The sequence below is a fragment of the Hyla sarda genome, chromosome 10, assembly GCF_029499605.1.
Source record: "Hyla sarda isolate aHylSar1 chromosome 10, aHylSar1.hap1, whole genome shotgun sequence".
Lineage (NCBI taxonomy): Eukaryota > Metazoa > Chordata > Amphibia > Anura > Hylidae > Hyla > Hyla sarda.
Window position 1 is genome coordinate 135,926,396 of NC_079198.1, and position 72,089 is coordinate 135,998,484.

Below are 72,089 nucleotides of genomic sequence, written 5' to 3' on the forward strand. Positions count from 1 at the left end.
GGAATAGTTTAGTGGGCAGATACAAGAGGCCCATGTATTATGTCAACAGCCATTCATCATTTCACTAGTATTGGGTGCTGTCTGGGAAAGGTCTGGCTTTCTGCAGCCTACCCAGCTTTATCAGATGTTTGATGGGGATTCCAGCACTAATCCATTCAGCTAATTGTCATGGTGGATATAATATGAAAAGGGTTGTCTATGATGAGACATTCTATTTAATGTAAATTTTTTGCCCAAATTTAAACGTTTTAATTGGAGGTGTAGTTTAGGGTTCAGTACAGAGGGGCACCAGATCTCTGAGGTCTAAGTGGGTCATCCACTTACCAAGCAACTGAGTACCTCAACTGAACTGCAAGCACGGCTCCTTCTATTTGCTACCGGCTCCGAACTTGTTCCCCTGCACTGTCACAGATGGCCACAGCTTTAGATGCACCCCATAGGGGCCACACTAGGGATTGTCCGATTATCGGTCTGGCCGATATTATCGGCCGATAATCCCGATTTTGGGCATTATTGGTATCGGCAATTACCTTGCCGATAATCTGATAATGCCCCGCCCCCCGCACCGCCCCCACCGCACCGCGACCGCCCCCCCCACCGACCCGATGCACCGCCCCACCGCACCGCGTCGCACCCCCCACCGCTCCGCCCCAGCCCCATTGCCTCCCCCATCCCCGGTTTTATAATTACCTGTTCCCGGGGCCCGGGGTCCACGCTACTTCTGGCTCCTGCTGCGTCCTGTGTTACACTGTGCGCAATGACGAGTGACGTGACGCGACGCGGCGTCACCGTCAGTGCGCACAGTGACGCCACCGGAGCCAGATGTAGAGTGGACCCCGGTGCGGTGTGGTGGGGGGGTGCGACACGGCGCGGTGCGGTAGGGGGCGCGGAGCGGCAGTGGGGGGGGGGGGGCGGTCGCGATGATAGGACTCAGGACCCCCGGACAGGCAGGGGGAGAGAAGCGGGTGGCGGCGGTCTATGGCACCGCAAAAGCCGCTGCAGTTCATTGATTTAAAGCGCCCGCTTTAAATCAATGATCTGCAGCGGTGTCGCGGGGGGATAAATAGCCGATAACTTATACCGGAATATCGGTATAAATTATCGGCTACCGGCCCTAACCTGCACCGATTATCGGTATCGGCCCTAAAAGAACGATATCGGTCGATCCCTAGGCCACACGCATGCTGTCTCTTTAAGGGTCCATGCGCATCTCTGATTCCGCTCCCCCTCTATTCTCTGCCAGACACAACCTATATGATAGCACTTCTACCTTCCTGTGGTTCCTAAGCAACAGTGTAGCTTGTCTACTCCCAAAGGTTCTGCTGCTGTTTTGATCTGCTTTGTTCTTGTGTTCCTGACCATTGCCTGTTTCATGACACTGCCTCTAGTCTGATCCCTCAGTACCTGCTTGCTTTTCCAGTATTTGACTCAGATTGTTGACCAAGCCTCATTACATCTAGCTGTGCTATTCTGCTTAGTTGTTCTTACAGCATCAGTTCTTCTATAACACCAAGTCAATCCTGCCTCTGATTCTGCTGCTGCGCATACTCCAACTAGCGACAGCTCATCCCACCTGCCTGTATCCCTAGTGCTTGGTGAGTTCTGGTCTACTCAGCCAGCCGCCATTTAACCTAGACCACTCTTGCATACTCTAGACCACTCTTGCATACCAGTCTGCATACTGAAGCGGGATAAAAGGTTAAAACCAGGGGAACACTTAGACTTTATTCCCAAGTTTGGCACAAAGCTAAACCGGTAAGTGGCACAGCGGGTCCCCACCCATTGGGGCATTACAGTTTGCTTAGGCCATGGACCCCACTAGCAAGTCCAAGCCCGTGGTGCAAGATCTATATCAGGACAATGTCAGAGTGACCACCAAGATGCCCTGCTGCAGTGCTTGAACACAATTTCTGCTTGTGTAGATGCTTTACCCCCATCTGTTCCTGCTGCACTACAGGTCCCAGCAACTCCTGTGTCTCCTGTTGCACTGTGTTTACACCAAGTCTGTTCCAGTGTCCGGCTTCCTTTGCCTCCATGCTACAGTAGCAACCCAAAGTCCTGCAGAGGATTCCTAAATCAATGCTTAATCCACTTTGAGCTACATGTCGACAAGTTCTCATCTGAACGAGTGAAAGAAGCCTTCATATTCTCCTTGCTCTCTGGGGAAGCTCTAGCCTGGACTTAACCTTTATGGGAGCCAAGTGAACTTAAGACTTCTAACCTTCAGGCTTTCCTGGCTGTTTTCCATACTGTGTTTGCGATTTTCACAAGCCATCAGAGCGAAGTGGACACCCAAACTTGCACCTGTATTCCAAAGGCCTGTTCAGACTCCTGCTGCGATCTCAAGAGCCCCTGCTGGTGGAACGCCTGAAGCTCACTGATCTGGAGCGTCAGTGCCATTGAGCAGAGAACTTGTGCTGTGGTGGTGGACTGTGGTGGAAAATGCCCCATTATCTGTACTTGTCCCCAAAAGTGGAAAACTTTAGCGCCTAGGCCTATTGCAATTCTCCCAAACTCCAGGTTTCTTTGACTCTATTCTCTGAGAAGACTAGTATATCTGTATCTCCCTCCTGGATTCTGGCACTGCCGGGAATTTGTTAATCAAGCTCTGGTGACCTGTCACCTGCTGATACAGCTTGTAGAAAAACTCTACCCAAGCCTTTTTAGTTTGTTACAGCTCTGGTCAAGCTTCAAGTCATTGTGCTACACTTGGAGGAGATAGCCTTCTATGTCATGCCGGACTCCACTGACCCAGTGCTTCTGGTATTGCCCTGGCTACAACAACATTCCCCAGTCATAGATTGGCTTACAGGGAATATCCTCCGCTGGGGACCTCGGTGCCATAGCACATGCCTTTCTAAGGCCTGCCCAGCATCTCCTTATCTAGTGCCTCTTAGTCTGTCTTGTCTGCCTCCACAATATGTAGTGTATAGAGATGTCTTTTGAAAGAAGAGGGCTGAGACCTTACCACCCCATTGGTCCTATGGTTGCCTGATTATTCTCCTACCTGGGACTTGACAACGGCCAATAATACACTGCTCAAAAAAATAAAGGGAACACTAAGATCACATCCTAGATCTGAATGAATGAACTAATCGTATGAAATACTTTCCTCTTTACATAGTTGAATGCGCTGACAACAAAATCACACAAAAAATATCAATGGAAAACAAATGTATCAACCCATGGAGGTCTGGATATGGAGTCACACTCAAAATCACAGTGGAAAACCCCACTACAGGCTGATCCAACTTTATGTAATGTCCTTAATACAAGTCCCAATGAGGCTCAGTAGTGTGTGTGGCCTCCACGTGCCCGTATGACCTCCCTACAACGCCTGGGCATGCTCCTGATGAGGTGGAGGATGGTCTCCTGAGGAATGTCCTCCCAGACCTGGACTAAAGCATCCGCCAACTCCTGGGCAGTCTGTGGTGGATGGAGCGAGACATGATGTCCCAAATGTGCTCAGTCGGATTCAGGTCTGGGGAACGGGTGGCCAGTCCATAGCATCAATGCCTTCCTCTTGTAGGAACTGCTGACACACTCCAGCCACATGAGTTCTAGCACTGTCTTGCATTAGGAGGAACCCAGAGCCAACCACACCAGCATATGGTCTCACAAGGGGTCTGAGGATCTCATCTCGGTACCTAATGGCAGTCAGGCTACCTCTGGCAAGCACATGGAGGGCAGTGCGGCCCCCCCAAAGAAATGCCTCCCCACACCATTACTGACCCACCGCCAAACCGGTCATGCTGGAGGATGTTGCAGGCAGCAGAATGTTCTCCACGGCGTCTCCAGACTCTGTCACGTCTGTCACATGTGCTCAGTGTGAACTTGCTTTCATCTGTAAAGAGCCCAGGGCGCCAGTGGCAAATTTGCCAATCTTGATGTTCTCTGGCAAATGGTAAACGTCCTACATGGTGTTGAGCTGTAAGCACAACCCCCACCTGTGGACGTTGGGCCCTCATACCACCCTCATGGAGTCTGTTTCTGACCGTTTGAGTGGACACATGCACATTTGTGGCCTGCTGGAGGTCATTTTGCAGGGCTCTGGCAGTGCTCCTCCTGCTCCTCCTTGCACAAAGATGAAGATAACGGTTCCTATGCTGGGTTGTTGCCCTCCTACGGCCTCCTCCACGTCTCCTGATGTACTGGCCTGTCTCCTGGTAAAGCTTCCATGCTCTGGACACTACGCTGACAGACACAGCAAACCTTCCTGCCAAAGCTCACATTGATGTGCCATCCTGGATGAGCTGCACTACCTGAGCAACTTGTGTGGGTTGTAGACTCCGTCTCATGCTACCACGAGAGTGAAAGCACCGCCAGCATTCAAAAGTTACCAAAACATCAGTCAGGAAGCATAGGAACTGAGAAGTGGTCTGTGGTCACCACATGCAGAACCACTCCTTTATTGGGGGTGTCTTGTTAGTTGCCTATAATTTCCACCTGTTGTCTATTCCATTTGCACAACAGCATGTGAAATTGATTGTCAATCAGTGTTCTTCCGGAGTGGACAGTGGGATTTCACAGAAGTGTCATTGACTTGGAGTTACATTGTGTTGTTTAAGTGTTAATTTTTTGGAGCTGTGTATAAAGGAAAACCTTGTGAGGGGATTTATCCGGAAGTCTACTTGTTTGTTGCAAAGAAGGAGGGGACACTGCATCTGTTTATAGATTGTCGTCAGCTGAACGGTCATGGTCAAGAACAAATATTCTCTCCCTTGAATATCTGAACTGTTTGACCATATCCGAGGCGCTCAGATATTTACTGAGTTGGATCTGCGAGGAGTTATAACCTGATCCACATCCATTAAGGCGATGAGTGGAAGACGGCGTTCAACACCCTTTGTTCACTATGAATATCTGCTCAAGCTTTTCGGCTTCTGTGGTCTTTGTGGAAGACATCTTCCGGGATTTGTTGTACAGCCGTGTAGTAGAGTATCTGGACGATATTCTCATCTACTCCCATGATTTGTCCACTCACCGGAAGCCTCATCTTACAGCAATTGAGGGAGAATGGACTGTAGGCTAAGCTGGAAAAGTGTATCTTTGAAAAGTCTGCCTTGCCCTATTTGGGATTCATTGTTTTCTGCTTTGGTCTGCAAATGGATATTGACAAAGTATCTGCCGTCCAGAACTGGCCTTGTCCACAGGGTCTCAGTGCCAAAGATTCCTGGGGTTTGCCACCTTTTATAGACAGTTCATCCCAAACTTCTCCTCCTTCACTGCTCCTATTTCTGCTCTGACGAAGAAAAGAGGTGGGGGCAAAGAAAAGGACCCCTGAGGCTGAGTCGATTGCTTTGCTGCCTCTCCTGTCCATCATCATCCAGATACTTCTACACAGTTTTTTCTCAAAATCGATGCTTCGTCTATAGGAGCTGGTGCCGTTCTGCGCTGCGAGGATTGGCGCTGCGGGGATTGGCCATGCCCCTTGTGACATCAAGGCCACGCCCCTCAATTCAAGTCTATGGGAGGGGGTGTGCATACATATGCAAAATTCTTAGTTGGGGACATTGCGCTGAGTATGCTGGTCACTAAAAATGATCGAGCCGACCATAGCGAGCCTGGATTCGACACAAACAGTTTGGGGGCTTATTTAATTACCAGTTTGTGTCAAACTGAGCCAAATCGAACCAACAATTTTGAAAAAGTTTGGCGAAACCAGTGAGTTGAACATTTTATAAGTTCACTCATCTCTACTGGTCACCCTGGGGTGTGTAAGATCCTTGACTTCCTGTCCCATCACTCCTGTGGCCTACCCTACCCAAAGATGTCTGAGAGTTTGTGTCTGCCTGATCCTCCTGTGCCCGCAACAAGGTCCCCAGAACTAAACCCGCTGGCTTACCACAGCCATTATCTATTGATGAAATCCCCTGGCTGCACACAGATATGGACTTTATTATGGCTGTTCAGCAATTTGGGTAGTGGTAGACAAATTTTCTAAGATTGCACATTTTGTCCCTCTCCTGGACTGCCGTCTGCTTCTTGATTGGCCCATCTGTTCATAGAACACATCTTCTGTCTTCATGGTCTACATATTTATATTGTTTCTGATCATAGTACAGAGTACAGTACACTTCCAGATTTTGGCAAGCACTTTATGGGCTACTTGAGGTCATGTTGAATTTCTCCTTTGGTTACCACCCTTAGTCCAATGGGCAGTTTGAGCGAGTAATGGGCAGGTTGAGCGATCAGACCCTGCGACACTTTGTCTCTGCACAACATGACAACTGGGTCCATCTGCTGCAATAGGTGAAATTCTCTTTCAACAGCCACTCAGGAGAACCCACTGGCTCTCCTTCTTTCTACATTGTTGTTATGGACATGAAAATGACATACATTTTATTTGCTATATTAGTGATCCTAGACCAAGAAAGCCACATGGGTTTAGACAAAGGAAAGATGGAGCCTCTTACCTGGGGTCTCCTATTCATGTTCAAAGGGAGCCAATAGGTGGGCTTTTGTAACATTAGACAAAGACCACCTGTGGGTGGGCTAAGGGGCGGAGAAAACATAATAAAAGCCCATTGAATAGGGGCCAAGCTCTCTTTTCTCTTCCGGGGCTGCATACCAACACACCTTTCCATTCAGCTTCCTGTTTGGGCCTTATCCTGAGACAAAGGACTGCAGCCTTTCCCATGCCTGGCATTTGTTCATCATACTTTCTGTAAAAGGTTCCCCGAAGCTAAGTATTTCCAGTATTATATTCTTTATGTGTTTCTTTTAGTATAAAAATAGTTTTTCTAAGGAAAATCCACCCATATAGCCAATTATAGGGTTTCTACTATAATTGTTGTATAAGTGTTTCCTTACACTGCAGATTTAAACTTCTAGCTATTAGTAATATCATTTCTCCTCTCTCTTAGTTAGAGTGTGTTTAGTTTTCAGTTGTGTATTACAACATCTTTATTTCTGCCAGTATTTGGATGTGTAGTGTTAATTTGTGCATTGGATATTAGGATATAACTCTTCCAGAATTCCTAAAATAGGTTTGTCTGTGGGGTGTTTATGAATGCATTTGGTCTCCAGTAATACTGCTATGTTAAGTCTATGCACCTGGTCTGTTAATATATTGTATTCACATGACCGCACGGTGGCAGCCATTTTGTGTCCCAGATGCATGGTCTGCAGATATTTTAAATGGCCGTATAACTTTTGGAGCCAGGTCCAATTCGACCCCAAAGCCACGAACCGCAACAATGGTGTATCTCTGTGCTCCTTTGCCAGCAACCTCTGAGGTACCTGCTGCCAATTCCTCTTTCAGAGACTTCCTCGGAATCTGAAACTGACCAAGGACTCCATCTCTTATGTGGTGTCCCATATAAAGAAGAATGTGGACACTAGGCAAATATCCATATAAAGAAGAATGCTTTCCTCCTGGAACATCCATAAGAAGGTACCCTATTACAAGTTTGCCCCCTGGGCCGTTTGAGATCCTGGAATGAATCAATCCCGTCTTCTACAAACTCCAGTTGCCTCCTACCCTTCTGATACCCAACTCCTTCCAAGCGTCTCCTAAAACCCCTGGTCCTGAACTCCTTCTCTAGACCCTCTTTCACCACTACTTCTGTTCCTGCAGGCAAAGAGTGTAAATTTGAAGTACAGAACATTGTCTACTTCAAGGTGGTTGGTGGCAAGAAGTACTACCTTGTGGACTGGAAAAACTACGGCCCTGATTTTCTGGAAGCCTGTGGAGAATATACTTGGTCCAAAATTTCTCAAGAGATTCTTTCAAGACATCAGGACTGAGAAGAGGGGTGTGGACGGGGGGTTCTGTAACGCAGGTAGTTGGTAGAAGAGCAAACTGCATACACAGCTCTTCCTCTTCACTGCCAGCTCCAGTCTTGTTCCCCTTCACTGTCACAGGCAGCGACAGCTTTAGACAAACCCTGTAAAGGTCTGTGCATGTCCATGTTTTCGCTCCCCCTCCAATCCCTACCAGACACCACCTATATAAGGATGCATCCCCCTTCCTGTGGTGCCATAGCAATAGTGTAGCTTGTCTAATTATGAAGATTCTGCTGCTGTATTGATCTGCTGTATTGATCTGCTGTGTTCCTGATCATTGCATGTTTTGTGACTTTGCCTCTAGCCTGAACCCTCGGTACCTGCTTGCATCTCCAGTATTTGACTCGGATTGTTGACCTTGCCTCTGTTTTCTATTAAACTCTTTACATCTATTTGCGCCTGTGTATTTAGCTCTGCTGTTCTTACAGCATAAGCTCTGCTATAACACCAAGTCCTGCCTCTGACTCTATCTACATTTTTCATCTATTGATAGCTCACCCCACCTGCCTGTATCCCTGCGGCTTGGCACCAGGGTGTTCTGGTCTGCTTGGTCAGCTGCCACTTACTAGGAACACTCTTGGTTGTAGCGACCTGGTGTCTCCCCTGCAGCTACGACCAGATTCTGCTTCCTGGAGCGAGATAATGGGTGAAAACCAGGGAAATTCTTAGACTCTGCTCCTAGGTTTGGCCTACAGCGAAACCAGTAAGTGGCACAGCAGGTTCATTGGGGCATTACAGTAGCACTCTATACATGGAGCACATACTTGACCATAAATATTACAATCATTCTGTTGAAAAAAAACAAAGTTACATAGTCTCATCGTGATCATCATCACCACAATTTATGGTCTAGTTATTGCTTTCTCCAAGGCTTTCTTCACGTCTTTGTTTCTCAAACAGTAGATTACAGGGTTTAACAATGGGGACAGTATACCATAGAGAATAGACAAAACTCGAGCAAGGATGAAAGAATCTTCAAAGCTAGGACCATTGTAGTTAAGAAAGCCAGTAATGTAGAAGATAGTGACAACTGTGAGGTGAGAGGAACATGTGGAGAAGACCTTTTTTCTTCCTTCCGTGGAGCAGATCTTCAGGATGGTGGAGATGATACGTATATAGGAATTCATCACAAGGATAAAAGGAGACATCCCTAAAAATACAGCGTCCACACGTAACAATACTTGGCTGCTCTGAATGTCACTACAAGCTGCTCCCAACACTGGAAGGACATCACAGAAGAAATGGTTGATACAATGATCTTCACAGAATGTCAGCTTCATGGTCATTAAGGTGTTGAACACGGAATTCAAAAACCTGCAAACCAAACACCCCGCAACTAAGCCTAAGCAGAACCTCTTATTCATAACAACATGGTAACGGAGGGGGTTACATATGGCTACATATCGGTCATAAGCCATAACAGCCAAAAGAAGACTTTCAGATCCTCCAAAACCAACGAAGAAGTAGAGCTGTGTGAAACATCTGTAAAAGGATATCCTCCTGTTCCCAGTGACAGCATTGACCAGCATAGTCGGGAGGGTGACCGTAGAGAAACAGACATCGAATAACGATAGACAACTCAGGAAGAAATACATAGGCGTCTGGAGATGGCTGTCCACCTGGATGATGCCAAAAACTATGAAATTCCAGATGATGATCATTGTGTAAACGGTGGCCATTAAAATTATACAAACAACCCGTCCCTCTAAGAATCCAATCAGAATAAAATCATTCAACAATGTTTTGTTTTCTACTTCCATCCAATTCATCTCCCAAAATCTAAGGAAAGAAAATGGAGATCAGATTATTTGCACTTGGTGCCATGTGGTTGAGAAGACGAGCAACTGACTGGTTCCTTCTGTTGATTTAGACCAAATTTTGGACATTTAGATTTATATTTATAGCAATGTTCTTTAAGGCTGGACTATTGTTTTACTCCAGACTATCAGGTGCTGCAAAAACAGAAATATACACAGTCCAACCATGCTTATGGAGTTTTTATGTGAAAAAATGTTGTACCAGAAGAGTAAATAGTCTTTAGTTGCCAGACAGATAGAGTTTCACTTTGTTCTTGTTTTTTATTCTATTTTACTTTGTGAATTTATTTGTATATCTTTCATACCAGACACACTGAATAAATATAGACCCAGTCCGTACCCCCTCTGTAAATACAAACCCCAGACCAGACAGCCTAAATAAATACACACCTAGACCAAACCCGTTCAGTGAATACAGAACCCAGACTAGACTCCCTAAATAATTACAGACCTGAGAACAGACCCCTGAATAAATCCAGACCCCAGACCAAATACTCTTAATTACTACACTGTTAGAAGAAATGTTTATAGTGGTCTGAACTAGATAGAAATGAAAAAGAATGATAACAAGTCCAAGAAGATGTTTCCTGTAAGTTACTTTATGTAAATGCACTGTAATCACCTAATGGCCTGCAGAGCCTGTGTGGAACTAGTATTTACCACCATATGATTAATGTGCAATGTTGTTTAAGGCTGGGCTATTGTTTTATTCCAGACTATCGGGTGCTGAAAAAACAGAAATATACATAGTCCAAACATGCTGGAAAAATGTTGGACTAGGAGAGAAACTGGTCTATGGTCACCAGACAGCTGGAGTTTCACTCTTTCATTTTATTTTACTCTATGAGTTTACCTTCTGATTAAATACAACCCCCCCCCCCCCCCCCCAAACAAACACAGATCCAGAGAATATCCCATAAGTAAATACAAACACCAGACTAAATAACATAAATAAATACAGACCTAGATCAAAACCCAGACCCCAGATAAGGCTACCTAAATAAATACAGACCCCAGATTAGACTACCTAAATAAATACAGACCCCGGATTAGACTACCTAAATAAATACAGACCCCAGATTAGGCTACCTAAATAAATACAGACCCCGGATTAGACTACCTAAATAAATACAGACCCCAGATAAGGCAACCTAAATAAATACAGACCCCAGATTAGACTACCTAAATAAATACAGAGCCCAGATTAGGCTACTTAAATAAATACAGACCTCAGAACAGATTCCTAAATAAATACAAACCCCAGGCCAAACCCAATAAATAAATACAGGCCGGACCAAATTCCCTAAATAACTACAGACATCAGACCCCCTAAGTGAGACCCAAAATTAATTTAGACCCCAGAACAGATCCTCTGAAATAATGCAGATTATGTGTCATGACCAACAATTTTTTGTTGTTATGCAGCTATAGGTCTTTGCACAGTATTTAATTTATGCTGCCTCTCCTTTCTTCCTTCCCATGGAGTCATTGCTTTTCTGCCTCATGGTGTCTTCAGTCATCATCCTGCTAAGCTCTCTAAAATAATCATCCTGGTGGGTGTGCTAGTGCTAATGCTGGACAGGGGCGGGGGTCAAGATGGTCTCTTACCCGCTCCGGTTGTGTACGACATACACAACAATGGTTAGCACGTATTGAACAATGGAGGATTCTTTTTGTCCGTCTGCAGCCTTCCCATGTAAACTTGTGCAATCCAGTGAACTTCGTGGGTGTGGGGCTGACCAAGACAGAGACAATTTAGGTGGGTAGGTTTAGGTAAAAAGCTTTATTAAGCCAAGATGCAACGCGTTTCACTGCGCAGGCCTGAGGCGTTGCATCTTGGCTGAATAAAGCTTTTTACCTAAACCTACCCACCTAAATTGTCTCTGTCCTGGTCAGCGCCACAGAATTCCCTGCCACCCACGAAGTTCACTGGATGGCACTAGTTCAATACAGACAAACACAGTGAGATTTAAATTGGTATTCCAGGATTTGATTTTTATTTGACTATGCTACAGGGCTGTGAAGTTAGTGTAGTTCATAATATAGTGTCTGTACGTGTGTTTTATGGTGGTCTCGCAATTCTGTAATTCTTTGGCCCAATGTTTATTTTTAACAGCATACAAAATGAGTGTTGTCTCATTGTGGAGCGACCGCTGGGTGGGAGGGAGATCATTCTGCAGTGAATTGTAGGTTAGCAGCAGCTGGAGGAACCTTGGTTAGAAAACACTGGTCTATTGCATTGAACGGACTGGTGTGTTTTAATGGGCGGGGTGGCTGATGTGTGGGAGGGAGAAAAATTACCTCACATTTACAAACACTTACAAATGTATACTAGGGTTTTAGGTCCGGTCACTAAACCGGATACGGGGCAGAAATGAGTCTCTGTTTGACTCCAGTCGGCTCATTAAAGTGGGTGAATTTCAGTGCCAGTCCGGCTGGGGTAAGGGAGCGCCCGGTTTTCTCCTCCCCCAGCCGGATCCGGCAATCATAGGCTGCAATCATGGTGTGAGTGCAGCTTTACAGAGTGATCTAATCCTATTTCTCAGTATTTCCTAAAGACTTCTCTTTATGGTGAATATGAATTATAACCTAAAATAAAAAAAATACTTACTGTTCACTGATGACCAGGTGATCTACATGAAACTAGAAAACCATGAAGGTAAAATTCTCCGCAACAGTAGACATGTTCCTCTTCCAGATGATTGTCCGACATCCAGAAGGTTGAGATTCATCACCTTCTAAGTAATGGAGAACAGAGATCCTAGTACTATATAATGGAGCTGAAACTCACCGAGGATTTGCCGAAAAGGAAACCAAACTCTCAGGTGATCTTCTAAGCTCATGGGGTAAATGGGACCTCATGGCCCCCAGATGAGTTTTAGTTAAGATAAAATATAATGAGATAAAAAGAAATATATATATATCTATATATATAAAACTCAACGTGTGTGTGTATGTTCCACAAAAACTTTCAAACGGCTAAAGATTTTAACATGAAACTTGGCCACATGTCACTTATATGTCAACAACAAACATAGGATAGGTGATTTAACCCTTACTCACCCCCATTTGCCAGGGGCGGGGCTTATGTTTAAAGTCCCATACAAGTCAATGGGAAATATATGTTGCTACATAACTTCCAAACGGCTGGAGATATTTCCATAATACTTGGTCACATGTTACTTATATGTCCACTTAAAATATAGGATAGTTAATTTAACCCTTAACTACCCCCATTTGTGAGGGTCAGGGTTTTTGTTTAAAGTCCCATGCAAATCAATGGGAAATGTATGTTCCCACATAACTTCCGTACAGCTGGAGATATTTCAATACCTGGTCACATATTACAGGTCGGGATATGAGGACGGGATAGGAGGACGGGATAGGAGGTCGGGATAGGAGGACGGCATAGGAGGTCTGGATAGGAGGTCAAGATAGGAGGTCGTGATATGAGGACGGGAAAGGAGGACAGGAAAGGAGGACGGGATAGGAGGACGGGATAGGAGGATGGGATAGGAGGACGGGCTAGGATGTTGAGATAGGAGGACGGGATAGGAGGACGGGATAGGAGGTCGGGATAGGAGGACAGGATAGGAGGTCTGGATAGGAGGTCAAGATAGGAGGTCGAGATATGAGGACGGGAAAGGAGGACAGGAAAAGAGGACGGGATAGGAGGACGGGATAGGAGGACGGGATAGGAGGATGGGATAGGAGGACGGGCTAGTATGTTGAGATAGGAGGACGGGATAGGAGGACGGGATAGGAGGTCGGGATAGGAGGTCGAGATAGGAGGTTGAGATAGGAGGACGGGATAGGAGGTCGAGATAGGAGGTCGGGATAGGAGGTCGAGATAGGAGGTCGAGATATGAGGACTGGAAAGGAGGATGGGATAGGAGGTTGAGATAGGAGGTCGAGATAGGAGGTCAGAATAGGAGGTCGGGATAGGAGGATGGGATAGAAGGTCGGGATAGGAGGTCGGGATAGGAGGTCGAGATAGGAGGTCGAGATATGAGGACGGGATAGGAGGTTGAGATAGGAGGTCGGGATAGGAGGTCGAGATAGGAGGTCGACATAGGAGCACGGGATAGGAGGTTGAGATAGGAGGACGGGATAGGACGTCGGAATAGGAGGTCAGGACAGGAGGTCGAGATAGGAGGATGGGATATGAGGATGGGATATGAGGTTGGGATATGACAACAATATACGAAGACGGGATATGAAGTCAAAAGCTTCCTCCTTTGTTTATTTTCCTCCCCAACAAGGATTAGGAAGGAAAAACCGGGCAACGCCGGGTACTCAGCTAGTATATATATATATATATATATATATATACAGTGGTCCCTCAACATACGATGGTAATCGTTTCCAAACGGACCATCGTTTGTTAAAACCATTGCATGTTGAGGGATCCGTGCAATGTAAAATATAGGACAGTGGTCTACAACCTGCGGACCTCCAGATGTTGCAAATCTACAACACCCAGCATGCTCGGACAGCCAACGGCTGTCCGGGCATGCTGGGTGTTGTAGTTTTGCAACATCTGGAGGTCCGCAGGTTGAAGACCACTGGTAGACGAAGTTGTACTCACCTGTCCCCGCTGCTCCGGACCGTCACCGCTCGTCACCGCTGCCCTGAATGTTGCTGTCTATCGCTGACACCGCGTCCCCGGGGTGTCCCCGACGCTCCGGCAAGGCCTCTGCTTCCCCGGCATCCGCGCGCTCCATCGCCGCCATCACATCGCTACGCACGCCGCTCCTATTGGATGACGGGATGGCGTGCGCAGCGATGTGATGACGTCGATGGAGAGCGCCGACGATGCAGGGGATCCCGAAGAGGACGCGCCGGAGCCCTGAGGACAGGTAAGAGACATCACCGGAGCACACGGGGCACCGTAAACGGCTATCCGGCGGCAACTGAAGCAGTCAGCGCTGCCGGATAGCCGTTTATGTAATGGCCCCAACATAAAAAAAACATCATATGTTGATGCTGCCTTCAACATGTGATGGCCTCTGAGAGGCCATCACATGTTGAAATTATCGTATGTCGGGGCCATCGTAGCTCGAGGGGTCACTGTATATATATATATATATATATATATATATATATATATATAGTAAAAGACAAAAAAGCAAAAACATTCAAAAAATATGATGTAGAACTTTTCCGATGAATAATGGACATTACCCAGAACGTTTATCTTAAATAAGCGACTAGGAGAGGTGGTGTCCGGCATGCGCATGATTAAGGCACTGTTCACACCATGCACAAGTAGACTGCTGCGTCTTGAACCGTGATGTAGATGTAAAAATACTTATTATGACTGGCAATGTCTCATTTGTAATAATTATGCAGCGCTGCAGGTACACACTTCAGTACCACTCCAAGATGTAGTTCCGCGGCATAAGTCAATATGTGAATGTTTAATAACGGAGTTCTTTCCAAAGTATAAGATACAGTAGCAGCGTGACTGGTGATCCGCCTCTGGTGCTTATGGTTTGGACGGCGCCGAGCTGTATCACAATTGTTGAGAACGTCCTTTAATCCCTGAAGGTTAAATGGTAAGTGCGTTCTGCAGCGCTGTAGCCTTCCCAAAAGCAGCCCACTCTACCCTGACGGCACAGGGCTATTTAGATGAAAGTCGCGAGTGAGATGGGGATTGGTACTAAGTACCTCTTACCACTAGTTTCCACATAGGAGGTCAGTACTCCGGGCGGATCTCACGTAGCTGTTCAGCGAGGGAGTGCGCGCTTCACTCTTTTAGTAAACTCTTTCGATGATTACAGTATTTAAGATAAAGATGGATAATTCTTCCAGCTTGCTTAGGTTGGGGTACTTGCAATGGTAGGGGTAGCTGGCTAGACGCGTTTCGGGGAGCCAAGTCCCCTTTTTTAATAGCTGATGGCAGCAGTGGTATAGGTGAAATGCCCGGGAAAACAGTGACATTATATAACCCCTGCATCAATATGTTAGCCAGGTATCTGGTAAAACGTGGCTCTAAGCGGGGTATGAGTAGCCACTGGGAATGTATAAGACCATATAGAACCTTATAAACGCATAATATACAATAAATAAGAAATAACATAAAAGAGAGATATAAGAAATAGAAAGGAATAAACTGCATGAACGTAAAGAAAAGTTTAATTAAGTTTAGATATAACACTATACAGTGGTCCCTCAACATATGATGATAATTGGTTCAGAGAGGACCATCATATGTTGAAACCATCATATGTTGAGTACATATGTCTATGGAAAACTGGTAATTGGTTCCGGAGCCCCGAGACCATCATATGTTGAGTACATATGTCTATGGAAAACTGGTAATTGGTTCCGGAGCCCCGAGACCATCATATGTTGAGTACATATGTCTATGGAAAACTGGTAATTGGTTCCTGAGTCCATGAAATTTCAACCCAAAGTAAGTAAAAATAACCACACAAATGACAGATTTGTGCCCAGGCCTGGGGGGGGGGGGGATTTTGCCCAGGCCTGGGGGGCTTTTGCCCAGGCCTGGGGGTCCTTTGCACAGGCCTGGGGGTCTTTGGCCCAGGTCTGGGGAGTTTTGGCCCAGGCCTGGGGTGGGGGTCTTTGGCCCAGGCCTGGGGGTCTTTTGCCCAGGCCTGGGGTCTCTTCTGTTATGTTCTGGGGAGAAGGGGTTATCGCTGCCGCTGCCATTGTGTGAGGGGTTAAGTTAACCCCTCACCCCATGGCAGCGTTAGCGTTAACCCCTCCCCCCACAACAGCGATAATGCTGCCGCTGGGTGAGGGGTTAACACTACCACTGCCATGGGGTGAGGGGTAAAGCTAACCCCTCACCCCATGACATAACAGCAGAGACCCCAGGCCTGGGCACAAGGCCCCCCAGGCCTGGGCCAAAAACCCCCATTAACGCTGCCGCGGGGTGAGGGGTTAACGACTCCGCCACGTGAGTGAGCTACTAAGTCATACTCACCAGCTCCTCACGTCTTCTCCTCACGGGCGGTGCTCCTCAAATGGCGGCATAGACGCAGGCTGGCGACATCACTGTCATGTGACGTGACGTCGTCATATGACTGCGGATTCGCCAATCAGCATCAAGAGGAGGACTCCGGCGCAGCGGCACCCCGCAGCACGGCACCCTGGCAACCCGCACAACGGCACCCCGCACCATGGCAACCCACACCACGGGGTGTGTTGAAAAAAACGTATGTCGGGGCCATCGTAACTCGAGGAACCACTGTATACTAAAAAATACAGATGATGAGGATATATAGAATATTGCTCATAAGATGTAAAGTGTATATATATATAAATGTAGAAAGGAATAAAATTAAAATTTTAATATGCATGAATATAATGCTGTATATAAAAAATGCAATGAATACAATGCTGTATATTGAAAAATACAGATGATGAGGACATATAGAATATTGCTCATAAAATGTAAAGTATATATAAAAGTACAAAAACATACACAAATGTAGGGTAATTTTCTAGAAGCTCTAGAACAAGTGGCTGCAAATAACCCTACATTTGTGGATGTTTTTGAACATTGATATATATATATATATACTTTACATTTTATGACTGTAAGACTCACCGCAGACTGCAGGTACCCAGGGAGCAGTAGATCCGTAATACCACGGTAGTCTGGAGCGGGTGATGTAGTGGATCCGCTGGACCTGTGTGGCAGATGACGCGGGCCGTGCCAGGGAGCAGAGTCTAAGGTGCCGCTGGTTTTCAGATGAATACTAATTACGGGCGCACTGGCCCTTTAAATTTCAAAGCTCTGGCGCACGCGCGCGCTAGGAGGCAGGGGCACACGCGTCGGAGCTGAGGGACAGAGGCCGGGGACGGAGGTGAGTGACAGGCTGGGACTCGCATGCGGGCGCGTCCCGCGATGCAAATCCCAGCCCCGTCAGGAGCCGACATACGGGGAAAGATGGGCTCACAGCCGCTATGTCCGGCCGGAGCGCTGTTCATTACAATGACCAATATTCTATATATCCTCATCATCTGTATTTTTTAGTATATAGTGTTATATCTATTGCATGTTTTAATTTTATTTTTCTTTACGTTCATGCAGTTTATTCCTTTCTATTTCTTATATCTCTCTTTTATGTTATTTCTTATTTATTGTATATTATGCGTTTATAAGGTTCTATATGGTCTTATACATTCCCAGTGGCTACTCATACCCTGCTTAGATCCAAGTTTTACCAGATACCTGGCTAACATATTGATGCAGGGGTTATATAATGTCACTGTTTTCCGGGCATTTCACCTATACCATTGCTGCCAAAGCAGGGGACTTGGCTCCCGAAACGCGTTTAGCCGGCTACCCCTACCATTGCAAATACCCCAAACTAAGCAAGCTGGAAGAATTATCCATCTTCATCTTAAATACTGTAATCATCGAAAGAGTTTACTAAAAGAGTGGAGCGCGCACTCCCTCGCTGAACAGCTACGTGAGATCCGCCTGGCGTACAGACCTCCAATGTGGAAAGGATCACTAGTCACGCTGCTACTGCATCTTATACTTCGGAAAGAACTCTATTATGAAACATTCACATATTGACTTATGCTGCGGAACTACATCTTGGAGTGGTACTGAAGAGTGTACCTGCAGCGCTGCATAATTATTACAAATGAGACATTGCCAGTCATAATAAGTATTTTTACATCTACATCCAGCTTGTCCGTATGGGTATTATTTGCATACTTCTATATGATTTTAAGAGTATATAGTATTATTCTATTATTCTACATTGTTCTATCTACATCAGCCTATGGTATGTCCAATGCAAGGGCCCTGAAGAGGACACCATAACATAATTATTAATTAACAAATAGTGATTATTTTTTATATTTCTCTATTCTATTTATCCTTTCTTCTAATTTTATCCACCTTTTATTCTATCATATCATTCAACCTAGTAGGACTGTATATGATTTTGTTATTGAAATTAGCATCTGATAAGTACTGGAAGGATTAAGATTTTTAAATAAAAATAATTTTCAAATCTGTTTAACTTTGTGCCACCAGTTGATTTGAAAACATTTGTTTTCCACCGGAGTACCCCTTTAAAGTTAAAGTCTACCTGTCATCAACAAAAATGTATGGATATTTGTAATATACATTGGTTAACATTTTTTTTTATAATTTGTCCCTGTACACTGAGGACAAGCAGGGCTCTGTACACTGAGGACAAGCAGGGCTCTGTACACTGAGGACAAGCAGGGCTCTGTTGTTTTGGGGCTGTAGCTGGGCAACACAGAATTTCAACTCCCTCCAAAGGTTTTCTATGGGGTTGAGATCACTGAGGACAAGCGGGGTTCTGTACACTGAGGACAGGCGGGGCTCTGTACACTGAGGACAAGCAGGGCTCTGTACACTGAGGCTCTTTCACATTTTCCCAACTCCCACAGCACGATGAGTGATAGACATGTGCAGAACCAAAATTAAAAAAATTTCGGTTCTGTGAATATTCGGAATGCTGTGCATTCGTCATATTCGGTTTTCGGATGCATCCGCTAATTTTTTTTTTTGTTTTCGGATGCATTCGTTAATTCTGATTTTTGATTCTGCACATGTCTAGTGATCCTTCAACATACGATGGTAATTCGTATGTTGAGGGATTCGTGCAATGTAAAAAAGTAAAGTCCTACTCACCTGTCCCCGCTGCTCCCGATGGTGTCCCCGGGCCTCCCCTGGGCTCTCCTAGTCCTCTTCGGTACTCCGCTGGGCTCTGCTGGGCTCTCCTGGTCCTCTCCGGTCCTCCGTTGTCTGCCGCAAGGCCTTACTGGGCCTCCGTAGCGACGTCATCACGTCGCTGCCACACGGCGTTCCTATTGGATGACGGCACGGCATGCGCGACGGCGTCATGACGACATCAGAGGGAGACCCGTATGAAGGCCCCGGACCAGCCCAGGACCCACTGGAGGAAGGCCCGGAGCAGCGCGCAAAGGTGAGTGAACCTGCCCGGGGCTGCTTCAACTGCTATCCGGCAGCAGCTTAAGCATTATGTGCTGCCGGATAGCAGTTGATGCATGGCTCCGACATTCGGTATACTGATAACGAATGCATTCGTTGTTCGTTAACATGCATATTCGTTATGCGTTAGTTAATGAATGCATTCGTTAACTGTATATTCGTATGCTTTTTCGGGATTTTGTAATTTATTTTTTTCGTGCATTCTTTTCATAACAAACATCCAAAAACGGGAAAATTTGTTTTGTTCCGTGTTCGTTACGAAACGAATTGCACATGTCTAATGATTGACAAGCCAGGAGGCTGCAAAGAGCTCTGCTTGTCCTGCCTTTACTTCCTGTTCCTATTTGTGCTCTTCATAGAGACACACAGGCAATAGCTGCAGAGACAGCATTTTTTCACCCAAAAATATACACATTTTTTAACAAATATATATTACAAATATACATACTGTATAATGGTATTATACAGTGGGGCAAAAAAGTATTCAGTCAGCCACCAATTGTTCAAGTTCTCCTACTTAAAAAGATAAGAGAGTCCAGTAATTTCTATCATAGGTTATAACCTCAACTATGAGAGACAGAATGAGAAAAAAAATCCATCAAATCCCATTGTCTGATTTTTAAAGAATTTACTTGCAAATTATGGTGGAAAATAAGTATTTGGTCAATAACAAAAGTTCATCTCAATACTTTGTTATATCCCCTTTTTTTGAGGTCAAATGTTTTCTGTCTTCACAAGGTTTTCACACACTTTGCTGGTATTTTGGCCCATTCCTCCATGCGCATCTCCTCTAGAGCAGTGATGTTTTGGGGCTGTAGCTGGGCAACACGGAATTTCAACTCCTTCAAAAGGTTTTCTATGGGGTTGAGATCTGGAGACTGCCTAGGCCATGCCAGGACATTGAAATGCTCCTTACGAAGCCACTCCTTCATTGCCCGGGCAGTGTGACAATGTCATGCTGAAAGACCCAGCCACGTTTCATCTTCAATGCACTTGCTGATGGAAGGAAGTTTTCACTCAAAATCTCAGGATGCATGGCCCCATTCATTCTTTCCTTTACACGGATCAGTCGTCCTGGTCCCTTTGCAGAAAAACAGCCCCAAAGCATGATGTTTCCCCCCCCCCCATGCTTCACAGTAGGTTTGTGGTTCTTTGGATGCAACTCAGCATTCTTTCTCCGCCAAACATGATGAATTGAGTTATTACCAAAAAGTTCTACTTTGGTTTCATCTGACCATATGACATTCTCCCAATCCTCTTCTGGATCATCCAAATGCTCTCTAGCAAACTTTAGATGGGCCCAGACATGTACTGGCTTAAGCAGGGGGACACGACTGGCACTGCATGATTTGAGTTCCTGGTGGTGTAGTGTGTTATGGATGGTAGCCTTTGTTACTTTGGTCCCAGCTCTCTGCAGGTCATTCACTAGGTCCCCTGTGTGGTTCTGGGATTTTTTCTCACCGTTCTTGTGATCATTTACACACCACAGGGTGAGATCTTGCGTGGAGCCCCAGGTCGAGGGAGATTATCAGTAATCTTGTATTTCTTCCATTTTCTAATAATTGCTCCCACAGTATATTTCTTCACACCAAGCTGCTTGCCTATTGCAGATTCAGTCTTCCCAGCCTGGTGCAGGTCTACAATTTTGTTTCTGGTGTCCTTCGACAGCTCTTTGGTCTTGGCCATAGTGGAGTTTGGAGTGTGACTGTTTGAGGTTGTGGACCGGTGTCTTTTATACTGATAACAAGTTCAAACAGGAGCCATTAATACAGGTAACGAGTGGAGGACAGAGGAGACTCTTAAAGAAGAAGTTACAGGTCTGTGAGAGTCAGAAATCTTGTTTGTTTGTAGGCGACCAAATACTTAATTTGAAAATAAATTCTTTAAAAATCAGACAATGTGATTTTATGCATTCTTTTTCTCATTATGTCTCTCATAGTTGAGGTTATAACCTATGATGAAAATTACAGCCTCTCATCTTTTTAAGTGGGTGAATTTGCACAATTGGTGGCTGACTAAATACATTGCCCCACTGTATACATTTTATAAAAAATTCTTTGTTGACTAAAGGTACACTTTAAAAAAATTGGAAATTTAAATTTTACATTTCACCATTACTTTGCTTTAATTCCTGTAAAACACTAAAAGGATTTTCAACCCTTTATTTACAATACTGAGTAATGTGATTTTTACATAAAAGTTTTGAATTTGTTTTTTGTTTTTTTGTTTTTTTTAGGTCTCTAATTCTTTTTAGATCAGAATCTGTCCCTAAATAAGATTTGCATTTTTTTCTGAAATAGGCAAATTTGCAGCAAAATGTTTTACAATTTCAACCTTAAAAAAAAGTATTTATAAAAGGATACAACATAGAATAGACATATGCAAAGGTCAGTGATTAACTTATTGGTGTAATTCTAGAAGCCTCAATTATTAGTATTTTTATGCTCACTTTTGGGATTGATAAAAAATACAAATCACTGTTAAAAAAATGAGTCCTGATAGAGCCTAGTATATGGGGGGTAAAAGTAACGGGTCAGAAAATGGCAATTAAAAAAAATTCACTAAAAAGTTAAAAAAAATATATATTTTTTTAAGTAATAGAACATAACAGAAACTATACAATTTGGGTATTGTTGTAAATGCACCTACTTAATGAATCAAGATAACATGTAACTTTGACCACACAGATAAGGGCATAAATAATAAGCCCCCAAATTAGCAGTTCTCCTTACAAATATTATTGTTTGTTATGGAAAAATTAAGAAAGTCATTACAAAGTATAATTGGTCCCGCAAAAAACAAGCCCCATATGGGTGTGGAGATGAAAAATAAAAGAGTTATGGTTCTTAACCCCTTAAAGGGATACTCCACCCCTAGACATCTTATCCCCTATCCCTGAGATGTCTGATTGCTGGTGTCTCGCCGCTGGGGACACCCGCGATCTCGGCTGCGGCACCCCGTTGCACGGAGCAAACTTCACTCCGTGCCGGATGCCTGTCAATGCGCGGCGGAGGCTCTTGACATGTTGGTCACATCCCGGTCACGAGCCCCTGGCGCTGCACCCGACGATCTGAACAAATGCCAGTGCAGCATAGGGGATAAGATGTCTAGGAGTACCCCTTTAAGGACGAAGCCCATTTTCACCTTAAGGACCAGGCTAAATTTATTTTTCTAAAAATCATAACGCTTTAAATTTTTCACCTACAGACCCATATAAGGGCTTGTTTTTTGTGTCATCAATTGTACTTTGTAATGACATCAATTATTTGAATACCAAAATTTATGGCAAAGCCCCCCAAAAAATATATATTGTGGGATGAAATTGTAAAAGAACACCATTTTGTAACTATTGGGAGCTGTTTCTAGTCATGACACCTTATCTTTATTCTGTAGGTCCATATGGTCACAAGGATACCCAAATTATGTAGGTTTTATTTTATTTTAAATAAATTATAACTGCATGCACCAAAATCCATTCATTCATTTTTTTAATGGTATATGAAGTGATCAAAAATGCGCTGTTTTGTAGTTTGGTATGTTTTTTACGTGTACGCCATCGACTAACCTTATATTTTATTAGATCTGACATTTACGCACACTGCGATACCACATATGATTGTGTTTATTTTTTTTACATAATTTTATTTAAAAAATGGAAAAAGGGGGGTGATTTAAACTTTTATTAGGGAAGGGGTTAATTGACTTTCATTAACTTTTATTTTTACACTTTTTTTTTCAGTGCCCATAGGGGGCTATACCATGCAATCTGAAGATTGCATACACTGTTCAATGCTATGCCATAGCATAGCATTAATCAGTGTTATCGGTGAACTTTTCTTTTGAAAGTTTTTATTTTCTTCTCCTCACCTTTTCCAACCACAAACCCATATGAGGCTAGTTTTATTGTACTTTGTAATGACATCTTTCATTTTACCACATTGCACTTTTTGGTAAAAATGACACATTATCTTTCTTCTGTAGGTCCATATGATTACAACGATACACAATTGATATAGGTTTTATTTTTAACTGGTTATACACGTCCTTGTGCTGTTAACTGTGCTGCTCCCGACTCGAGCCCGCGCCATACCGGCCGGCCCCCAGCTTATCCTTATAGCTGAGGGCCGGCGTTAAAGGGGTTATCCAGGAAATTTTTTTTTTACTTTTTTATATATATCAACTGGCTGCAGAAAGTTAAGCAGAATTGTAAATGACTTCTATTAAATAATCTTAATCCTTTTAGTACTTATGAGCTGCAGAAGTTGAGTTGTTTTTTTCTGTCTAAGTGCTCTCTGATTACAACTGTCTCAGGAACTGTCCAGAGTAGAAGCAAATCCCCATAGCAAACCTCTTCTACTGTGCAGTTCCCGAGACAAGCAGAGATGTCAGCAGAGAGCACTGTTGCCAGACAGAAAAGAACAACTCAACTTCAGCAGCTGATAATTATTGGAAGGATTAAGATTTTTGCATAGAAGTAATTTACAAATCTGTTTAACTTTCTGGAGCCAGTTGGTATTTAAAAAAAAAAAGTTTTTCCTGGAATGCCCCTTTAATAGCTGACATGCTACTCGCCGCGGCTGGTTAGTAACCCTTTAGATTGCCGCTGTCGAAGCTGACACCGGAGTCTAAAGGGACATTTAAACATGGTAGTCCAATGGGGTGGATCAGGCCCCCCCAGCACGAATGCGGGGGGCCGATCCACTTCTGAGGCAGCCAGAGGGTTTACCTCTCCTGCTGCACTTGTCCCAGCTCTCGGATTTATAAAGTCTGGCTGGACCAGGCCTTATCAATCGAGCGCAGAGCACACAAATCAATGGAGTTCTATGGAACTCCATTGATCCGTATGTAGGAATCTAATGATTCCTCCTAAAAGTCCCCTAAGGGGACTAAAAGTGTAAAAAAAAAAAAGTAATAAAAGTTTAAAAGAAACACCTCATCTCAGGGCCACGAGGTGTCCTAGCGGCAGGACAAGATGAATAAGGGTTAAATATGTCAGTAGGCAGAGTACCCCTACAAATCTCTGTGCCATGCTCTGCTCCACCAGGCCCTGCACTAAGCATAACACAATATATCAATCTAATTGATTTATTGAATCCATGCCGGCTTACATAGGTGAAGATGTATAGTCCCATCAAGATCATCACCACAGTCTATGTTCTAGTCATTACTTTCTTCAAGGCTTTCTTTACCTCTTTGTTTCTCAAACAGTAGATAACAGGGTTCAACAATGGGGACAGTATACCATAGAGAACAGACGACACTCGGACAAGGATGAAGGAATCTCCAGAACTGGGACCATTATAGTTGAACATGCCTGTAATATAGAAAATGGTGACAACCATGAGGTGAGAGGAACATGTGGAAAAGACCTTTTTTCTTCCTTCCGAGGAGCGGATTTTCAGGATGGTGGAGATGATCCGTATATACGAATTCATCACGAGGATAAAAGGAGAAAACCCAAGAAATACGGTGATCACATGTAACCACACTTGGCTGCTCTGGATGTCACTACAAGCTGCTTCCAGCATTGGAAGGACATCACAGAAGAAATGGTTGATGTGATGATCTCCACAGAATGTCAGCTTCATGGTCATCAAGGTGTGGAACATGGCATTAAACAATCCACAGACCCAACACCCGGCAACAAAGCCTGAGCAGAACCTCTTATTCATAACAACATTGTAACGGAGGGGGTTACATATGGCTACATATCGGTCATAAGCCATGGCACTCAGAAGAAGACATTCGGATCCTCCAAAACTGACAAAGAAATAGAGTTGTGTAAAACAGCTATGGAAGGATATCCTCCTGTTCCCGGTGATAGCATTGGCCAGCATAGCCGGGAGGGTGACGGTAGAGTAACAGACGTCTAATAACGATAGAAAACTCAGGAAGAAATACATGGGCGTCTGGAGATGGCTGTCCACCTGGATGATGCTAAACACAGAGAAATTCAAGGTAATTATTGTTATGTAAATGAAAGCCATTAATATTATATAAACAACCCGTCCTTCCTGGAATCCAAGAAGAATCAAATCATTCAGCAATGTTTTGTTTTCTACTTCCATCCGGTTCACCTTCTAAAACCTAAGGAAAGAAAATGGAGATAACATGAATTATTTACAGAAGTTTCCTTGTGGTTGAGGAGCCAAACAAATGACTGGTTCCTGATGTGGACAATGGGGGGAGATTTATCAACACCTGCCCAGAGGAAAAGTTGCTGAGTTGCCCATAACCACCAATCAGAACATGTCGTTCACTTTTTAAAAGGCCTCTGAAAAATGAAAGAAGTGATCTGATTGGTTGCTATGGGCAACTCCGCAACTTTTCCTCTTGACTGGTTTTGATAAATCCTCCCCCAATGTGTTGGACATTTAGATTTACATTTTCAGCAATGTTCTCTGAGGCTGAACTATAGACTCCAGACTGTTGGGTGTCCAAACATGATTGTCATAGAAGTCTTCATCTTTATGATAGCACAGGCCAGTGAATGGTCTACTGTATACCAGACAGTTTTAACGTGTTTTTATTTTTTTTATTTTGTTATCATTTTAATATGTAAATTTATTGCTATATACAAAATCATTTACCTTGCCAGGCTGCAGCTTCTGGCTTGGATTGGTCCTTCTGGTTTCAAGTTTCAGTAACAGGTATATTAGATGTTTGTGGCCATCTGTGAAGGTAAAAATTAAATGGGACAAAAACATTTTTATCAAAATGACAGAGTTAAATTTCTCCTGAAAGACGACTGACACAGGTATTTTGTGTCTAATGTAACTATTATATATACTAAGTAATAAAACCCCTCATGGAGCAGCAGCCACGGGTGAGATACATAGACGACGTCCACAGAGACCCCATATCCTTCTGGGAGCTTAAATCATTACGGTCAATTATTTCAAGAATTTAAGATTACATTTATATTAAGATATTTGATTAATGTCTGGAATTAAAGAAAAAATATTTACATCAATGAATGGAAGACAGTTTACAAATGTCCCTGTCCGTGTAGCCTAATAAAAATAATAACATTATAGAAAGGTGTTCCCAGCTCAGGATACCCCTCTATGGACTTGAGAGGTCCATATATTATGTGGACTGCTATTCATCCTTTCACCTGTAGTGGTGGCTGCAGGGTAAAGGTCTGCCTGGCCATAGCTTCCCCAGTATAATCAGCCATTTGAAAAACATTTGGCCATCAGCTTATTGCCATAGTGAAGCCAAGATGAAAATGGTTGTCTATGATCAGACAATGCATTTAACCTAACATATTCTAAATTTCACAGGAGGTGGGAATCCATCAGAGCTACAGCACATTGTATGCACTTTTGGACGCACTTGCCTTTATTTGCCTGTTCCTCCTGGCTAGGCTATACGAGAAATCTTTAGCATTCAGATGTCTGGGCCACATTCGCACATCTTTTATTATTTCATTTTGGGAGCCTCTTTGGATTGCTTTTTGAGTTGGTGTTGGCTAGATTATGGGGCAAAGTCTATGTAACCCATTCTCTTTACCCCATTTTAATATGTACAGGAATCTGTTCTTTGCTGGGGGGGGGGCAGGTGGTACAGAAGGAGAAGACAATGGGCAAAGTTGTACAAGCCATGGTCAGGGCAGGAAGAGTTGGTTTGTCGCACTAAACTAACAGAAGATCAAGATAGGCAGCAGACAAAGAAATGGTCACAAGAGGAGCCAATGAAAAACCATGAAAGCCCAACACTAAACACTTTAGCCCTCTTTGGTACCTGGAACATGGCAGGGGCCTTGTGGCACGGGGGCAAAGGGTTTGGTTTGGTGGGGGCCCTCTCTCCTTTCGGAGAAGGTCTTGCGATGGACCACATTCTTGTGCACAGTTTTTTGTGTGAACACTTGCACTTTTTACTTGCACTTGGGTGCATTGAGAGCATGGACCTCGGTTCCTTGGTACTCTAATGTATTGCTCAGGCAATAGATCCCAGTTCTTACAATACAGTGAACAGCTGTGGAATGGTTCTTGGCAGTTGGGGAAGTTCAACATTTAATAGTTATTCCACCAACTATGAAGCTTCATTGTCAGAACATAAATGGGGCATTTATTACATTGACCCAAAAAGAGAACATCTTATTGGGTGCCTATGTTGGTCAGTTTTTTTATACTGATAGATGATCTAAGCCTCGTGCACATGGATATAATTGGTTCATGTAAAACAGTTCTGTAATGTGGCCCCCACAGGGGTCTGTAAGCTTATAAGTGGACCAAGTCACCCTTACTAAGTTCTTGGTTCTTATGTTTTCTGCTAGTATTTTAGAGTTTGGATACCATGTATTTTGCCACTATATGGTCCAAGTTTGCATTTGTGAACAAGGCATCTTCTCACGTTCTATAGTCATAACCGGTGTTATATACGTAATATTCATGTCCATAATGTCATTTATACTGCGAGGTGGTACAAGGAAGGAGAATTGCACTTTATAGTGATGATAATGTACAGGGGCGTAACTATAGGAGATGCAGAAGGTGTATTTCCTGTACAGTCCATGCACCAGTGGTTATTTAGCTGATAAATCTTCTGTAGATAGGGAGAAAACGTGTCTGATCTAGAGGGGGTCCAACTACTGACTGAGGCCTATCTCTTACCTCTGAGTGCTCCGGCCCCCCACCTTTCGATACTAACTAGTCTCTGCAGTGACGGGCCGCTTAGCCCATTCTGCCTCAGCCAGGATCACTACTATATTTCAACAATGTGAAATGTCAGAATAATTTTATAGAAACAAACACAATAGCCCCCAAAGGCAAACCGGGATATGTACTATACCTAAACACAATTACCCCAGATTGCAATGACTGGGGTACAGTACAGATATCCCTATAAATGTAAATTGCCCTAAAACTCTACTTTTATTGTGAATAAGTAAAAAATATGGCGAAGTGATGTGGTGCTCAACAGTCCAAATGTCAAATATCAATAAGTGGACATGCCACTCTCATCAATTAGAAAATTGGGAGAAATGTATTCACATGTTTCGGTGAGTCATCACCGTCATCAGGAGGTATATTATATATGGTTGCCATATACCTCCTGATGACGGTGATGACTCACCGAAACATGTAGAGGGGGCACATGACTTTGTTTTTAGTTAATGCCAAAACAAGTCCTGTATTATGGGAGTGAATACATTTCTCCCAATTTTCTAATTGATTAGAGTAGCATGTCCACTTATTGATATTTGACATTTGGACTTGTGTGACATGTATTTTTAACTGGGGTGGAGCACCACATCACTTTCCCATATTTTTTACTTATTCACAATAAAAGTTGAGTTTTAGGGCAATCCACATTTATAGGGATATCTGTACCCCAATAATTTTATAGCCAATGTTTTATTTCAGCTTTTATTGCTTTCATCACATTTTCGGAAGTTTTCCGTGGTTAGAATTTTTGCAGCATTGCCATAATACATTGTCTAAGATGGGTCGCATATTTTTGGGGCCTCCCACAAGCTTCTTACAATAAGATAGAATTTTGGCCCATTCCACCTGACAGAACCGGTGTCACTCACGCCTCCTCGCTCTCACACACTTTTTTCAGTTTTACCTATGAATTTTCTATGGAATTGGTGTGATGGCAGCTTCTTACTTGCTTGTCCCCCGCAGCTCCTGTTCATCTCCTTCTGGTCCCTCAATCTTTTGTCTTCTTTCTGTTACCTAGACGATATCTTGTCCAATCACTCGGTCAGGTCCTACACCGAGCTCTCATCTTAGAAGTAGGAAGAAGACAGGAGAATGAGAACCAGAAGGAGCCAAACAGGGGCTTTGGGGGACCAACAAGGAGGACTGGAGGTAGATAAGTATAGGGATTTATTTTTTTTTTTTCAATTTCCTTCCTTGCCCCAGAAGCATTTGATTTTTTTCCCAAATGCTGAAATAACCCTTTAAACTATTTTGCCCTACCTTCAGGACTATGCTAGGGTTCATTGGCCAAATGAAAGACCCATTGGTGCCCAAGCTTCACCTTGTTGATGTCTTGAGATTTTGTCCCAATTCCTCATAAAATATTTTCCATTTCCATCTATTTTGTCCAGTGCACCAGTTGTTCCTGTTTCCTCCATCTTTCTTGCATTTTCACACCAAAGTAGGATTACCTTTATGATATAAATGGATGGGCCAATATGAATGGGCCAATAAATATGGGACCCTCAGTGATGTGGAAATGGATCCTCACGTACCAGACTTGTGAAGTCCACCATTATTTTTGTGATGTCTTGGCTGATCTATTTTGATTTTCCTATGATGACAAGCAAAGAAGCAAGTAGACCATAAAATCCTATCACAGGTGATGTCAAATAACCTCAAATGATGTATATGATGTCAATCAGCCATGACATAATTTCCTGGAATTTTCCAAGTTATTGAAAGGCACAGTCAACTGGAATTTTTAACCCCTTAAGGACCAGGCCATTTTACACCTTAGGACCAGAGCGTTTTTTGAACATCTGACCACTGTGACTTTAAGCATTAATAACTCTGGGATGCTTTTACCTATGATTCTGATTCCGAGATAGTTTTTTCGTGACATATTCTACTTTATGTTATTGGTAAAATTTTGTCGATACTTGCATCGTTTCTTAGTGAAAAATTCCAAAATTTGATGAAAAAATTGAACATTTTGCATTTTTCTAACTTTGAAGCTCTCTGCTTGTAAGGAAAATGGATATTCCAAATAAAAAATAATTTTGATTCACATATACAATATGTCTACTTTATGTTTGCATCATAAAATTGATGTGTTTTTACTTTTGGAAGACATCAGAGGGCTTCAAAGTTCAGCAGCAGTTTTCCAATTTTTCACAAAATTTTCAAACTCACAATTTTTCAGGGACCAGTTCAGGTTTGAAGTGGATTTGAAGGGTCTTCATATTAGAAATATCCCACAAATTACCCCATTATAAAAACTGCACCCCCAAAGAATTCAAAATGACATTCAGTCAGCGTTTTAACCCTTTAGGTGTTTCACAGGAATAGCAGCAAAGTGAAGGAGAAAATTCACAATCTTCATTTTTTACACTTGCATGTTCTTGTAGACCCAATTTTAGAATTTTTACAAGGGGTAAAAGGAGAAAATGTATACTTATATCTGTAGCCCAATTTCTCTCGAGTAAGCACATACCTCATATGTCTATGTAAATTGTTCGGCGGGCGCAGTAGAGGGCTCAAAAGTGAAGGAGCGACAAGGGGATTTTGGAGAGCACGTTTTTCTGAAATGGTTTTTGGGGGGCATGTTGCATTTAGGAAGCCCCTGTGGTGCCAGAACAGCAAAAAAAAAACACATGCCATACCATTTTGGAAACTAGACCCCTTGAGGAACATAACAAGGAATTAAGTGAGCCTTAATACCCCACAGGGGTTTCACGACTTTTGCATATGTAAAAAAAAATTTTTTTTTTCACTAAAATGTGTGTTTCCCCCCAAATTTCACATTTTTGCAAGGGTTAATTGCAGAAAATACCCCCCAAAATTTGTTACCCCATCTCTTCTGAGTATGGAGGTACCCCATAAGTTGACCTGAAGTGCACTACGGGCGAACTACAATGCTCGAAATGGCGGCCGACACGCCCCCTCAATACATCTCAATGGCAGAGCCGGAGATTGCCGAAGGCAGCGCTTCGGCTCTGCCATAGAGTTGTATTGAGGGGGCGTGTCGGCCGCCGCCTCGTGCGGAGGTCAACACGCCCCCTTCCCGCCGGCTGTCGGGGCTCCGTACAGGAGATTGCAGGGGGCCCCAGCGGTCGGACCCCCCGCGATCTGCAACTTATCCCCTATCCTTAGGATAGGGGATAAGTTGCTCACCACTCAGTCACCACTGGACTACTCCTTTAATACCCCACAGGGGTTTCACGACTTTTGCATATGTAAAAAAAAAATCAAAAAATTTTCACTAAAATGTGTGTTTCCCCCCAAATTTCAAATTTTTGCAAGGGTTAATAGCATAAAATACCCCCCAAAATTTGTAACCCCATCTCTTCTGAGTATGTAGGTACCCCATAAGTTGACCTAAAGTGCACTACGGGCGAACTACAATGCTCGGAAGAGAAGGAGTCATATTTGGCTTTTTGAGAGCAAATTTTGCTCGGGGGGCATGTCGCATTTAGGAAGCCCCTATGGTGCCAGAACAGCAAAAAAAAAAAAAACACATGGCATACCATTTTGGAAACTAGACCCTTTGAGGAACATAACAAGGAATACTTCATACTCCACAGGGGTTTCACGACTTTTGCATATGTTAAACATTTTTTTTAATTTTTTCACTAAAATGTGTGTTTCCCCCCAAATTTCACATTTTTGCAAGGGTTACTAGCAGAAAATACCCCCCAAAATTTGTAACCCCATCTCTTCTGAGTATGGAAATACCCCATGTGTGGACGTCAAGTGCTCTGCTGGCGCATTACAATGCTCAGAAGAGAAGGAGCGCCATTGAGCTTTTGGGAAAAAAATTGTTTGGAATGGAAGTCAGGGGCCATGTGCGTTTACAAAGCCCCCCGTGGTGCCAGAACAGTGGAACCCCCACATGTGACCCTATTTTGGAAACTACACCCCTCACAGAATTTAATAAGGGGTGCAGTGAGTATTTACACCCCACTAGCGTTTGACAGATCTTTGGAACAGTGGGCTGTGCAAATGAAAAATTAAATTTTTCATTTTCACGGACCACTGTTCCAAAAACCTGTCAGACACCTGTGGGGCGTAAATGATCACTGCACCCCTTGTTACATTCCTTGAGGGGTTTAGTTTCCAAAATGCGGTCACATGGGTATTTATTTTTTTGCGTTTATGTCAGAACCGCTGTAAAATCAGCCACCCCTGTGCAAAGCACCAATTTAGGCCTCAAATGTACATAGTGCGCTCTCACTCCTGAGCCTTGTTGTGCGCCCGCAGAGCATTTTCGCCCACATATGGGGTATTTCTGTACTCAGGAGAAATTGCGTTACAAATTTTGGGGGTCTTTTTTTCCTTTTAACGCTTGTGAAAATAAAAAGTAAAGGGCAACACCAGCATGTTAGTGTAAATTTTTTTATTTTTTTACACTAACAGGCTGGTGTAGACCCCAACTTTTCCTTTTCATAAGGGGTAAAAGGAGAAAAAAAAATTGTAGTGCAATTTCTCCCGAGTACGGAGATACCCCATATGTGGCCCTAAACTGTTTCCTTGAAATACGACAGGGCTCCGAAGTGAGAGAGCGCCATGCGCATTTGAGGACTAAATTAGGGGTGGACATAGGGGTATTCTACGCCACTGATTCCCAAACAGGGTGCCTCCAGCTGTTGCTAAATTCCCAGCATGCCTGGACAGTCAGTGGCTGTCCGGAAATGCTGGGAGTTGTTGTTTTGCAACAGCTGGAGGCTCCGTTTTGGAAACACTGCCATACAATACATTTTTCATTTTTATTGGGGGGGGGGGACAGTGTAAGGGGTGTATATGTAGTGTTTTACTCTTTATTATGTGTTAGTGTAGTGTTTTTGCACGGGATGCCTGCTGAATGATTTCAGCAGGCATCCCGCTCTGATCCCCGCCCGGCGCACTGTGGGGACCAGAACGGCCCATGACGTAAATGTACGTCCCTGGTCCTTAAGACCCAGGGTGTCGGGATGTACCATTACGTCATGGGTCCTGTAGGGGTTAAATCTGTATTTTAAATTTACGACAACAAAGAACAATTATCCAGCACTTTGGGAAAGTCCGCGGCTCAATTGGAATCCATACAGATGAATGTACACCCACATCACAGGTTCAATCTTGACGCGTTTCGAGCACATATGCTTGAAACGCATCAAGATTGAACCTGTGATGTGAAGTGGGTATACGTTTATCTGTATGGATTCCAATAAAGTTGCATACTTTTCCAAAGTGCTGTATACCGGAGCCTAAGTGAGGCATGCTCACAAGCTAAGCATGTTTCATACCTGGTGAGTAAAGGCTGCTATTAGCAGCCATTACTCACCACTAATACCGGACAATAGCGGCCACACTGATATCCGTCATTAACTCTTTAGATGAAGTGACCAAAGCCAATCAGGGCATCCAAAAATGTGAGAAATGCCGGTAGTGGGGGGAGGAGAATTCCCACTTACCTCTGTGGCACCAGTTTAGTCTACTTATACAGTCCCTTATGGGGGACTTTATTCATAAAAAATTTATGTTTATATAAATAAAATTTTAAATCACCCACCTTTTTCCATTTTCCAATCTAATAGGCTGCAGTACTGCTTTATTGGGTCATGTTTACTATAACACATTAGAAACAACATAGAAATATGGAAATGGAGTGCTGGCTGGTCAGCGGAGTAGATGAAGTCTGTGGAGCATGCGCTCTGCTTCTCTGTTTGTGGTGGAGATTAGAGTGATGCGAATCCTCCGGTTTTGCCAAAGATGGGGTGCAATTTTCTAGACGCGTTTCGGGGAACCAGGTTCCCTTTTTCAATAGCTAGTAATGGTAATGGTGAGGATTTGCATCACTCTAATCTCCACCGCAAACAGAGAAGCAGAGCGCACGCTCCACAGACTTCATCTACTCCACTGACCAGTCAACACTGAAGTGCATCCCGAGGAGACTTACCCGATGACGGTAAGAGGCACCTGGTGCCAACCCCCTACCCCACTTGGAACCTATACCACATTATCCTTGTGCCAACATGGTAATGAAGGGAAAAGTGGGAGAGCATCAGGGGGACTCCAGCGCGGCATAGCGCACCTTCCTGGCACGTTTACCTAATCCCCATCCCACTCAAAGACACAACTGCACATAGCCCTGCGCTGTCAGGGTACAGTGGGACGGAAATAGGGGTACTGAAGCGCTAATGAGCACACATGCCGGCACCCACTAAACTTTACTTTCAGTTTCTAACACGGCACAGCGCCGCCCAAGCCATCACATTGGATTAACGTCATATCAATGTATAATATCATAGTGCGGAGAAAATCATCATCCCATTACTGTATCAGTACAATACACTAATACCAAGTGGAGAGTCTCTAAGCCCTCCCAGTAAGACTGTATGCCAAATGGGGAATTCATTTCTGCAAGCAATTTTATTTATCTGCACATTATTATTATCATTTTTAGCACACCTTTTGTATTACTTTATTTTCAATTTATGTCTGATGCAAGGGCCCTTCAGAAGACATCTTAGTATATTTTAAATAAATTGTAATTTATTCTATTGGACATATTTCCTTTGTCTTTTCTTTCTTTGATTCCATTATCATTTTCATATCCTTAACCTAGCAGGACTGTTTTTTAATCTGAATTTTTTTCTCTTTTGTCCTGGGCACATAGGGTAATGTGTATCACAGTATCCTCGGTTTAGGATTCTGTTTTATGTAGATCTCCCAATCAATTTTTTCTAAGTTACAAATCTGTTTAGATTTCTGGCACCAGTTGATTTAAGGAAAAATATGTTTTCCAGTGGAGTACCCCTTTAAGTATAATGGAATTACATTTCTTAAAATCCACGTATTATGTACTCCCCCCAAACCCCCACTCCACCCGGTCGACTTTTAGCGGTATAGTTTTATCACCATCATCACCGCAGTCTATGGTCTAGTCATTGCTTTCTTCAAGGCTTTTTTCACCTCTTTGTTTCTCAAACAGTAGATAACAGGGTTTAACAATGGGGACAGTATACCATAGAGAACAGACGAAATTTGGACAAGGATGAAGGAATCTCCAGAACTAGGACCATTGTAGGTGAAGATACCTGTAAAATAAAAAATTGTAACAACCATGAGGTGAGAGGAACACGTGGAAAACACTTTTTTCCTTTTTTCTGAGGAGCGGATTCTCAGGATGGTGGCAATGATACGTATGTAGGAAACCATCACAAGTAGGAAAGGAGACATCCCTATAAATATGGCCACCACATGTAACCACAGTTTGATACTGTCTATGTCACTACAAGCTGCTTCCAACATCGGAAGGACGTCACAGAAGAAATGGTTGATGTGATGATCTCCACAGAAGGTCAGCTTCATGGTCATCAAGGTGTGGAACACGGAATTCAACCACCCACAGGCCAAGCACCCGGCAACAAAGCCTGAGCAGAACCTCTTATTCATAACTGAATGGTAATGAAGGGGGTTACATATGGCTACATATCGGTCATACGCCATGGCACCCAGAAGAAGACATTCGGATCCTCCTAAAGAGACAAAGAAATAGAGTTGTGTGAAACAGCTATGGAAGGATATCCTCCTGTTTCCGGTGATAGCGTTGGCCAGCATAGCCGGGAGGGTGACGGTAGAGTAACAGACGTCTAATAACGATAGACAACTCAAGAAGAAATACATGGGCGTCTGGAGATGACTGTCCACCTGGATGATGCTAAACACGGTAAAATTTCCTAAAACGATTATTATGTAAACGATCACGATCAAAATAATACAAACAACTCGTCCTTCCAGGAATCCAAGTAGAATAAAATCATTCAGCAATGTTTTGTTTTCTATTTCCATCTAGTTCACTTTCTGAAACCTGAGGAAAGAAAATGGAGATAACATGAATTATTTAGAGAAGGTTCTTTATAGTTTCTGCTGTTCTTTTCTTTTTCTTTTTTTCAACTGGCTCCAAAAAGTTAAACAGATTTGTAAATTACTTTTATAAAAAAAAATCGTAATCCTTCCAGTACTTATCATCTGCTGAAGTTAAGTTTTTCTTTTCTGTCTGGCAACAGTGCTCTCTGCTGACACCTCTGTCTGTCTCGGGAACTGCACAGAGTAGAAGAGGTTTGCTATGAGGATTTGCTTCTACTCTAGACAGTTCCCGAGACAGGTGTCATCAGAGAGCACTTAGACAGAAAATAACAACTCAACTTCAGCAGCTCATAAGTACTGAAAGGATTAAAATTTCTTAACAGAAGTAATTTACAAATCTGTTTAACTTTCTGGTGCCAGTTGATATATATATAAAAAAAGTTTTTTTTCCTGGATAACCCCTTTAAGGTATGTTGTATAAACATTACAAATGTATTTCCTCTTATTTATAACAATAAAAAATTCCCACATTTGCAAACCCAACCCAGCTGATCGGGAAAAAAAGAAATAAAAAACATCCTTTACCATTTATTCCAGACCATCTTATATCCCATCTGACTATTATTAGAGGCCTTTGACCAATACAATTTGAATCCTCTAACTTTCTCCATTGTTTGTTTCCATACCCCAATTTCAGGGGAGTCTTCCCCCATCCACTCCTTTAGGATCAAGAGTTTTGCATAAAATGTATCTCTAAGAATCAGAAAAAAACTCCCTGTCCATTTTAGATGATTCCTCAAGTATCATGATTTCACAACTTCTTGGATTTGGACTCTGGGTTGGACATTTAGATCTACATTACCAGGAGTGTCCTCTGGGGCTGGACTTGTGTTTTACCTCAGGCTATTGGTTGTTATCAGGAGGCAGGATCAGAGTATGAGACCGAGCAGCCTTGGGTCCACCTCCCCAGAATGAGACCCAAAGGGGGAGGTTTATCAAAACCTGTCCAGAGGAAAAGTTGCCCAGTTGCCATAGCAACCAATCAGATCACTTCTTTCATTTTTCAGAGGCCTTATCAAAAATGAAAGAAGCGACCTGGTTGGTTGCTATGGCCAACTCAGCAACATTTCCTCTGGACAAGTTTTGATAAATCTCCCCCAAAGAGTTTATGGCCCATGGGGGAGATTTATCAAAAACGGAGTAGAGGAAGAGTGGTGCAGTTGTCCTTAGCAACCAATCAGATCGCTTCTTTCATTTTTCACAGGCCTTGTTGGACCACCAACAATGCGATTGTGGGTGTCTGATGAGTAAACATGGTGGCCAGAGCTCTACCTACCTTCTCCCAGTTGGCTCGTGAAATCTTCTTCTATGGTCTTTCTTCTGGCAGACCTTAGGAGTAAATTGCCGTTATCACTAATCAGTGTTATGCCCATCCAATGGCCATGATTAAGCGCATTTGAGCGAGAAACGGCCCGTCGGCCATTGTTGTATCACTGACCTGATAGAATGAAACTCATGAAACAGCAACACCAGTGCCTCCTCAACTTTTCATTCCAGCTTGGATTTTTGTCTCTGGATTCTGGAGGATTGAGCATGGTGACCAGCTATAATATCCTGCGTCAGGCATGGAACCCAATATACACTACTATATCCCGCAAACAAAGGTACGCGGTAGTGCCGTACTCACTTTCACTTTACCTATGGATAAAGTCATGATGCCTTCAGTGCATAGTGCTAAAGTTTGTGCTAAACATTTGGCTTGATATGTCAGCTCCCTTTTGTAGCTGCTGGGCAAATCTGAGCACACTGTAGAGTTCATTAAATCTCTGTTCAGACGGCAGAAATTCCGTATTGCGTCCACATTCATTTGGCCGGAATTTTGCATCTTTCCACATCTATGCAGAATTTCTGCAAAATTCATTCAGAGAATTTCCACGTGAATTCGGAGTGAATACACAGAGCACTTTTAAAAAGTGCTTTCATTCATTGAATAAATTTAAATTACGAGCTGAATCTGCGCGACTCGAGCACAAATTCTGCACAAAAAGAAAGTCCCATTGACTTCATAGGCTTCTGCATCTGAATTCCGCAAATATATAACACATGACTTATATTTTTGCGGAACGCAGAATGTGGAATTTTAGCTGCGGAACATCAGCACAAATTCTACAATGTAAATGGAACTGCAGAGTCCCATTGAAGACAATAAGCTATAAACAAATGCAGAATTTCCATGAGGATTTCCATGTTAAAATCCACACAGAAATTCTGCCGTATAAACTTCGCTCTAGAGTTTACAGATGGGGGGAGTTTGAAAGGTTCTGTGCCAATCACAGCTTATCACACACTGTCCTAGGCTGTATGTTCAGAGCAGCATAGCAGAGTGAGGGGGGACGTTCTCCCCAGCTGGGCTTCAGATGATGTCACGCCTGCTGGGTAACTATACCCTTCCCAGCCTGTGGAGCTCACTGAGACTGAGCAGATCATAGAGCAATATCAACTTAAAAATAAAGGAAGGGGTGGTTTATTATGATGGGGAATGAACTTCAAGGATTAAAAAATTTATCATGATCATAACAGGTTTTCTTTAAGTGAATAATAAACCATCCGTGTAAAAAAAAAAAAAAAAAAAAGCAGATCATTACGTAGGGAAGATATCGCTAGAAGATATATTAAAAACAGTGCAAAGGATGGATGCTGTATTATCTGACCTTCTCATGCAAACCAGTGGCATTAAAGGGGTATTCCGGGATTTTTTTTTATTTGACTATGCTACAGGGGCTGTAAAGTTTGTGTAGTTCATAATATAGTGTCTGTACCTGCGTGTGACGTTTTTTTTCACAATTCTTCTGTGATTTTCACCCCAATATTTATTTTTAACTGCATACAAAATGACTGCTGTCATTTTGACAGATTTTTCCCAGCTTGCAATGTGGCCGAGACCTGACTCACTAGTCAGCTGATCTCAGGGAGCCTGTCTGCTTCAATGGGTAAAGGGATCAATCTGCAACTAATGCAACAGCTAGAGGCACCCTGATTGAAAACCACAGGTCTTTTGAATGGATGCAGTTAATTTATGTTTCAATGGGTGGGGTGGCTGATGTGTGGGAGGGAGGAAAATGGAATTATGGGATTTGTAGTAAAAAAAAAAAAAGAAAACTCAAACAGGAAATACCAGTTCACAAAAAGCTAACCACAGTGTTATGTAATCTCACAACATAGCCATTTATCCCCAAGACAAGTGCAGATCCTTCCTAAGCATGTCCATTACTGTCTGCCAGGTACGTATTAAAATCACCTTATGGTGGAGAACCCCTTTAAGCCTAATAGTTCATTAGAGCTAAGGATGCAGGAAATGTTGGATTTTCTTCTTGGCTTTGGAAGATTCAGGCTTATGATCCCCCATCAGCTTTCACCACCATTTTAGCATCATCATTGCTCTGGAGTCTCCTGTCTGAAGTGTTTCAATGACGATCCCAAACACTCAGCTTGTGATCACTTTATATAAGATGCTGGAAGGTAAAAAAATAAAAAAAATAAAAATAAAGGTTAAAACTTTATTACATTGTGGTAAAATAGAAAGAAATCCCATTAACATGTCTCTAAAAACGAATAGAAATCTAGACAGATTTCAAGCTTACACAAGGAGATCTGCAATGTAAGACACTTATCCCCTATCCATAGGATAGGGGATAAGTGTCTGATTGTGGGGGTCCGGGACCCCCAGTGATCTCCTGTATGGGGCCCCGGCTCTCTAGTGCAGGAGGAGTGTCGGCAGCAGCATGCCCCCTCCATGTACAGTGATCCCTCAACTTACAATGGCCTCAACATACAAAAGTTTCAACATACAATGGTCTTTTCTGGACCATTGTAACTTGAAACCAGACTCAACATACAATACTCCGGACAGTCCAGATCTGTGAAACGTGTCAGTGGCTGGAAGAACCGACCAATCAGAATGGGCATTCACTGGTAAAACACCTGTATTCCTAAAGTGCATGCACTGAATTCCTGTCTGGTAGCGCCCCCTACAGTACAGGGAGGTACTACATGTTCTGTTCTACTTTTAACCTGTGCCAGGGTTAGCTGCTCCTTTGGACACCAAGTAAGGGTGGCTCCATTTTACTCTTTTAGGACATTGCGTGTACTGTACAGGACCCTGAAGAAGCTCCTGTCCTCTACATAGACCAGTGTTTTCCAACTAGGGTGCCTCAAGCTGTTGCAAAACTACAACTCCCAGCATGCCCGGACAGCCTTTGGCTGTCTGGGCATGCTGGGAGTTGTAGTTTTGCAACAGCTGGAGGCACCCTGGTTGGGAAACACTGAAATAGACAGTGATTACAGCTTCCAGCAGATCTTTATTAATTTTATATGTAAGGATTTGCTTTATCTATATTAGGTATCTACTTATTTATCTTTAATCCTCACTTTTTCCTATTTTCGGATGACATTTTGGTGGCTTCAGAACCAATTACCAGGTTTCCATAGAGTTATGGTCCCAACATACGATGGTTTCAACATACAATAGTCGTCCTGGAACCAATTAATATTGTAACTTGAGGGACCACTGTATTTCTATGGGAGAGGCGGAGATGCAGCGTTCGTGTATCCCCGCCTGTCCCTCAGAGCTGTATGGAGGGGGGGTGTTGTCAATCTCAGTGAGGTCGGCAACACGCGCATTAGCTGGGCACAGCAGCGGCAATGCCGGGTCCCCGTATGGGAGATTGCGGTGGTCCTAGTGACCGGACGCCCCGCGATCAGACACATCCTGCCGATAGAGGATAAGTGTCTAACACTGCAGATCTCCTTTAATGATACAGTTGAAGATAGCATGCTGGTTAACCAGGTCTAACCTGTAGACTAAGTCTCAGCGAAACAGGGAGCATGCCCACCGGAGCGAATGAGGAGTGGATGGCGTAAACAAACACATTATCAACCAGATGGGCTGGTGCATCGGATGCTGGCTAACTTTATTGCAGCAGGCAGAGCAATGTTACTATGTTACTATCTCCTGATAGCACTACTTTCAGGCTGCATAGATTGCCCGGGAGTATTAAACATCATGCTGCCGGACCAACATCACCGTAAAGTATGATTTAACTGTCAGGCAGGCAGGTGCAGAAAATCGTTAGTTTGTGGAACAGAGAGAGGATGGGCGAGAGAGAGAAGATTTATTGCGGGCTGAGAGAAGAGTGAGGGGGACTGTCCAGAGAACTGTCCAGAGCAGGAGCAAATCCCCATAGCAAATTTATCCTGCTCTGGACAGTTTCTGACATGGACAGAGGTGTCAGCAGAGAGCACTGTGGTCAGACTGGAAATAAATTCAAAAAGAAAAGAACTTCCTGTGGAGCATACAGCAGCTGATAAGTACTGGAAGGTTTAAGTTTTTAAATAGAAGAAATTTACAAACTTTTTGGCACCAGTTGATTAAAAAATAAAAATAGTTTTCCAACGGAGTACCCCTTTAATAAACACGGAGGAGAACACAACATTGGTGACCAGAATGAGAGGACTCTATACAGCAATCTAAGCCCATTGGCACTTCCCCAACTTCTACCCCGAAAGCCTCCAAACCACTCAGGGACTCATCCGGCGCAGATCAGGAAAAGGCAATACCGCTGGTACGGCAGTATAGGACCAAGTAAGGTACGATTAATGTAAATTTATTTAAGAACAACGCGTTTCAACGCCAGAGCAGGCGTCTTCCTCAGGTTCATACATATGAACCTGAGGAAGACGCCTGCTCTGGCGTTGAAACGCGTTGTTCTTAAATAAATTTACATTAATCGTACCTTACTGGGTCCTATACTGCCGTACCAGCGGTATTGCCTTTTCCTGATCTGCGCCGGATGAGTCTCTGAGTGGTTTGGAGGCTTTCGCGTATACTGTTGGACACCAGTTCCCTGGTGGATGGGATCGGCTGTATTTGGGATATATATATCCATACTCTCACCAGTGTTGTGCCTGCCTGACAGCACAACCAATCTAGGTAAGCACTTCCAATAACTACATTGCGGAACCTTACCATCTTTTCATTGCACTACGGAGCGCTCTTTGTGTGTTTTTGTCCAACTTCCTAGGATAGATAATACTTACTGGGTTCTGAAGAGCCTTGTCCACCTAATATCTACTCATAAGAGAACAATGCTTTCCAAATTGTGCCGGACAGATTTCCCCTATGGGTAGAGAAGATGTTCCTCTACCAGATGATTGTCCAACATACGGACAGCACACTTATGTTGCCATCTTCCATATACAAGAGAGCGGAGAACCTTGTCCTATATAAAGGAGATCGCAACGACTCACTGCAGATTTGAAGACTCTCGGGTAATCTGCAGAAGTCCTCGGAGGAGTTAAGGTAAAGGCTTTGGGACACTGTTTATTATTCATCTGAAAAGGTTTGCATCATACAGTATATTCATTTTATTTTTACCTTTGCAGTTGGTAGAAATGGGGGTCATTTACCAATGATTTTTCTAAGATGTTGTGGCTGAAAATTTAGCAGTTAAATCTGCGGCCAAAAAATCCTTCAAACCCGACCGTCACTCCATTTTCATCCCCAAACCCAAAAAAGGGGCCTGGTCGCTGTGAAAAGGGGGTGTGGTCACTGAAAAGGGGAACGTCTCTGGCAGTTTAAAAAAATTACAACATATCTACTAATGTTCCTGTGGTGATACAGGGGTGCAAGGAATTCATATAACTTTGTGACGCCAGGGCAACGTTAACCAATACACAATCTGAGGTGGAGACAGCTTCTCCTGGGCAAGACACAGGGAGTAAATGAACACACTGACATCCGATTATGGATAACTGCCTTTTACTGAGCAGGGGCAGAGATGATTACACACAGAACGGAGCAGAGTAGAAGGGATGCCGTGCACCCTTTGGGAGCCCTGTTGCCTTGCTGGGGCTGATGGTGCTTTTCACTTGAATAATACTGATTTGAGATTAGAGACTGTAGATTTCCCATGCTGGCTAGGGTTCTGAATTTCTGCTGCTCGGGGGGAACACTTGCAGAATAGCGGGACTGACCTGAGAAGAGATTTTCTTAGGATTCCCTCAGGATTTCTCCACACACGACTTCACCTCCTTTCTACCCTGGAGCTCAGACTAAAACTGAACTCTGAATGAAAGCTGGGGCAACTCCTCCCCCACTACTCTATATACTGACCAATTTAGGGGTTCCCATTGGGCAGACAGGGTCACCTAGTTTACACTGCTTCTCTTGCCCTTAAAGGTAAAATGCATAAGTTACATAATACAAAGTGAATGCAGTAGATATTATAAAGTGCTGGACATATGAAAACATAAGAAACATTTTCACAGTGGGCCGCAGGCATGCCCGAGGAGATCCACAGCCCACAGGACAGCCTTTGGTGCTGGGACACCCCATTCTCACATAAAATGTGGTGCATTTCAGTTTAGAACAGTTATTTAAAAAAAATTGCATAACATAACTTAATAATACCATAAGAAAATACCTGTCAGAAAAAAGAAAAAAAAAACACAAAGAAAACGACGCTCCACTCATAGTAAATCAGGACTTATAAGCGTGTTTTGGAGCCACAAGTTCATGGTCCACATGTGCTGCCTATTGAAAGTGCTGTTAGTGAAACCTGGGGCCTGTTGGCCCGCTCAGCCAATCACCGGTTGTGAGGGGTCTCCGTTCTCATCAGCTTGATCACTGATATCCACCTTTACCCGCGGGTCCCTGGTGCTAGGACAAAGTGACTTTGACCCATTAAGGACAATGGACGTAAATGTACGTCCTGATGCATTAGTACTTAACGCACCAGGATGTACATTTACACCCTGTACATGACGTGAGCACCGGGCCAGTACTCGCATCATGCACGGCAGGTCCCGGCTGCTGTTAGCAGCCGGGACCTGCAGTGCATGATGCGAGCACCAGTCCGGTGCTCGCATCATGTACCGGACGTAAATGTACGTCCTGGTGCGTTAAGTACTAATGCATCAGGACGTACATTTACGTTCATTGTCCTTAATGGGTCAAAGTAAGTCACTTCGTTCTGTACATGATGCGAGCAACGGACCGGTGCTCGCATCATGCACAGCAGGTCCTGGCTACTAACAGCAGTTTGTGTTTAGTCAATGAACATGAAATGGGGGAGGCTATATGAAATAGGGGAACTGGACATGAAATGGAGGGAATTTCACCATTTGGTTATTATATCGCAATCGCATATCGAAATCACAATATTTATATCCACATTTTCCTCAAATTGTGCAGCCCTATAAGAGTTTGTTATGATGACACGAACTTTAGCTCTGGGGCCTCTGATGTCTCCTTGAGTTATATTGATTTACTCCATTTTACATTAGTAGATGGCAGCTTGATATAAAACCATTTTCATGGCTCTACTGTTGGGAATGAAAGAGGAGTTTCAAAAACTGTGATTATCTGTTGTGCGGAGTGAATCTGTGGAGTGGGTGCGACTGCCTATAGCCCACATTCTTATTTTGGGTAAGTTTTTCTCTTTTGCACATAGTGGGATAACTGTTAGAGTTTAAACACCCTTTTTAATTTTTTTTTTTTTTTTTTTTTCTCTGTTCCACCTCTAGGGGGAGGAGGAGTAGATTGGGCACAGGTGTATAAATCTTAGCTTGGGACTCTTATTGAGAGCTTGCTCTTTTTGAGTGTTGCTGTGTAAGAGGGGGCGTGAAAGAGGAGTTTCAAAAACTGGAGTTTGAAAGCAGGAGGTTGAGATCGCTGTGAGTTTTCATTTTTGAACCCACAAGGTCTACAAAAAATTTTAAGTGTCATTTTGACTGTCTGTTTTTTTTTGTGAAATCCCCATAATTAGATGGCCTCCATGTTGGAAAATGCAGTCCAATGTACATCCTGTTCAATGTATGCAATCCTTGAACAACAGTTTGAGGGTGCATATTGTTGTGCGAGATATGTGCTAGTTGTCCGTTTGGAAGCCCAGATCCTGCATCTAGAGGGGCGACTGGCAACAATGAGAAGCATTAACAACATGGAGAGGAGTCTCCTGCTCACTGAGCAGGCACTCTCGGGAATAGAGGTGGGGGAGGACAGTGGGACGGAGTTGCAGGACAGTCAGGCAGTTAGCTGGGTTACAGTTAGAAAGAGGGGTAGGGGAAAAAGTGTCAGGGAGGCTAGTCCTGAACTGGCACACCCCAACAAGTTTGCCCGCTTGGCAGATGAGGGGGATGCCATTACAGAGCTAGCAGAACTGCAGCAGGATACCGCCTCTGACCGCCAGGGGGGTGTCTGCTCCAGTAAGGAGGGAGGGAGGAGTACAGGGCAGGCCAGACAGGTACTAGTGGTGGGGGACTCAATTATTAGGGGGACAGACAGGGCAATCTGTCACAAAGACCGGGATCGCCGAACAGTGTGCTGTCTGCCTGGCGCACGAGTTCGGCACATCACGGATCGGGTTGACAGGTTGTTGGGCGGGGCTGGAGAGGACCCAGCAGTCATGGTACATATTGGCACCAATGACAAAGTAAGAGGTAGGTGGAGTGTCCTTAAAAATGATTTCAGGGACTTAGGCCGCAAGCTTAAGGCAAGGACCTCCAAGGTAGTCTTTTCTGAAATACTACCAGTACCACGAGCCGCACCAGAGAGGCAGCGGGAGATCAGGGAGGTAAACAAGTGGCTCAGAAGCTGGTGTAGGAAGGAAGGGTTTGGGTTCATGGAGAACTGGGCTGACTTCGCTGTCGGTTACCGGCTCTACCGTAGGGACGGGCTGCACCTCAATGGGGAGGGTGCAGCTTTGCTTGGGGAGAAGATGGCTAGAAGGGTGGAGGAGTGTTTAAACTAGGGACTTGGGGGGAGGGAACCTACAGCAAAGAGGGGGAAGATAGTGTAGATAGAGAGGTGGGAATTATAAATGTACCTGGGGGTGGAGCGGAGGGAGGGGTTAGAATAGTTAATAGGAATAGGCTTCATAGGAAAATAAAACTTACACCCTTGAATCCCATTAACCCCAATAACATAAAGGATGGAAATGTAAAGTGTATGTTCACAAATGCCAGAAGCCTAGAAAATAAAATGGGGGAGCTTGAGGCCTTGATACTGGAGGAACATATTGATATAGTTGGGGTCACTGAGACATGGCTGGACTCCTCGCATGACTGGGCTGTCAATCTGCAGGGGTTTACATTGTTTCGCAAGGACAGAACGAACAGAAAAGGTGGTGGAGTCTGTCTGTATGTAAGAAGTGGTATGAAAGTCAGTGTGAACGATGCCATAGTGTGTGATGATTCTGAGGATGTGGAATCATTGTGGGTAGAATTACAAAAGGAGGGAAATACTGAAAAAATAATATTTGGGGTAATCTACAGACCCCCTAATATCACTGAAGAGATAGAAGTTCGGCTTCATAAACAAATAGAGAGGGCCGCCCGGGCAGGTACAGTGGTAATAATGGGAGATTTTAACTATCCAGATATAGATTGGGGTCCGGGGTTGGCTAAAACTACAAAGGGGCGACAATTCCTAAATTTATTGCAGGATAATTTTATGGGCCAGTTTGTGGAGGACCCAACAAGAAGTGATGCCTTGTTGGATCTGATCATTTCCAACAACGCAGAGCTGGTTGGTAATGTAACTGTGCGGGAAAACCTTGGTAATAGCGACCACAATATAGTTACTTTTGACTTAAAATGTAGAAAACAAAGACAGGCGGGGAAGGCAAAAACATATAACTTTAAAAAGGCAAATTTCCCTGGGCTGAGGGCTGCACTACAGGACATAGACTGGGGGGAGGTGTTCTCAAATACTGATACAGAAGGTAAATGGGACATCTTTAAATTAACTCTAAATAACTATACAGCTAAATATATACCAAAGGGGAACAAATATAAACGATTGAAACTAAATCCTACATGGCTGACACATGATGTTAAAAGAGCAATAAACAGCAAAAAAATAGCCTTCAAAAAATACAAATCTGATGGGTCAGCGATAACATTTAAACAGTACAAGGAGCTTAATAAAATCTGTAAAAATGTAATAAAAACAGCAAAAATTCAAAATGAGAGACAGGTGGCCAAAGAAAGCAAAACTAATCCTAAATATTTTTTTAGATATATAAATGCAAAAAAACCAAGGACAGAGCATGTAGGACCCCTTAATAATGATAATGGGGAGGTTGTCACAGGCGATCAAGAGAAGGCGGAGCTACTGAATGGGTTCTTTAGTTCTGTATACACTATGGAAGAAGGAGCTGACATTGGCCAGGTCAGTGCTGGTAACACATCATGTACAGGTCAGTGCTGGTAACACATCATGTACAGGTCAGTGCTGGTAACACATCATGTAATGTACTGAACTGGCTTAATGTAGAGATGGTACAAGGTAAGTTAAGTGATATAAATGTAAGCAAATCCCCAGGACCGGATGGACTACACCCAAGAGTTCTTAGAGAGGTAAGTTCAGTAATATCTGTACCCCTGTTCATGATATTTAGAGATTCTCTGGTGTCTGGTATTGTGCCAAGGGACTGGCGCAAGGCGAATGTGGTGCCAATCTTCAAAAAGGGCTCTAGGTCTTCCCCAGGAAACTATAGACCGGTAAGTTTAACGTGCATTGTGGGTAAATTGTTTGAAGGACTTATAAGGGATTACATACAGGAATACATAGGGGATAATTGTATTATAAGTGATAGCCAGCATGGGTTTACTAAGGATAGAAGTTGTCAAACCAATCTAATTTGCTTTTATGAAGAGGTGAGTAGAAGCCTTGACAGAGGAATGGCTGTGGATATAGTGTTTCTGGATTTTGCTAAAGCATTTGATACTGTCCCTCATAGACGTCTGACAGGTAAGTTAAGGTCTTTGGGTTTGGAAATTTTAGTTTGTAACTGGATTGAACACTGGCTCATGGATCGTACCCAGAGAGTGGTGGTCAATGATTCGTACTCTGATTGGTCCCCGGTTATTAGTGGTGTACCCCAAGGTTCAGTACTGGGACCGCTGTTGTTTAATTTATTTATCAATGATATAGAGGATGGTATTAACAGCTCTGTTTCTATCTTTGCAGATGACACCAAGCTTTGTAGCACAGTACAGTCTATAGAGGATGTGCATAAGTTACAAGATGACTTGGATAGACTAAGTGTCTGGGCATCCACTTGGCAAATGAGGTTCAATGTGGATAAATGTAATTATGCATCTGGGTACTAATAACCTGCATGCATCGTATGTCTTAGGGGGGATTAAACTGGCAGAGTCACTGGTAGAGAAGGATCTGGGTGTACTTGTAGATCACAGACTACAGAATAGCATGCAATGTCAGGCTGCTGCTTCCAAAGCCGGCAGGATATTGTCATGTATCAAAAGAGGCATGGACTCAAGGGACAGGGACATAATACTCCCCCTTTATAAAGCATTGGTACGGCCTCACCTGGAATATGCTGTTCAGTTTTGGTCACCTGTCCATAAAAGGGACACTGCGGAGTTGGAAAGGGTGCAGAGACGCGCGACTAAACTAATATGGGGCTTGGAACATCTTAGCTATGAGGAGCGATTAAAGGAGTTACAATTGTTTAGTCTTGAGAAGAGACGTTTAAGGGGGGATATGATAAACGTATATAAGTATATTAATGGCCCATACAAAAAATATGGAGAAAAACTGTTCCAGGTTAAACCCCCCCAAAGGACGAGGGGGCACTCCCTCCGTCTGGAGAAAAAAAAGTTTAGTCTCAAGGGGCGACACGCCTTCTTTACCGTGAGGACTGTGAATTTATGGAACGGTCTACCTCAGGAACTGGTCACAGCAGGAACAATTAACAGCTTTAAAACAGGATTAGATACATTCCTGGAACAAAATAAGATTAATGCTTATGAAGAAATATAAAATCTCATCCCTTCCCCAATATCGCGCCACACCCCTACCCCTTAATTCCCTGGTTGAACTTGATGGACATATGTCTTTTTTCGACCGTACTAACTATGTAACTATGTAACTATGTAACTATGAATGAAGGGCCACACAAACGCTCCCTAGATTGTTCGTCGGTTGATCATTGGGCCTTTACATGGAAAAATAATTGCCCCATTCAGCTGACATTCACCCCATGTAAAACGGCCTTTTGCAGAACTTGGTTGTGGATTGTAGGTTTAAAATAAAGGGTAAATAATAAACCACTTGCTTAATAAAATGCAAAAACCTTTATTAAACATCAATGGCATTACTACAATAGCGATAGGATTTTATATTGCCCATTTATCTATTTTGTGCCCAACCATTATGGCCACCTCATCGGCTCCTGCAGAGGTGGTTCCCTGTCTTTTCCACACTACTAAATACCATATCTGCCCCATAGTTCATAAATATGGCAATAAGGCACGTACCAACGTACAAATGGGCAGATGTCCATCAGAATTTTTAGCTTAGAACTGGGTCTAAAGATGAATAGCAGCTGTCATGGAAGCCATGTGGGTTGTCAGGCAGTTTCCCGGAAACCGATATGGTAAGGGATGTAGTCATGAGGGGTGCAGGGGTAACTGTCACACCCGTGCCCTGGTTACTGAAGAGGCCCAAAGACCTGTATTATAAATGCCAGATGGTTGATGGGTGGGTCCAGGAGTTCCACCTCTTGCTATGGCTAAATAGAATTTTCAACAACTTAAAGGGGTACTCTACCGCTAGACATCTTATCCCCTATCCAAAGGATAGGGTATAAGATGTCTGATCACGGGGTCCCGTCGCTGGGGACCCCCACGATCTCCCTGCTGCACCTGACATTCATTTAGAGCATCGGAAGGCTCGTGACGTCATAGCCACACACCCTCAATGCAAGTCTATGGGAGGAGCGTGACATCCCTCACGACCCCTCCCATAGACTTGCTTTGAAGGGGCATAGCTGGGACGTCACAAGTGGGGCACGGCCATGACATCACGAGCCTCTGCCCCACATTACCAGTCATCCGGCACGGAGCGAAGTTCACTCCGTGCACCGGATGTTTCCTTTGTATAGGGGATAAGATGATAACATGTCTATGAGCGGAGTACCCCTTTGAGAGAAGACGATGACTCAAGGAAGTCTATGCAATTCAATGCAAGAACTTCAAGTCTTATGTATTTCTTCTAGTTTCTATATACCAACAATTGCTTTTTTTAGGGCTCTCTTTATCTCATTGTTTCTCAAGCAGTATATAATCGGGTTCAGCAGTGGTGGTAGTACGCTGTTGAGAATAGGAGACACTTGGACGGCTGTAAAAGATCCTCCAGACTTGGGACCGTTGTAGCTGAAAATACCCGTAATGTAAAAAACGATGATAACAATGAGATGAGAGGAGCACGTGGAGAAGACCTTCTGCCGTCCCTCCGAGGAGCGAATTTTCAATATGGTGGAAACGATGCGTATGTAAGAGTTCACCACAACTAAAAACGTAGATACTCCAAGCACCACCGTGTCTACACGTATGAATATCTGACTACTGGATATGTCGCTACAAGCAGCTTCCAACATTGGGAGAACATCGCAGAGGAAATTGTTTATATTACGAGCTCCACAAAACCTAAGTCTTAAAGTCAACAAGGTGTGAAACATGGAGTTCACCAAGCCGAGGAGGACACATCCTGCCACGACGTAGGAGCAGAACCTTTTGTTCATAATGAGGATATAGTGGAGGGGGTTACATATGGCTACATATCGGTCATAGGCCATGGCAGCCAGAAGAAGACATTCAGATCCTCCAACAAAGATGAAGAAATAGAGCTGAGTGAAGCATCTGCTGAAGGATATCCTTCTTTTCCCGGTGATGGCATTGACCAGCATAGCCGGGAGGGTGACGGTAGAGTAACAGATGTCTAAAATGGACAAGCAACACAAAAAAAAGTACATTGGAGTCTGTAGGTGGCTATTTATCTTGATAATACTGAACACAGACAGATTGACTAGAAGAACCATGATGTAAGCTGCAGCCATTAGGAATGAACAGATCAATGGTTCCTTGGAGAAGCCCAGTAGAATAAAATCATCCATCGATGTCTTGTTTTCAGATCTTATCAAAAAATCTGAGGAAACAAGTATGTAATGTTGCATTTTTAGACCATTTAGGTCAACATTCTAGATACACCCTGGTAGTTCATTCTTTATACCACAATATTGGGGGCAAATTAAGAAAACATACATTATGTCTATATGTTTACAAAGAGGAACATGGGAGAAAGTGAATGTTTCATCCTTCATGGAAATACAATAGACAACCCCGTGTAGTAACAGACAGCACAAAGATAGGTTTTGTTCGGCACTGCCACTAATGTGGTACTAATGGTGAAAATGTGCTATATAGTTGCTTGATGTATTGAAGTAGGGTGGTGCTCAGTCTATATAGTTCGTGATGTACAAATACAAATACATTAAGGAATAAAGAGACGGCGACTCACCCAATCTTCATAACTTCTTCTTTATTGATCAGTGATATTCACATCGTAACAGGGGGGAGACAAGCAGGTGGTACAAAAGAACTGAGGCAGTAAGCAGAGCAGTAAGCAAAGTGCAGTAAGCAGAGCAGGACCAACAGGAGAGTTCACCAGAGCGACAGCACTGTTTCACGCCAGTGGCATGAAACAGTACTGTCACACAGGTGAATGCTCCTGCTTGTCCTGTACTCCTTAAAGGGGTACTCTGCCCCTAGACATCTTATCCCCTATCCAAAGGAAAGGGAATAAGATGTCTGATCACAGGGGTCTGCCACTGGGGAACCCTGCAATCCCCCTGCTGCACCCGGCGTTCCTTTAGGAGATAAGTTGCAGTCATGGAAGACACTGCAGATGCCTGCACTTTCCTCCTGTGAAAAACCTTGATGAATGGGTGACCATATATCACATGGTCTTTTTGGGGGAGATTTATGAAAACCTGTCCAGAGGAAAAGTTACCCAGTTGCCCATAGCAACCAATCAGATAACTTCTTTTATTTTTAACAAGGCCCCTGCAAGAAGCGATCTGATTGGTTGCTATGGGCAACTCAGCAACTTTTCCTTTGCACAGGTTTTAATAAATCTCCCCATTTGAGTCCTCCAAGGTGGGAGCCACTTTATAGCAGCTCTCCTCTCTGGTTAATTGAAGAGGTCTATCAAAGGGCATCCCACATATGGAGCCCGTTTAACTTAATAGACCAACTCTTTTAAAGGGGTATGTGACTATGCTACAGGGGCTGTAAAGTTAGTGTAGTTCATAATATAGTGTCTGTGCCTGTGTTCATGGCGGTCTCACAATTCTTCTGTGATTTTCGCCCCAAGATTTATTTTCAACAGCATACAAAATGACTCAGGTCTCAGGTTTTTCCAGCTTTCCCGAGACATTACATCACTAGTCAGGTGATCAGAAGGAGCCTGTCCTGCTTCAATGGGGGGAGTGACCGCTGGGTGGAAGAGAGATTATTCTGCAGGGACTTGTATCTTTCCAACAGCTGGAGGCACCCTGGCTAGAAAATACTGGTCTTTTGAATGGAATGCAGCTCTTTCAACAGGTGGGGTGGCTGATGTGTGGGACCTCACACTTACAAACAATGAACTATGGGATTTGTGGGATTTGTAGTTGAAAAAGGAAACTCCAACAGGTAATACCCAGTTCACAAACAAGCTAGCCACAGCATTATAGTAATCTCACAACATAGCCATTTATCCCCAAGACAAGTGCAGATCCTTCCTAAGCATGTCCATTACTGTCTGCCAGGTACGTACTAAAATCACCTTATGGTGGATAACCCCTTTAACCCCTTAACGACGCAGGACGTATATTTACGTCCTGCGCCGGCTCCCGCGATATGAAGCGGGATCGCGCCGCGATCCCGCATCATATCGCGTGGGTCCCGGCGCTAATCAACGGCCGGGACCCGCGGCTAATACCACACATCGCCGATCGCGGCGATGTGCGGTATTAACCCTTTAGAAGCGGCGGTCAAAGCTGACCGCCGCTTCTAAAGTGAAACTGAAAGTATCCCGGCTGCTCAGTCGGGCTGTTCGGGACCGCCGCGGTGAAATCGCGGCGTCCCGAACAGCTGATCGGACACCGGGAGGGCTCTTACCTGCCTCCTCGGTGTCCGATCGACGAATGACTGCTCCGTGCCTGAGATCCAGGCAGGAGCAGTCAAGCGCCGATAATGCTGATCACAGGCGTGTTAATGCACGCCAGTGATCAGCATAGGAGATCAGTGTGTGCAGTGTTATAGGTCCCTATGGGACCTATAACACTGCAAAAAAAAAGTAAAAAAAAAGTGTTAATAAAGGTCATTTAACCCCTTCCCTAATAAAAGTTTGAATCACCCCCCTTTTCCCATAAGAAAAATAAAACAGTGTAAAAAAAAATAAAAATAAACATATGTGGTATCGCCGCGTGCGTAAATGTCCGAACTATAAAAATATATCATTAATTAAGCTGTACGGTCAATGGCGTACGCGCAAAAAAATTCCCAAGTCCAAAAAAGCGTATTTTGGTAACTTTTTATAACATTAAAAAATGAATAAAAAGTGATCAAAAAGTCATATCAAAACAAAAATCATACCAATAAAAACTTCAGATCACGGCGCAAAAAATGAGTCCTCATACCGCCCCGTACGTGGAAAAATAAAAAAGTTATAGGGGTCAGAAGATGACATTTTTAAACGTATAAATTTTCCTGCATGTAGTTATGATTTTTTCCAGAAGTGCGACAAAATCAAACCTATATAAGTAGGGTATCATTTTAACCGTATGGACCTACAGAATAATGATAAGGTGTAATTTTTACCGAAATATGCACTGCGTAGAAACGGAAGCCCCCAAAAATTACAAAATGGCGTTTTTTTTTCGATTTTGTCGCACAATGATTTTTTTTTCCGTTTCGCCGTGCATTTTTGGGTAAAATTACTAATGTCACTGCAAAGTAGAATTGGCGACGCAAAAAATAAGCCATAATATGGATTTTTAGGTGGAAAATTGAAAGGGTTATGATTTTTTAAAGGTAAGGAGGAAAAAACGAAAGTGCAAAAACGGAAAAACCCTGAGTCCTTAAGGGGTTAAAGGGGTACTCCGGTGAAAAACTTTTTTTTTTTTTAAATCAACTGGTGCCAGAAAGGTAAATTGATTTCTAAATGACTTCTATTAAAAAATCTTAATCCTTCCTGTACTTATTAGCTGCTGAATACTACAGCGGAAATTCTTTTCTTTTTGAAACACAAAGCTGTCTGCTGACATCACGAGCACGGTGCTCTCTGCTGACACCTCTGTCCATTTTAGGAACTGTCCAGAACAGCGTATGTTTGCTATGGGGATTTCCTTTTACTCTGGACAGTTCCTAAAATGGACAGAAATGTCAGCAGAGAGCACTGTGCTTGTGATTCAGCAGAGAGCTCTGTGTTTCAAACGGAAAAGAATTTCCACAGTAGTATTCAGCAGCTAATAAGTACAGGAAGGATTAAGATTTTTTAATAGAAGTAATTTGCAAATCTAAAAGAAAAAAAATGTATGTGCAGCTCACAATTAATAATACATACCAAGGTCAAACTAGGGGATGCAACTATACCTCAGTTGCAGAAAGAGCGAACCAAAAACAGAAACGAGCAGTAGGAAGAGCTTAGACACATTTCAGGGTTATGTAATGTAACCCTTTCCTCAGTACTGACTACTGAGGAAAGGGTTACATTACATAACCCTGAAATGCGTCTAGTCCTGTATACATAGCCACTGGCACAAACGCTATTTATGAACTGTGTCCACTATTGACGGCTAGTTACCTTCTGTAAACTGTTAAACTACAGTGTATCCAGTCCAGCATTTGTCCGGTCCAGCTATTACAAGTCCAACTTTGGTGCAGAGTTTCCAGCTTTAACATCTGCTGACGTCACACGCCGGTAACACGAGGTGAGCTCCTCGTATCCAGCGTGCGGTCTCCGGGTCCATCCAGCCAGCATTGAAGCCCAGCGGTGAGGATTCTTTCATCTCCAGAGCCTGCCAGCGCCAAAGGTCTCCCGGCATCTTCTATAATTAAGCGCCTGCCAGCGCCATCAGTCTGAGGTGACCACCACCGCTTTTTAATGGGACTCTGCTTGGCTATTTCTCCAATACCATCTGGGACCGCCGCACAGAGGACTCGGTGGGTTAAACCATCCAGGCACCGTTACAACATACCTGTTTCCAGTGTGAACTGCCCGAGTTGTTACAAAAAGGACCGGAAATATCATTTTCAAAATTGCTACAAACTGTCTAGTAATACAAAAAGGACACATTTATACCTTAGAACATTCCAATGTGGGAACTAGCCAAATAGGCTCCTCCTACTGCTCGTCCTGTGCAACAAGTATCTGCTTGTTTTATAAATAGGCATTCGCTCGTTGTACACAAGAAGCCATACATTTATGCCGGCGGTACAATTCATTGTTTATTATTCTATGTATACCTAGTATTAATTGATGGCCTGCACACACGGGCCCTGTGAGGAGTAACCTTTTACATTGTGTCATTTTAATAAATTAATTGCATTATTATTGAAGCACGATCCAGCTATTCATTTTCTATATTCATTTATTTTTATATAGTTTATATTCACCTATAACGTATTATATATCTCTAAATTTATATATACAGTCTATTTATACTCATCTAGAAGGACCGGGCAAAATATTTTGTCATTTACAAATCTGTTTAACTTTCTGGCACCAGTTGATTTAAAAAAAAAAAAAAATGTTTTTCACCGGAGTACCCCTTTAAGGCAATGTACTTTCCAGATCTTCTATTATATTGTAATTGTGACATAATGTATTGTCAAAGATCTTATCATTATCATTGAGTTGTATCTCACATTGTAAATGAGACACTGGGCCTGAAAAACTAAAAAGAAATCCTAAATTGTGTAGAGAATTAGGTTTGGTAAACATTTAGCTTCTGATTTCATTCAGCCCTGCAGGTAAAAGAGACTGTATATTTCTTTGAATGCACTTTGTTCTCTGACGACTTGTTTCATTCTGTTATATTGATATGTTATACAATGCATTTGGAAAGTTGTCAGACCTTTTTATGTTTTTTCAAATTTTGTTATGTTAACCCCTTATAGGGGTACTCCCGTGGAAAACTTTTTTTTTTTTTTTATCAACTGGTGCCAGAAAGTTAAACAGCTTTGTAAATCACTTCTACTAAAAAAATCTTAATCCTTCCAGTACTTTTTAGGGGCTGTATGCTACATTGGAAATGTTTTTCTTTTTGGATTTCTCTTATGTCATGACCACAGTGCTCTCTGCTGACCTCTGCTGTCCATTTTAGGAACTGTCCAGAGCAGCATAGGTTTGCTATGGGGATTTTCTCCTGCTCTGGACAGTTCCTAAAATGGACAGCAGAGGTCAGCAGAGAGCACTGTGGTCGTGACATAAGAGAAATCCCAAAAGAAAAACATTTTCTCTGTACTATACAGCCACCAAAAAGTACTGGAAGGATTAAGAATTTTTAATAGAAGTAATTTACAAATCTGTTTAACTTTCTGGCACCAGTTGATCTTAAAAAAAGTTTTCCACCAGAGTACCCCTTTAAAGGACTTCTGTAGTGCAATATAACTTATCCCCCAGGATCTCCCGGACGGGGACCGCGGCAGTATACTAGAAAGGGGGCGTTCCATCCCCGCATGACGCAGCGGTCGACATGCCCCCTCCATGCACCCCATAGAGATACATGGAGGGGGCGTTTCTGCTGCAGCTTTCTACTGGGAACAAAACTGAACTTCCTGCAGACTGCCACAACCCTGTCCAGGAGACAACGGGGGGGGGGGGGGGGGGGGGTTGTTCAGCGCTCTGACCTACCCGCGATCTATAACTTATCCCCGGACCGGGCCATTTTTCATTTTTGCACTTTAATGTTTCTACCTCACCTTCTAAAATCTACCTACAGACCCTCATGAGGGCTTGTTTTTTGCACCACCAATTTTACATTGTAATTAAATCAATCATTTCACCACAAAATCTACAGCTAAACCAGAAAAAGAATATTTGTGGGGCAAAATTGAAAAAAAAAAAAGCAATTTTGTAAATTTTGGGGGCTTCCGATTCTATGCGGTACATATTTCGGTAAAAATGACACCGTATCTTTATTCTGTAGGTCCATATGGTTACAAAGATACCCAATTTATATAGATTTTATTTTACTACCAAAAATTATAAAACTACAAAAATTATAACTACATGCACCAAAATTAGTATGTTTTAAATTGTCATCTTCTGATCCCTATAACATTGTTTATTTTTCTGTATACAGGGCTCATTTTTAGCGCCATGATCTGAAGTTTTTATCAGTACCATTTTTGTTTTGATGGGACTTTTTGATCGCTTTTCATACATTTTTTTAGGTTATACAAAGTGACCAAAAATATGCAATTTTGGACTTAGGTACTTTTTTACATAAACGCCATTGATCGTGCAGTTTAATTAAGGTTATATTTTTATCGTTCGGACATTTGCACACGCGGCAATACCACATATGTTTATTTTTATTATGTTTTCATATTTTTTATATGGAGTTTGGAAAAAGGGAGGTGATTAAAACTTTTAATATGGAAGGGGTTAATGTTTTTTTGTTTTCTTACTTTTATTAAACTTTTTTTTACACTTTATTAATCCCCTGAGGGGACTTTTAGGAGGAATCATTAGACTCCCCATACAGATCAATGTAGTTCCATAGAACTGCACTGATCTGCGTGCTCGATTAATAAAGCCTGGTCCAGCCAGGCTTTTTCAATCTCTGAGCCGCAGCCAGCGCTGGAGGAGAGGTATGCCCTCCGGCTACCTCTACAGGGGATCGCCCAACATTTCGCGAATCTATCTGTACTCAATACCCCATAGCGAAAACAGAATTTTAAAAAAATTGCTAATTTATTAAAAAGAAAAGACCTAAAATTTGCATGGACATTCAGACTATTTGCTATGTCACTTGATGTTCAGCTCTGACTCCTCCCATTTCTCTTGACCATCTCTGAGATGCTTCCGCACCTTGATTGTGGTAAATTCATCTGATTAGAAAGGATTTAGGAAGACACAGTGCTGTCTGTATTAGGTCTCACAGCTGATGACACCAAGATTTACATTTTTGGCCTCAATTCTATGCTTCTTGTCTGGAGGAAACCAGGTACTGCCCATCACCTGCCCAATACGATCCCTACAGTGATCATGGTGGGGGCAGCATCATGTCTGGAGGAAACCAGGTACTGCCCATCACCTGCCCAATACCATCCCTACAGTGATCATAGTGGGGGCAGCATCATGTCTGGAGGAAACCAGGTACTGCCCATCACCTGCCAAATACCATCCCTACAGTGATCATGGCGGGGGCAGCATCATGTCTGGGGGAAACCAGGCACTGCCCTTCACCTGCCCAATACCATCCCTACAGTGATCATGGTGGGGGCAGCATCATGTCTGGAGGAAACCAGGCACTGCCCATCACCTGCCCAATACCATCCCTACAGTGATCATGGCGGGGGCAGCATCATGTCTGGGGGAAACCAGGCACTGCTCTTCACCTGCCCAATACCATCCCTACAGTGATCATGGTGGGGGCAGCATTGTGTCTGGGGGAAACCAGGTACTGCCCATCACCTGCCCAATACCATCCACACAGTGATCATGGTGGGGGCAGCATCATGTCTGTAGGAAACCAGGTACTGCCCATCAACTGCCCAATACCATCCCTACAGTGATCATGGTGGGGGCAGCATCATGTCTGGAGGAAAGCAGGTACTGCCCATCACCTGCCCAATACCATCCCTACAGTGATCATGGTGGGGGCAGCATCATGTCTGGAGGAAACCAGGCACTGCCCATCACCTGCCCAATACCATCCCTACAGTGATCATGGCGGGGGCAGCATCATGTCTGGGGGAAACCAGGCACTGCCCATCACCTGCCCAATACCATCCCTACAGTGATCATGGTGGGGTCAGCATCTTGTCTGGAGGAAACCAGGCACTGCCCAATACCTGCCCAATACCATCCCTACAGTGATCATGGTGGGGGCAGCATCATGTCTGGAGAAAACCAGGTACTGCCCATCACCTGCCCAATACCATCCCTACAGTGATCATGGCGGGGGCAGCATCATGTCTGGGGGAAACCAGGCACTGCCCTTCACCTGCCCAATACCATCCCTACAGTGATCATGGTGGGGCAGCATCATGTCTGGAGGAAACCAGGCACTGCCCATCACCTGCCCAATACCATCCCTACAGTGATCATGGTGGGGGCAGCATCATGTCTGGGGGAAACTAGGCACTGCCCAATACCATTCCTACAGTGATCATGGCGGGGGCAGCATCATGTCTGGGGGAAACCAGGCGCTGCCCATTACCTGCCCAATACCATCCCTACAGTGATCATGGCGGGGCAGCATCATGTCTGGGGGAAACCAGGCACTGCCCCTCACCTGCCCAATACAATCCCTACAGTGATCATGGTGGGGGCAGCATCATGTCTGGAGACCAGGTACTGCCCATCACCTGCCCAATACCATCCCTACAGTGATCATGGTGGGGGCAGCATCATGTCTGGAGGAGACAAGGTACTGCCCATCACCTGCTCAATACCATCCCTACAGTGATCATGATGGGGGCAGCATCATGTCTGAAGGAAACCAGGCACTGCCCATCATCTACTCAATACCATCCGTACAGTGATCATGGGGGGGCAGCATCATGTCTGGAGGAAACCAGGCCCTGCCCATCACCTGCCCAATACCATCCTTACAGTGATCATGGTGGGGGCAGCATCATGTCTGGGGGAAACCAGGCACTGCCCATCACCTGCCCAATACCATCCCTACAGTGATCATGGAGGGGGCAGCATCATGTCTGGAGGAACCAAGGTACTGCCCATCACATGCCCAATACCATCCCTACAGTGATCATGGTGGGGGCAGCATCATGTCTGGGGGAAACCAGGCACTGCCCATCACCTGACCAATACCATCCCTACAGTGATCATGCTGGAGGCAGCATCATGTCTGGAGGAAACCAGGTACTGCCGTTCAACTGCCCAATACCATCCCTACAGTGATCATGGTGGGGGCAGCATCATGTCTGGAGGAAACCAGGCACTGCCCATCACCTGCCCAATACCATCCCTACAGTGATCATGGTGGGGGCAGCATCATGTCTGGAGGAAACCAGGCACTGCCCATCACCTGCCCAATACCATCCCTACAGTGATCATGCTGGGGTAGCATCATGTCTGGAGGAAACCAGGCACTGCCCATCACCTGCCCAATACCATCCCTACAGTGATCATGGTGGGGGAAGCATCATGTCTGGGGGAAACCAGGCACTGCCCATCACCTGCCCAATACCATCCCTACAGTGATCATTGTGGGGGCAGCATCATGTCTGCGGGAAACCAGGTACTGCCCATCACCTGCCCAATACCATCCCTACAGTGATCATGATGGGGGAAGCATCATGTCTGCAGGAAACCAGGCACTGCATCATCTACTCAATACCATCCGTACAGTGATCATGGTGGGGGCAGCATCATGTCTGGAGGAAACCAGGCACTGCCCATCACCTGCTCAATACCATCCCTACAGTGATCATGGTGGGGGCAGCATCATGTCTGGAGGAAACCAGGTACTGCCCATCAACTGCCCAATACCATCCCTACAGTGATCATGGTGGGGGCAGCATCATGTCTGGAGGAAAGCAGGTACTGCCCATCACCTGCCAAATACCATCCCTACAGTGATCATGGTGGGGGCAGCATCATGTCTGGAGGAAACCAGGCACTGCCCATCACCTGCCCAATATCATCCCTACAGTGATCATGGCGGGGGCAGTATCATGTCTGGGGGAAACCAGGCACTGCCCTTCACCTGCCAATACCATCCCTACAGTGATCATGGTGGGGGCAGCATCATGTCTGGGGGAAACCAGGTACTGCCCATCACCTGCCCAATACCATCCCTACAGTGATCATGGTGGGGCAGCATCATGTCTGGAGGAAACCAGGCACTGCCCATCACCTGCCCAATACCATCCCTACAGTGATCATGGTGGGGGCAGCATCATGTCTGGAGGAAACCAGGCACTGCTCATCACCTGCCAAATACCATCCCTACAGTGACCATGGTGGGGACAGCATCATGTCTGGAGGAAACCAGGTACTGCCCATCACCTGCCCAATACCATCCCTACAGTGATCATGGTGGGGGCAGCATCATGTCTGGAGGAAACCAGGCCCTGCCCATAACCTGCCCAATACCATCCTTACAGTGATCATGGTGGGGGCAGCATCATGTCTTGGGGAAACCAGGCACTGCCCATCACCTGCCCAATACCATCCCTACAGTGATCATGGTGGGGGCAGCATCATGTCTGGAGGAACTAAGGTACTGCCCATCACATGCCCAATACCATCCCTACAGTGATCATGGTGGGGGCCGCATAATGTCTGAAGGAAACCAGGCACTACTCCTCACCTGATCAATATCATGCCTACAGTGATCATGGCGGGGGCAGCATCATGTCTGGGGGAAATCAGGCACTGCTCCTCACCTGACCAATACCATCCCTACAGTGATCATGGTGGGGGCAGCATCATGTCTGGAGGAAACCAGGTACTGCCCATCAACTGCCCAATACCATCCCTACAGTGATCATGGTGGGGGCAGCCTAATGTCTGGAGGACACCAGGCACTGCACCTCACCTGACCAATACCATCCCTACAGTGATCATGGTGGGGGCAGCATCATGTCTGGGGGAAACCAGGCACTGCCCATCACCTGCCCAATACCATCCCTACAGTGATCATGGTGGGGGCAGCATCATGTCTGGAGGAGACAAGGTACTGCCCATCACCTGCTCAATACCATCCCTACAGTGATCATGATGGGGGCAGCATCATGTCTGAAGGAAACCAGGCACTGCCCATCATCTACTCAATACCATCCGTACAGTGATCATGGGGGGGCAGCATCATGTCTGGAGGAAACCAGGCCCTGCCCATCACCTGCCCAATACCATCCTTACAGTGATCATGGTGGGGGCAGCATCATGTCTGGGGGAAACCAGGCACTGCCCATCACCTGCCCAATACCATCCCTACAGTGATCATGGAGGGGGCAGCATCATGTCTGGAGGAACCAAGGTACTGCCCATCACATGCCCAATACCATCCCTACAGTGATCATGGTGGGGGCAGCATCATGTCTGGGGGAAACCAGGCACTGCCCATCACCTGACCAATACCATCCCTACAGTGATCATGCTGGAGGCAGCATCATGTCTGGAGGAAACCAGGTACTGCCGTTCAACTGCCCAATACCATCCCTACAGTGATCATGGTGGGGGCAGCATCATGTCTGGAGGAAACCAGGCACTGCCCATCACCTGCCCAATACCATCCCTACAGTGATCATGGTGGGGGCAGCATCATGTCTGGAGGAAACCAGGCACTGCCCATCACCTGCCCAATACCATCCCTACAGTGATCATGGTGGGGTAGCATCATGTCTGGAGGAAACCAGGCACTGCCCATCACCTGCCCAATACCATCCCTACAGTGATCATGGTGGGGGAAGCATCATGTCTGGGGGAAACCAGGCACTGCCCATCACCTGCCCAATACCATCCCTACAGTGATCATTGTGGGGGCAGCATCATGTCTGCGGGAAACCAGGTACTGCCCATCACCTGCCCAATACCATCCCTACAGTGATCATGATGGGGGAAGCATCATGTCTGCAGGAAACCAGGCACTGCATCATCTACTCAATACCATCCGTACAGTGATCATGGTGGGGGCAGCATCATGTCTGGAGGAAACCAGGCACTGCCCATCACCTACTCAATACCATCCGTACAGTGATCATGGTGGGGGCAGCATCATGTCTGGAGGAAACCAGGCACTGCCCATCACCTGCTCAATACCATCCCTACAGTGATCATGGTGGGGGCAGCATCATGTCTGGAGGAAACCAGGTACTGCCCATCAACTGCCCAATACCATCCCTACAGTGATCATGGTGGGGGCAGCATCATGTCTGGAGGAAAGCAGGTACTGCCCATCACCTGCCCAATACCATCCCTACAGTGATCATGGTGGGGGCAGCATCATGTCTGGAGGAAACCAGGCACTGCCCATCACCTGCCCAATATCATCCCTACAGTGATCATGGCGGGGGCAGTATCATGTCTGGGGGAAACCAGGCACTGCCCTTCACCTGCCAATACCATCCCTACAGTGATCATGGTGGGGGCAGCATCATGTCTGGGGGAAACCAGGTACTGCCCATCACCTGCCCAATACCATCCCTACAGTGATCATGGTGGGGCAGCATCATGTCTGGAGGAAACCAGGCACTGCCCATCACCTGCCCAATACCATCCCTACAGTGATCATGGTGGGGGCAGCATCATGTCTGGAGGAAACCAGGCACTGCTCATCACCTGCCAAATACCATCCCTACAGTGACCATGGTGGGGACAGCATCATGTCTGGAGGAAACCAGGTACTGCACATCACCTGCCCAATACCATCCCTACAGTGATCATGGTGGGGGCAGCATCATGTCTGGAGGAAACCAGGCCCTGCCCATAACCTGCCCAATACCATCCTTACAGTGATCATGGTGGGGGCAGCATCATGTCTTGGGGAAACCAGGCACTGCCCATCACCTGCCCAATACCATCCCTACAGTGATCATGGTGGGGGCAGCATCATGTCTGGAGGAACTAAGGTACTGCCCATCACATGCCCAATACCATCCCTACAGTGATCATGGTGGGGGCCGCATCATGTCTGAAGGAAACCAGGCACTACTCCTCACCTGACCAATATCATGCCTACAGTGATCATGGCGGGGGCAGCATCATGTCTGGGGGAAATCAGGCACTGCTCCTCACCTGACCAATACCATCCCTACAGTGATCATGGTGGGGGCAGCATCATGTCTGGAGGAAACCAGGTACTGCCCATCAACTGCCCAATACCATCCCTACAGTGATCATGGTGGGGGCAGCCTAATGTCTGGAGGACACCAGGCACTGCACCTCACCTGACCAATACCATCCCTACAGTGATCATGGTGGGGGCAGCATCATGTCTGGGGGAAACCAGGCACTGCCCATCACCTGCCCAATACCATCCCTACAGTGATCATGGTGGGGGCAGCATCATGTCTGGAGGAGACAAGGTACTGCCCATCACCTGCTCAATACCATCCCTACAGTGATCATGATGGGGGCAGCATCATGTCTGAAGGAAACCAGGCACTGCCCATCATCTACTCAATACCATCCGTACAGTGATCATGGGGGGGCAGCATCATGTCTGGAGGAAACCAGGCCCTGCCCATCACCTGCCCAATACCATCCTTACAGTGATCATGGTGGGGGCAGCATCATGTCTGGGGGAAACCAGGCACTGCCCATCACCTGCCCAATACCATCCCTACAGTGATCATGGAGGGGGCAGCATCATGTCTGGAGGAACCAAGGTACTGCCCATCACATGCCCAATACCATCCCTACAGTGATCATGGTGGGGGCAGCATCATGTCTGGGGGAAACCAGGCACTGCCCATCACCTGACCAATACCATCCCTACAGTGATCATGCTGGAGGCAGCATCATGTCTGGAGGAAACCAGGTACTGCCGTTCAACTGCCCAATACCATCCCTACAGTGATCATGGTGGGGGCAGCATCATGTCTGGAGGAAACCAGGCACTGCCCATCACCTGCCCAATACCATCCCTACAGTGATCATGGTGGGGGCAGCATCATGTCTGGAGGAAACCAGGCACTGCCCATCACCTGCCCAATACCATCCCTACAGTGATCATGGTGGGGTAGCATCATGTCTGGAGGAAACCAGGCACTGCCCATCACCTGCCCAATACCATCCCTACAGTGATCATGGTGGGGGAAGCATCATGTCTGGGGGAAACCAGGCACTGCCCATCACCTGCCCAATACCATCCCTACAGTGATCATTGTGGGGGCAGCATCATGTCTGCGGGAAACCAGGTACTGCCCATCACCTGCCCAATACCATCCCTACAGTGATCATGATGGGGGAAGCATCATGTCTGCAGGAAACCAGGCACTGCATCATCTACTCAATACCATCCGTACAGTGATCATGGTGGGGGCAGCATCATGTCTGGAGGAAACCAGGCACTGCCCATCACCTACTCAATACCATCCGTACAGTGATCATGGTGGGGGCAGCATCATGTCTGGAGGAAACCAGGCACTGCCCATCACCTGCTCAATACCATCCCTACAGTGATCATGGTGGGGGCAGCATCATGTCTGGAGGAAACCAGGTACTGCCCATCAACTGCCCAATACCATCCCTACAGTGATCATGGTGGGGGCAGCATCATGTCTGGAGGAAAGCAGGTACTGCCCATCACCTGCCCAATACCATCCCTACAGTGATCATGGTGGGGGCAGCATCATGTCTGGAGGAAACCAGGCACTGCCCATCACCTGCCCAATATCATCCCTACAGTGATCATGGCGGGGGCAGTATCATGTCTGGGGGAAACCAGGCACTGCCCTTCACCTGCCAATACCATCCCTACAGTGATCATGGTGGGGGCAGCATCATGTCTGGGGGAAACCAGGTACTGCCCATCACCTGCCCAATACCATCCCTACAGTGATCATGGTGGGGCAGCATCATGTCTGGAGGAAACCAGGCACTGCCCATCACCTGCCCAATACCATCCCTACAGTGATCATGGTGGGGGCAGCATCATGTCTGGAGGAAACCAGGCACTGCTCATCACCTGCCAAATACCATCCCTACAGTGACCATGGTGGGGACAGCATCATGTCTGGAGGAAACCAGGTACTGCCCATCACCTGCCCAATACCATCCCTACAGTGATCATGGTGGGGGCAGCATCATGTCTGGAGGAAACCAGGCCCTGCCCATAACCTGCCCAATACCATCCTTACAGTGATCATGGTGGGGGCAGCATCATGTCTTGGGGAAACCAGGCACTGCCCATCACCTGCCCAATACCATCCCTACAGTGATCATGGTGGGGGCAGCATCATGTCTGGAGGAACTAAGGTACTGCCCATCACATGCCCAATACCATCCCTACAGTGATCATGGTGGGGGCCGCATCATGTCTGAAGGAAACCAGGCACTACTCCTCACCTGACCAATATCATGCCTACAGTGATCATGGCGGGGGCAGCATCATGTCTGGGGGAAATCAGGCACTGCTCCTCACCTGACCAATACCATCCCTACAGTGATCATGGTGGGGGCAGCATCATGTCTGGAGGAAACCAGGTACTGCCCATCAACTGCCCAATACCATCCCTACAGTGATCATGGTGGGGGCAGCCTAATGTCTGGAGGACACCAGGCACTGCACCTCACCTGACCAATACCATCCCTACAGTGATCATGGTGGGGGCAGCATCATGTCTGGGGGAAACCAGGCACTGCCCATCACCTGCCCAATACCATCCCTACAGTGATCATGGTGGGGGCAGCATCATGTCTGGAGGAGACAAGGTACTGCCCATCACCTGCTCAATACCATCCCTACAGTGATCATGATGGGGGCAGCATCGTGTCTGAAGGAAACCAGGCACTGCCCATCATCTACTCAATACCATCCGTACAGTGATCATGGGGGGGCAGCATCATGTCTGGAGGAAACCAGGCCCTGCCCATCACCTGCCCAATACCATCCTTACAGTGATCATGGTGGGGGCAGCATCATGTCTGGGGGAAACCAGGCACTGCCCATCACCTGCCCAATACCATCCCTACAGTGATCATGGAGGGGGCAGCATCATGTCTGGAGGAACCAAGGTACTGCCCATCACATGCCCAATACCATCCCTACAGTGATCATGGTGGGGGCAGCATCATGTCTGGGGGAAACCAGGCACTGCCCATCACCTGACCAATACCATCCCTACAGTGATCATGCTGGAGGCAGCATCATGTCTGGAGGAAACCAGGTACTGCCGTTCAACTGCCCAATACCATCCCTACAGTGATCATGGTGGGGGCAGCATCATGTCTGGAGGAAACCAGGCACTGCCCATCACCTGCCCAATACCATCCCTACAGTGATCATGGTGGGGGCAGCATCATGTCTGGAGGAAACCAGGCACTGCCCATCACCTGCCCAATACCATCCCTACAGTGATCATGGTGGGGTAGCATCATGTCTGGAGGAAACCAGGCACTGCCCATCACCTGCCCAATACCATCCCTACAGTGATCATGGTGGGGGAAGCATCATGTCTGGGGGAAACCAGGCACTGCCCATCACCTGCCCAATACCATCCCTACAGTGATCATTGTGGGGGCAGCATCATGTCTGCGGGAAACCAGGTACTGCCCATCACCTGCCCAATACCATCCCTACAGTGATCATGATGGGGGAAGCATCATGTCTGCAGGAAACCAGGCACTGCATCATCTACTCAATACCATCCGTACAGTGATCATGGTGGGGGCAGCATCATGTCTGGAGGAAACCAGGCACTGCCCATCACCTACTCAATACCATCCGTACAGTGATCATGGTGGGGGCAGCATCATGTCTGGAGGAAACCAGGCACTGCCCATCACCTGCTCAATACCATCCCTACAGTGATCATGGTGGGGGCAGCATCATGTCTGGAGGAAACCAGGTACTGCCCATCAACTGCCCAATACCATCCCTACAGTGATCATGGTGGGGGCAGCATCATGTCTGGAGGAAAGCAGGTACTGCCCATCACCTGCCCAATACCATCCCTACAGTGATCATGGTGGGGGCAGCATCATGTCTGGAGGAAACCAGGCACTGCCCATCACCTGCCCAATATCATCCCTACAGTGATCATGGCGGGGGCAGTATCATGTCTGGGGGAAACCAGGCACTGCCCTTCACCTGCCAATACCATCCCTACAGTGATCATGGTGGGGGCAGCATCATGTCTGGGGGAAACCAGGTACTGCCCATCACCTGCCCAATACCATCCCTACAGTGATCATGGTGGGGCAGCATCATGTCTGGAGGAAACCAGGCACTGCCCATCACCTGCCCAATACCATCCCTACAGTGATCATGGTGGGGGCAGCATCATGTCTGGAGGAAACCAGGCACTGCTCATCACCTGCCAAATACCATCCCTACAGTGACCATGGTGGGGACAGCATCATGTCTGGAGGAAACCAGGTACTTCCCATCACCTGCCCAATACCATCCCTACAGTGATCATGGTGGGGGCAGCATCATGTCTGGAGGAAACCAGGCCCTGCCCATAACCTGCCCAATACCATCCTTACAGTGATCATGGTGGGGGCAGCATCATGTCTTGGGGAAACCAGGCACTGCCCATCACCTGCCCAATACCATCCCTACAGTGATCATGGTGGGGGCAGCATCATGTCTGGAGGAACTAAGGTACTGCCCATCACATGCCCAATACCATCCCTACAGTGATCATGGTGGGGGCCGCATCATGTCTGAAGGAAACCAGGCACTACTCCTCACCTGACCAATATCATGCCTACAGTGATCATGACGGGGGCAGCATCATGTCTGGGGGAAATCAGGCACTGCTCCTCACCTGACCAATACCATCCCTACAGTGATCATGGTGGGGGCAGCATCATGTCTGGAGGAAACCAGGTACTGCCCATCAACTGCCCAATACCATCCCTACAGTGATCATGGTGGGGGCAGCCTAATGTCTGGAGGACACCAGGCACTGCACCTCACCTGACCAATACCATCCCTACAGTGATCATGGTGGGGGCAGCATCATGTCTGGGGGAAACCAGGCACTGCCCATCACCTGCCCAATACCATCCCTACAGTGATCATGCTGGGGGCCGCATCATGTCTGGAGGAAACCAGGCACTGCTCCTCCCCTGACCAATGCCATCCCTACAGTGATCATGGTGGGGGCAGCATCATGTCTGGAGGAAGCCAGGTACTGCCCATCAACTGCCCAATACCATCCCTACAGTGATCATGGTGGGGCAGCATCATGTCTGGAGGAAACCAGGCACTGCCCATCACCTGCCCAATACCATCCCTACAGTGATCATGGTGGGGGCAGCATCATGTCTGGGGGAAACTAGGCACTGCCCAATACCATTCCTACAGTGATCATAGCGGGGGCAGCATCATGTCTGGGGGAAACCAGGCAGTGCCCATTACCTGCCCAATACCATCCCTACAGTGATCATGGCGGGGGCAGCATCATGTCTGGGGGAAACCAGGCACTGCCCTTCACCTGCCCAATACAATCCCTACAGTGATCATGGTGGGGGCAGCATCATGTCTGGAGACCAGGTACTGCCCATTACCTGCCCAATACCATCCCTACAGTGATCATGGTGGGGGCAGCATCATGTCTGGAGGAGACAAGGTACTGCCCATCACTTGCTCAATATCATCCCTACAGTGATCATGATGGGGGCAGCATCATGTCTGAAGGAAACCAGGCACTGCCCATCATCTACTCAATACCATCCGTACAGTGATCATGGTGGGGGCAGCATCATGTCTGGAGGAAACCAGGCCCTGCCCATCACCTGCCCAATACCATCCTTACAGTGATCATGGTGGGGGCAGCATCATGTCTGGGGGAAACCAGGTACTGCCCATCACCTGCCCAATACCATCCCTACAGTGATCATGGAGGGGGCAGCATCATGTCTGGAGGAACCAAGGTACTGCCCATCACATGCCCAATACCATCCCTACAGTGATCATGGTGGGGGCCGCATCATGTCTGAAGAAAACCAGGCACTACTCCTCACCTGACCAATATCATGCCTACAGTGATCATGGCGGGGGCAGCATCATGTCTGGGGGAAATCAGGCACTGCTCCTCACCTGACCAATACCATCCCTACAGTGATCATGGTGGGGGCAGCATCATGTCTGGAGGAAACCAGGTACTGCCCATCAACTGCCCAATACCATCCCTACAGTGATCATGGTGGGGGCAGCCTAATGTCTGGAGGACACCAGGCACTGCACCTCACCTGACCAATACCATTCCTACAGTGATCATGGTGGGAGCAGCATCATGTCTGGGGGAAACCAGGCACTGCCCATCACCTGCCCAATACCATCCCTACAGTGATCATGCTGGGGGCCGCATCCTGTCTGGAGGAAACCAGGCACTGCTCCTCACCTGACCAATGCCATCCCTACAGTGATCATGGTGGGGGCAGCATCATGTCTGGAGGAAGCCAGGTACTGCCCATCAACTGCCCAATACCATCCCTACAGTGATCATGGTGGGGCAGCATCATGTCTGGAGGAAACCAGGCACTGCCCATCACCTGCCCAATACCATCCCTACAGTGATCATGGTGGGGGCAGCATCATGTCTGGGGGAAACTAGGCACTGCCCAATACCATTCCTACAGTGATCATAGCGGGGGCAGCATCATGTCTGGGGGAAACCAGGCAGTGCCCATTACCTGCCCAATACCATCCCTACAGTGATCATGGCGGGGGCAGCATCATGTCTGGAGGAAACCAGGCACTGCCCTTCACCTGCCCAATACAATCCCTACAGTGATCATGGTGGGGGCAGCATCATGTCTGGAGACCAGGTACTGCCCATTACCTGCCCAATACCATCCCTACAGTGATCATGGTGGGGGCAGCATCATGTCTGGAGAAGACAAGGTACTGCCCATCACCTGCTCAATACCATCCCTACAGTGATCATGATGGGGGCAGCATCATGTCTGAAGGAAACCAGGCACTGCCCATCATCTACTCAATACCATCCGTACAGTGATCATGGTGGGGGCAGCATCATGTCTGGAGGAAACCAGGCCCTGCCCATCACCTGCCCAATACCATCCTTACAGTGATCATGGTGGGGGCAGCATCATGTCTGGGGGAAACCAGGCACTGCCCATCACCTGCCCAACACCATCCCTACAGTGATCATGGAGGGGGCAGCATCATGTCTGGAGGAACCAAGGTACTGCCCATCACATGCCCAATACCATCCCTACAGTGATCATGGTGGGGGCAGCATCATGTCTGGGGGAAACCAGGCACTGCCCATCACCTGACCAATACCATCCCTACAGTGATCATGCTGGAGGCAGCATCATGTCTGGAGGAAACCAGGTACTGCCGTTCAACTGCCCAATACCATCCCTACAGTGATCATGGTGGGGGCAGCATCATGTCTGGAGGAAACCAGGCACTGCCCATCACCTGCCCAATACCATCCCTACAGTGATCATGGTGGGGGCAGCATCATGTCTGGAGGAAACCAGGCACTGCCCATCACCTGCCCAATACCATCCCTACAGTGATCATGGTGGGGTAGCATCATGTCTGGAGGAAACAAGGTACTGCACATCACCTGCCCAATACTATCCCTACAGTGATCATGGTGGGGGCAGCATCAGGTCTGGAGGAAACCAGGCACTGCCCATCACCTGCCCAATACCATCCCTACAGTGATCATGGTGGGGGAAGCATCATGTCTGGGGGAAACCAGGCACTGCCCATCACCTGCCCAATACCATCCCTACAGTGATCATTGTGGGGGCAGCATCATGTCTGCGGGAAACCAGGTACTGCCCATCACCTGCCCAATACCATCCCTACAGTGATCATGATGGGGGAAGCATCATGTCTGCAGGAAACCAGGCACTGCATCATCTACTCAATACCATCCGTACAGTGATCATGGTGGGGGCCGCATCATGTCTGGAGGAAACCAGGCACTGCCCATCACCTGCTCAATACCATCCCTACAGTGATCATGGTGGGGGCAGCATCATGTCTGGAGGAGACCAGGTACTGCCCATCACCTGCCCAATACCATCCCTACAGTGATCATGATGGGGGAAGCATCATGTCTGGGGGAAACCAGGCACTGCCCATCACCTGCCCAATACCATCCGTACAGTGATCATGGTGGGGGCAGCATCATGTCTGGAGGAAACCAGGCACTGCCCATCACCTACTCAATACCATCCGTACAGTGATCATGGTGGGGGCAGCATCATGTCTGGAGGAAACCAGGCACTGCCCA

The 72,089-nt window shown here is 45.5% G+C and overlaps 4 protein-coding genes across 6 annotated transcripts; all 4 read right to left on the reverse strand.

Moving 5' to 3' along the window:
• Window positions 1–8,630: 8,630 nt before the first annotated feature.
• LOC130293289 (olfactory receptor 5V1-like) lies at window positions 8,631–12,336 on the reverse strand. Its single transcript, XM_056541792.1, has 2 exons — window positions 12,217–12,336; window positions 8,631–9,567 (listed from the first exon to the last, which is right to left on the reverse strand). The coding sequence occupies exon 2, from the start codon at window positions 9,555–9,557 to the stop codon at window positions 8,631–8,633; it is 927 nt and encodes a 308-aa protein (XP_056397767.1). The 5' UTR covers window positions 9,558–9,567; window positions 12,217–12,336.
• A 12,392-nt stretch (window positions 12,337–24,728) lies between these two features.
• Window positions 24,729–25,646, reverse strand: LOC130293290 (olfactory receptor 5V1-like). Its single transcript, XM_056541793.1, has one exon. It carries the CDS (start codon window positions 25,644–25,646, stop codon window positions 24,729–24,731), a length of 918 nt encoding a protein of 305 aa, XP_056397768.1.
• Window positions 25,647–35,111: 9,465 nt separating this feature from the next.
• Window positions 35,112–41,154, reverse strand: LOC130293915 (olfactory receptor 5V1-like). Of its 3 annotated transcripts, none has more exons than XM_056543184.1 (3): window positions 40,976–41,154; window positions 39,382–39,595; window positions 35,112–36,084 (listed from the first exon to the last, which is right to left on the reverse strand). In XM_056543184.1, exon 3 carries the CDS (start codon window positions 36,063–36,065, stop codon window positions 35,148–35,150), a length of 918 nt encoding a protein of 305 aa, XP_056399159.1. In that variant the 5' UTR covers window positions 36,066–36,084; window positions 39,382–39,595; window positions 40,976–41,154; the 3' UTR covers window positions 35,112–35,147. The 3 variants fall into 3 exon arrangements, with proteins under 3 accessions (XP_056399159.1, XP_056399158.1, XP_056399160.1); XM_056543183.1 differs by having other exon boundaries at window positions 40,937–41,154; XM_056543185.1 differs by lacking the exons at window positions 39,382–39,595; window positions 40,976–41,154 and adding an exon at window positions 36,981–37,104.
• Window positions 41,155–50,170: 9,016 nt separating this feature from the next.
• LOC130293291 (olfactory receptor 5V1-like) lies at window positions 50,171–51,124 on the reverse strand. The gene has a single exon (XM_056541794.1). The coding sequence runs from the start codon at window positions 51,122–51,124 to the stop codon at window positions 50,171–50,173; it is 954 nt and encodes a 317-aa protein (XP_056397769.1).
• Between the last annotated feature and the right edge of the window lie 20,965 nt (window positions 51,125–72,089).

Excerpts from the sequence above, each read along its gene's own strand:
- LOC130293289 (XM_056541792.1), bottom strand. The coding sequence starts at position 9,557 with ATGAATTGGATGGAAGTAGAAAACAAAACATTGTTGAATGATTTTATT.
- LOC130293290 (XM_056541793.1), bottom strand. The coding sequence starts at position 25,646 with ATGGAAGTAGAAAACAAAACATTGCTGAATGATTTGATTCTTCTTGGA.
- LOC130293915 (XM_056543184.1), bottom strand. The coding sequence starts at position 36,065 with ATGGAAATAGAAAACAAAACATTGCTGAATGATTTTATTCTACTTGGA.
- LOC130293291 (XM_056541794.1), bottom strand. The coding sequence starts at position 51,124 with ATGCAACATTACATACTTGTTTCCTCAGATTTTTTGATAAGATCTGAA.